General features: G+C 36.7%; 5 protein-coding genes and 1 long non-coding RNA gene across 6 annotated transcripts; 3 read left to right on the top strand and 3 right to left on the bottom strand.

Moving 5' to 3' along the window:
* The first annotated feature begins 7,934 nt into the window (after positions 1–7,934).
* On the top strand, positions 7,935–11,100 carry LOC115228647 (ATP-dependent RNA helicase DDX18-like). The gene is given in 8 exon segments (XM_036498989.1): positions 7,935–7,996; positions 9,315–9,415; positions 9,448–9,641; positions 9,674–9,788; positions 9,841–10,364; positions 10,367–10,522; positions 10,563–10,856; positions 10,954–11,100. Coding segments are annotated over 8 exon segments (1,593 nt in total).
* Positions 11,101–22,849: 11,749 nt separating this feature from the next.
* LOC115228646 (chaperone protein DnaJ-like) lies at positions 22,850–25,028 on the bottom strand. Its single transcript, XM_029799192.1, has 3 exons — positions 25,021–25,028; positions 24,184–24,255; positions 22,850–23,303 (listed from the first exon to the last, which is right to left on the bottom strand). Exons 1-3 carry the CDS (start codon positions 25,026–25,028, stop codon positions 22,850–22,852), a joined length of 534 nt encoding a protein of 177 aa, XP_029655052.1.
* Positions 25,029–26,177: 1,149 nt separating this feature from the next.
* On the top strand, positions 26,178–26,525 carry LOC115228632. The gene is made up of 3 exons (XR_003883234.1): positions 26,178–26,244; positions 26,319–26,392; positions 26,423–26,525. It is a non-coding gene; the product is annotated as an uncharacterized LOC115228632 (long non-coding RNA).
* An 18,621-nt stretch (positions 26,526–45,146) lies between these two features.
* Positions 45,147–46,078, bottom strand: LOC115228645 (puromycin-sensitive aminopeptidase-like protein; the record flags this gene model as incomplete). Its single annotated transcript, XM_029799190.1, has 4 exons — positions 45,147–45,586; positions 45,648–45,651; positions 45,735–45,923; positions 45,971–46,078. Coding segments are annotated over 4 exons (741 nt in total), but the record flags the coding sequence as incomplete, so codon positions are not given.
* Positions 46,079–50,017: 3,939 nt separating this feature from the next.
* Positions 50,018–50,550, top strand: LOC115228644 (beta-1,3-galactosyltransferase 1-like). Its single transcript, XM_029799189.1, has 2 exons — positions 50,018–50,157; positions 50,382–50,550. The coding sequence occupies exons 1-2, from the start codon at positions 50,018–50,020 to the stop codon at positions 50,548–50,550; spliced, it is 309 nt and encodes a 102-aa protein (XP_029655049.1).
* Positions 50,551–61,964: 11,414 nt separating this feature from the next.
* Positions 61,965–62,896, bottom strand: LOC115228643 (puromycin-sensitive aminopeptidase-like protein; the record flags this gene model as incomplete). The annotated part of the gene is made up of 3 exons (XM_036498988.1): positions 61,965–62,404; positions 62,618–62,759; positions 62,804–62,896. Coding segments are annotated over 3 exons (675 nt in total), but the record flags the coding sequence as incomplete, so codon positions are not given.
* Positions 62,897–72,089: the final 9,193 nt, after the last annotated feature.

Here is a 72,089-nt window from a genome sequence, read left to right as displayed (position 1 = left end):
GTCCCCGAATAATTTAGTGGGAGGGACACGACTGAGGGAGACATTCTAGAATATTATTAAAGCATACAATTGGGAGTTCTTTCAGAACAGTGGGAACATCACAGTGAAGAGGGAAAGTGGATTCTAAAATGAGAACAAACATGACTGGTATTTCTCGAAATTCCTTGGAATAAAGAAAAATGCAACATTTGCTAAACGAGTGATTCGAGTGCAGTGTTGGGCCGACGTGAACACAATCAAGAAGGACGGCTCACTGCTTGCTTTTTGGGCCATTTCAACCATTTTCTGCCCATCTCCATCCCCGGAGTAGCACATGGCATAGATCGGAGAGGAATGTGAGCTATGACGTCGAAAGTACTATGAATGTGTTCTAAATGAGAAGGGACAGTAAAACCTTGAAGAGTGATGATTCCGCTCGTGCCATAAAGCGTAATGAGCTTGTGGACTGTCTGGGGCCAGGTTGTGGTGTGTTGAGGGAGAAGGGAAGGAGGGAGTGGGGAATACATCAGAATGTCCCTCAGGTCTGTAAGTGTGGTCTCATCAATGACATTTCTCAGCAATGTTTGAACAGACAAATCAGGACAGTCAGTCCATATTCCAGCTAGACTGAAGGTCAGTTCATTTAAATGCTCCTTTTTCTCATCGAGGTATTTCCTCCGGGACCTCACTATTGAATACTCGTCCTGAATCAGTCGAGCACGTCCGAGGAGTTGCTCAATCATACAGTCCTCGTCCTCATTAAAGTTTGCCACGATCGACTCGGCCTCTTTCTACGCATAAGACTAGTCCAATACAAATATTTGTAGAGACTCCAATCCAAGTTCTAACAGACGGCGTGCAATTGTCTCTTCCTGACCATCCAAGCCCACTTTTTTCGTCAGTTCTCTATCCAACGCTGCCAGACGCTCAGTGGGACTGTCCCGGAGGTCGATAATAGGAGACAAGGATGTGGACACATGGTGGTCAAAGGACGTGACGACCAAACTAAAGTCAGGGTGGACGACAATTGGGTCTGTCTCGATGAAGACAGTGGGATAAGGGGAGGATTCAAAGTCTTTAGTGATGAGATGTGGGCATTCTCCATCAATGTCAGTAACGACAAGGCGGCTCCCTTGAACGTGGTTGGATAAAACTACCATTCTTTATCGCCTCCCTAACTCTATCTTTCCTATCTCTCAAAGAGACGACCGACTCGTCGATGTAGTCGGAGATCTTATTTTGGGGGTCCACAAACAAGGCCCACTCGCTTTGATCGTTGAGGATGTGGGCGAGAGTGAAGAGTGCATAATTTTGTATTGCATGTGGAGACCTGAACTTGTATTGAATGTGATATTGCTGCTCTCGGTCGAAAAGTATTTCGTCCAGTCGCCAATATTCCTTGTGCACATGTCCACTCAACAAGGCGTCCAAGTGGCTGTTGTTGTATTTGAGGGTTTCATCCATTTCAAGATTCCACTCAAAAATTTGGTTGAGAATGTCAAATATTTTTTTCTCGAAAACCTGTCGGTCTGATTCTGTCATCTCCCCACAACATCTGAACATAGCCGCACAGTACAGCACGTGGCCTCAAGTCAGTTAAATGTCCTCACCAATAAAATTGTTATTGTCGAGTTGTGCCTTCCATTGAATAGTAAAAAGATCAAGATTGGTCAGCAAGTTGGCAAGTCGTGTCAGTTTAAGTTCTTGTTCCTGGAGAAAGTAGTGAGGCTTACTTTAATCTGCTCGCAAATTTTGGTGAGTTGTTGTTGTATGTCCACCAACTCGTCTTGGAGTGATTCCTCCTTGTATAGTTGATCTCTAAACTGTGGGTGGAAATTGTAGACGTCTTTGGGAGTCGAAGAGTGTTTAAAACTGGCGTAGCTATACACCCCATGAATCCACATGGACAAGGACACTGCTGCTCTGCTTACATTCCCCACTGCTTCGGGAGCAAAACGTGGGTTCTCAGTGAATTTACGGAGGTGGGTGAGGAGAGAAGTGTCGACTGCATCTTTGTCGTAGAATTCCATCTTTTCGAAAAATCGATTAGACAAAAACAGTCTTTTCGCGTCCTCCCAACATGGCCTTTGTTTGAACATGCGACAAATGCAAGAGGCTATGGAAACAACTGTCGGAGGAGGGCGGAAGTAGCTCCTCATTTCTTCAAAGTCATAAATACTCAGGTTCTTGTACATTTGAACTGCCAGTTGGCACAAACGAGTGGCCTACAATGAGTACAACCAAATGACTGAGGCAAGTTGAATATCGGGTAATTTGACCATGTTGAGTTGCTGGTTGGTAAGTTTAATTTTTGGGGGTTTGTTCTTTTTTTCAGCTGGCCGAGACTTTACTTGCTCACACTTCTGGGCAATGACATTTCTTTGCCTATTTAGTTGCTCGATTTGTTCAGTTCGGGCCTGTTTGGTTCTGTGTAGTGAATCGACAGTGGTAAGAATTTGACGAATCCGGGAGTTGTGGCACTCCTTCAATAGAGTCCTCAATATACGTGTAACTTTCCCAAATAATTCCACAATGACTTGACAGTCCGGACAAACTGGGTCACCCACTCCACACGTGTTCTCCCCCAACTTCCCATAGACAGCACTACTTCACACACACGACCAATATTACTCTTCCACAAATCAGAATATACCAATATTGACTCCTATTTATGTTATCAAATACACTTTACCGAACAGTCAACAAGACACTGGTTTACCAGGCAATACAAATAGTCCCCCGACAGTCGAGGAATGTTCAATTCACCCCTCCACTTGACTATCCGCTCACATTCCACCTGTATAGTCAATTCTATACTGTCCTCAAGCACACATTCTCCCCTCTTTTTGTAATTTGGCAAACACATTTGGAGTAACACGTTTGGGGGTATAATGCAGTCAGTCGAGTAGGAGATAACAACCAGGGGACTCTTGTGTGCCTGGCCATTAGTGACAAGTGCTCACCAGTACACAAAAAAATTGTTCAAAGCAGGAGAGAAGAGTATCATCAATGTATATTTGTGGTTTGTAGTATTTTTTATTGAATGCAATGTCGTACAGTTTTCGGATGTGTTGCCTGAATTGAGTACTGTCCACAAAGGCTGGAGGACACCAAAATGAATTTCCTCCAATCCTCCTACCACCGATTTTGGAACCATGGGGGAGCACATGGCCCAATCGAAGAGTCAGTAATTGGAAATATTCGCTCGCACTCAAATACCGAGCTTTGTCAACTTGGGACAGGAAATCGAGGATAGTCCACATATGGTGGAGTTTGTCCTTGCACACAGTGACTAATTTTTCTGCGAGAGGGGGGACATTGGAGATGGTGGTAGTACGGGAGATGACCTGCTTGACTATTTGAGTAAGATGTTCTTGTTCGTGCAGATTAAAAACGACAAAATGTCTGAAATAAGCACTGAGGGGGAGGGTGGCAGTGACAACCTGGATAGTCACCAAATTAATACTTGTTTGGGTCGATTGAGGTCATCAACTTTGTAATTCTACAATCAGTCTCCCAATCAACCTGAACAAATGCAGTCTTACCACATCCACGTGGTCCAGTCACTACAACCGACCCACAGAGGCGAGTCATCAGCCATCCCAATCGAGAACTCTACCACTCACAATGCAGATTACAAGGCCAGTCTCCACGTAGTCACCTCTTTTTCGTCTATAAGTCAGGTTGATCTGAGGAATGTCCTCAATTCCGTGATCGTGGAAGACTTTCCTAACGAGTGGCTCACCATCAATCAGCATTCCTAAACATGCCCAAAAAAGTGCCAATATAAAGCCCGAATGAGTGTTGAATGCCTGCAAAGTAATGGGCAGTATTTGGAAGAAAGAGTTGATTAGATTGTAGCACATGCATTCAGTGGTGCCTTCATCAAAAACTGTGTCTACTTGCCGAGTAGTGATGAGAAGGCAAATAGAGGATAATACATTCACCAGTTGACTTCCCCACGAGTACTCACTTCCATATTCACACACAAATTTATTCCATTTTTTGGAAATTAAACTCTCCACGAAATCCTCGTCCGCACTCAAATGCACGACTGAACACGAGTTCAAGAACCTGGCAGAGAAATTCTGCAGTGACTGAGTTTCCAATATTAATTTAGAATCTGCAATATATCATCCATATACTAGTATTAGTCATATTTTTGATATAATCCTGATATATTTCCTCCCCCTTGCCACCTGTAATGAGAAACCACGTCCTATGCGCTTTGCTGGCCTATGACCTTAGTCTAAGTACGTACATTGACTAGTCTCATCTGACTCCCACTGCAGTCATAGTCCACTCTACTGTAGTCCCTTCTATATCTCGTAAAAAACTGATCACTTAAAGTCACACCAACCTCACTGTGGACTATCGAGTCCCCACAGGCCTCTACCAGTCGAATATTCTAGTTGTTATAATTGGATGGATACTGAGCATTCCTCTTTGTTGAATGCCTCCACCACTGATCGAACCGACAGTGTTTTCCCACTGCACGAAGGGCCTGTTATTATAATTTGGTGCCCATTTTGGAGTGTGAGATACAATTTGGACAACTTTATTGTTAGTTTATGAATATACTTTTGCCTTGAGGGAGGTCCCTATTCGAATGTGTTTTCTCCTGAGAGCACTTTCCATGCATTCCAATAACTTTGGAGGTATTAACATTCCCATTGCCACTGGAAAATATTCACTTAAGCAATCTCCGAAATGTCTGTCCCCCAATGATTGTATTTTATAAAGGGAGAGGACCACAGTCAACTCCTCCACGTTTTTTTCAGACCAGCCAAGTGACCGTAATTCAAATCCATAAATTACTTTATAGTTATAAACATTACTTATGTTTTTATTTTTATTTATTGGGTCTTCATTTTTGTATTTTCTTATTTCTATTGCGATATTTCTAACGTGGGAAACCACCTCCCGTAGATTTTTAAAACTCTATTAAAAGCACGAATTGTATTTGTGTGATGTGGTACCAAAATGCCGACATTTTCCATAAAGTGACACAACCTGGCAGCAACGAAAGCAGAGTATTCAAATGACAGGGAGGCCAAACAAGTCTCACAGTACAGTCTAAGGTCGACGGAACGGTTGGGGACAGATCTAAAACATTCCTCGCCGTATATATAGTTCTGTACTCTGATAGCTAAGGGGAGAATTTTGGTTTGTGATGTAATGAAGACTGTGTAGTTGTGGTGGCTGAGTTGTTGGGTGTAGTCGAGTTCTAGACTAGTGAGCGATGGTTAACCATTGTGGAAGAAATGTGCCATTTTGTTATGAGTGATGTGGAGAGAGTCATATTGGTGTATCTAGCATATATATAAGTGAGGAACCTCCTCAAGGAATGAGTAAGGACGGATTGTAATAGGAATACGACTTTTAAGAATTTGTTGAAGGAGGTTTGTGTGGCACTCAGTGAATATAAACACTTTCCCAGTGAGTAAACAGCCTCTCCAACAATTGGTTAAGTATTGTGGAGAACTGGTAGCATTGAATACAAAATATTCCCTTCCAATAAACTAGAGAAATAAGGACAAGTACTACACTCAAGGCAGTCCTGACATGTTCTTCTTCTCCGACTGTGATTGGTTGGTAGTGATAGAGAGAGGATAATAACTGGTGGGAGGGGAGGAGACTGTAATTGAGACTATCCATGTCCACATAGTCGAATGAGTAAGGGAAGCGAAATCCAAATGAAGAAAATAATAATTGTCCATCTACAGTGATTGGCCATAAACTACCCTCAGTGTACACATATTTAGGCTGTCGATACCACTCATAGACATCCCCAAGAGACAAATCTCGGAAATAAATTCGTTGTTGAATCAAATGAGCGAGTCGGTAGTAAAATGAGGTGATTCGACTGCCTGTGCAACAGTGGAGTAATATAGTCTGCAAATCCTTAATCTCCCCACTCATTTCGCTAGCAGTGTCGATATGTGCACAAATACGAGCATTGAGTGCTACAAACCACCCTTGTAGTAAACACTCGTCCAGGATTTGCAAGATTTGGGTGTATTTGGTCTCCACAAATTCTGCAAATTGGTCCTTCGGTAATTGGTGGACACGTGCGAGGAGAAGGGCACTGATGTGGCGGAGGTCAGTCATGAGTAAAGATGTGACAGAATTCGCCTTTCTTACGTCCCTTTCCACCACAGTTTGTATCTTCTGAGCAACCTCTGTCACCACTTTTGGTGGGTCAGTCCAGGCCACGTTCAATCCAATTATTTCTCCGTGAAAGCTCTCCACACTTTCCATGCACATTCCATTCCTTGTTTGACATATTTCCCGCGTTAGTTTTCTTTCCTCTCCTATTCTCCACAACACGTGTTTGAAGGCGGGAAATAATTTGAGGAAACATAACTCAAAGTAGAGAATGTCATTGCCTTCGAGCAGTTCAATCAACTCGCTGTCCTCCAAAAAGTAGAATTGAGGACACCCATCCCGAATTTCCCGCAATTTTATTTCTACTTTATCGCGGGAAATATTCTAGATTATTTACAGTCGGTTAACCAAATCGATAATTTTATTCAACTTTTCCCGCCACTCAACAAACTTGTGTTGATTATCCATTAACGACTCCGTCTGCACTTGCTCTTTGATTGTCTCCAGATGTTCCTGTCAGTCACGTATTGACTTTACTTGGGCAATTCGAAGAAACTGAATCATGTCCGTGTCGTGGAGAGTGATTTGATCAGCCACCAAGCAGACAGTGTATATCTACCAGGATCACATTATACTAACCTTCTCATTGACATGTCTCCACTTCTCCACCACTTCTCTTAGTGTCTCCAACTCTCCTGGAATACTCAGTGCGTGCTAAAGTGAGGAATTGGGAGTACATTTATTGAGGCTGATAATTCAGCTGCATTGCGCAGTACCACCACTCTCCATTCCTCTCCACCCACACTCACCACTCGCATTCCCAGGGAAGCACAAAGTTGTTCACAATTCGGCACTAATTCTCCAGTCTTCACTGGAAATAATAAACACAATTTGCTGTCGATCAGCTCCCATTGTTCTCTCACACTTTCGTCCTTTATTTCAATCATTCTGTCCTTTAGGACTTGATAGATTGCCATCGTCGACTCATCCAGTGTCTCCTTTATCAGAAATGGACTCCACATTTTAGAGAGTTGAGATAAGAACTGTTCGATGTCTTCTTTAGTCACTTCAGACTTGTCATTTAATTCCCTAATAATCTGCTGACTGCTACAATAGGAAATACTCTGCTTATATTCTCCAGTGGGTCCTTCACTGATTCCACTAAACATATTTCAGGTGCTTCTTCCACTTCTTTCAACTCGGGCATTTCAGTCATGCAATCAGACTACAAAAATCATATGACAGTACCACTAATGTTTTATAAAAAGAGAGGCAGTCGTTGTAGGCAAATGTGAGGTCAATGGCCATGTTATTGTGGCGGAATATAATTTTTCCGTCCAATTCTATGATTCTTTGATCAACCCATTTAAATAAATTGCACCATTCCTAAATTACAGCAATAAACTAACGTGGCTGTCCAGATTGTTTTGTAGTTCTCGAAATGACTCCAAAATAGGAGAGAATGCAGTCTCCCAGGCATTAGGAGTGAATTCTGGAAAACAAGACTTGTGAAAACTATAAGTAGAATACATTACTTATTACAAATGCTGGCAAAGGTCATCAATCAACTGTCCATTTGTGGTTGTCTTGTGAAGCAATGGGGGAGAAATGTTGAAAATATCTCTGATTGCATTAGTTATACTCTCCAGGACGTGGTGGTCGAGAGTAAAGGAAGTACTAACATTCATAAGAATAGTCGGAGAGTAAAGAGACATATCATTCAATAACTGGAATAGTCCCCAGACCAGAAATTGGTTGAGTAAAATATTCATTTTTGCCACTTGTCTACCAGTTAGGATTTTCAAATGTTTCTTAAATTTTTCCAAAAGTTCCGATTTGAGTCTAAAATGAGTGAAATGACTAGACTTGTTGAGATGAGTAAATCTAGCACTAATAGACATATTGGAAAGTGTTTTAAATAGATGATTTGGAGTAACAAATGTAGTGGGTAGAACAGTCTGAGTGTGATGTGCAAATTGGAGAATATGTTGGACAATAAAAGAGTGATGTCGCAGGGTAAGTGCACTCGAAATAACACTCATTCCACTCACATTTGCTTTCCACCTTCCACTAGTTCAATAAACCTACTTTTTTAGAATTTTCCATATGAGAAAAGTCTTGAAGAATTTGATTTGTGAAATAATATTAAATCGGGTAAGTTCAGTCCGCCACTGGGATAGACTGGTGAATTGGGTAACTCCTTCTTTGTCGACTTGGAGGACACCAAAGTAGCCGATAATAAACTGATTGTGTGCCAACTAAAAATATTAAAACAAATTACCGTGTCTGATTCCACCAAATCATAGTAATTGGACACATTCCTCAAATAAATCCAGTCAAATTCACGTTTATGTGCACAATTAGCAAAGTACTCCACTGCCTCTTCTCCACTCAGTCGGTGTCCTTTTTTCTACAATTATTTCTATTTTTTACTTTTTTGATGAGTCCCCTTTTCTTCAACAGCCTGTCCGCCCATTCCCCCAGGTTGTATTCCTCCTCTTTCAAATGAAGGGTCTAAGTTTTATTTTTTGCATTTTACTTGTTTTTCTGAGATAACTGACGCCAGTGCGTCTCTCAATGAGCTGAATGTCACTTCGGGGAAGACTGGGGTCACCGCCAACTGTGTTTATGTCACCACCCACTTACTTTTACTCTCGTAGAATAAAGATCTTTTGACTTGGTCATTCAATCAGTGACTTTGGTTGCCTGGAAACAATATTATTCAATCAGTAATAATTATTTCACTCCATCGAATGTGTCCATAAAGTCAGAGGCGGGAAAATTTTCTTCATTTTCTTATGTGATTCACAATCAATCATGTAATGACGTCATAGGAAAATCAGCTAAAACATTAATTAATATTAGTATATTAATGTTCTAATGATTATAAATTAATGGGAATTATTTTATTAATTAATAAATATTTTTAAATCTAATAAAAAGTGAATATTTTCCACGTGTTTTCTTTTTAAGTTTTGTTATGTGAGTATCTTCCTTTAATTAATTATTTTTGATATTTTTATTAAACAATATATTCTAGAGAATATTGCTTTCAGAATGTCACGAATATTATCAGATTTATCTTTTGAATCTCTTAAAGATTCAATTTCCAACAAAACACTCAATTTCATCAAAAAAATGAATTATCAAAAAATGACAAAAATCCAGGCAGAGTCCATTCCTTACCTTCTCAATGGAAAGTATTTATAATAAAATAACCCACTAAGCGACCTAATGGCGTCTGCAAAGACAGGAAGCGGGAAAACATTAGCCTTCCTAATCCCAGTGGTCGAAAACCTAACAAAACTCCAATTCAAGCCCCGAAATGGTAAAATAACGTGATTCAAGCCAAAGGAACGGGTTGTGTCATCATTTCCCCCACAAGAGAGTTATCCATTCAAACTTTCAAAGTCCTAAGTGAACTGGTCACTGATAATAACCTCACATGTGCCCTCGTTATTGGAGGAACTAACCGAATGGAAGAGAAGAAGAAACTGGCTTCTGGAGCCAACATTGTTGTGGCCACGCCTGGTCGACTTTTGGACCATTTGGAGGTTTTTTGATGACATTTTTTGTATATTTGTAGCATTCGAATGACTTTATTGTGAAGAATCTGCAATGTCTGGTAATTGACGAGGCTGATCGTATTCTTGAAATTGGTTTTGAACAAGAAATTAAAAAAATTGTCGCTCTTCTTCCAAGTGAGTATTTGTTGTGTAGTTTTTTTGTTTTTTGTGTGTTTATTCTCATTAGAGAAAAGACAAACGATGTTGTTCTCGGCTACAATGAACGCAAAAACCGAAGACCTTGCCAAAATATCTTTGAATGACTCTCCGCGTTATGTGGGAGTGGATGACGGAGAAGTGGAGGCGACGGTGTCTTCACTCCAGCAAGTATTGAGTTGCCTTATTCAGGGATATGTCATAATTTCTTCAGAAAAGAAATTTTTACTTCTCCTTACTTTTCTTAAGAAAAATCGAAACAAAAAAGTGATGGTTTTTATGTCCTCTTGTATGGCGGTTAAGTTCTATGCAGAACTTTTAAATTACATCGATCTGGCAGTCCTGGCTATTCATGTTGGGAATATTGTCTGTATTTGACAGGGGAAGCAAAAACAGACGAAAAGAACAAAAACATTTTTTCAGTTTGGAGAGGCTTCGAAGGGGATTTTGCTTTGTACTGATGTTGCTGCTCGTGGACTGGATATTCCAGCAGTTGATTGGGTCATTCAGTACGACCCGCCGGATGATCCAAGTGTTGATTATCAGTTGATTATGGACAGGATTACATTCATCGGGCGGGGAGGACTGCACGTGGTGAGGCAGGGATTGGTCAGGCACTTCTTGTGCTTAGACCTGATGAAGTTTCATTTATCCACTATCTACGTGAGGCACGTGTAAAGTTGGAGGAATTTGAATTTGCGGACAGTAAGTTGGTAAAAATACAGGATCAGGTAGTATGTGTGTTGATTGTAGTTGGAACGGTTGGTGGAAACGAATCATTATTTGCACATGTCTGCCAGGGAGGCATACAAGTCGTGTGTCAGGTCGTATGTGTCTCACAGTCTGAGAAATGTTTTTAATATTGATAAGTTGGATTTGCAACAAGTGGCCCAGTCGTTTTGTTTTAATAATCCGCCATATATTGATTTGGGTTTTGTTATGTTTTTATTTGTAGATGTTCCCGTGTCCATTAAAAGTCGTCCCAAACATATGAAGGTCGCCAAAAAAGCTAAAATTTACAAGAAAGTTAAGCCTACTAAAAAATTCGTACATTCCTAACACATTTTGAAATCAATTTTTTATTTTGTTAAAATTTTTATCACTGAAAAGTATGCTAATGTCACCTTTTCACTTTGATTCGAAGCGATTTGAATACAGGGGCTCATATCGTGAACTGACACGTCGAGCCACTTATATAAAAATTCCCGACAACCTATCCGAGCACCAGTATCTGGTCGAGGGAGTTTCTCTGGGTATATTCAAAGATAATTCCCTGGCTATCCGCCAATGATTTCTTTATTTCGAATTAAAATTAAATGAATAAAAGTAAATAATCGAATTAGTCTTGTGTTCATAAAAAATACTATCAGACCGTAAATGTACATTTAAGGCAGAATCTAAATATTACCTCTTTATTATAATTACAATTTACTGATTTTTTTCTTAATTACGAATTTATTTATTGTTGATTGATGTTCAACTGTTCCCTGGAGTCGTCTCTCGGATTGCTAAATATCATAAAATAAACTTTATCTAATTATTATTTTTATTAATCCCATCAAATAATTGAGTTTAAAAGTGGATTCCGCATGTCGCAAAAAGTTTCCTTTTTTTGAAAGATGTTTAAAGAATTTGTGTTGGTATGTGATATCATTCAATAATGTAATCAAAATTGGAAATAAAAGACAATCAAATTAATCTAATTTATCGATTGTTGTCAAGAGATTCTAAGAATCATTTTTACTTGATTGACCGAAAAATAAAATTTCGATGCTGCTCGATTTCGCATTCAAGGGACTTTTTATATCGGTCTGATGTTTCTAAGCTTAATAACAAATCTTAGTCACCGCAAGCAAAATCTTAGTCACCTACGAGCCTTTGGTTTTGCTGTGAGCTAGTTGTTGTAGTCTGTGTTTTCCTACTTTCCTTGATCACATTACCAATGAAAAATCTTTATTATTCAAAAACCTTTTAGAAAAAAATGAGTTGCGGTCAGCGACATAAGAACGCTGTCAAATAGGAGCTGGGCATACCAAAATTTCCCCACCTCCCTTTGGATACGAAAATCTGTAATGAAGAATTTGGAGGTGTATGTTGATCGACACAAACAATTCTTTCCCTGTCTTCGTTTGAATTAGTTAGTTCTGACTTTTGTTTGTGTCCGGTTGCCACTATGACGTGTAGCTTGTGGGCGAATAAATAAATTTGTGACAATCAAAATATTTTATTTCGACGTTGACAGGAGGTCAAAAAAATAACCAGTTGTTCATGTATCCACAAACCTTCAAGCTTAAACAACATACCCTGTACTATAAAAACCGAAAACTAAAAACGGATTCTGGATCGGGTTATTTTCATATCAGTCTTGGTGCATACTTTCAATGTGATCACTCTAAAATTTTGTATTTCATTACAAAAACTTATCTCGTCATTCCAACGAAAAGTATTAAAGAAAAAAAAGAAATGATCATTTTTAAGAAAAATATTGCGTCGTGGATCACGCCATTGTCAATATCCGCACAAAACAAACTGGAAATCGTACAGAACCAGTGCTTACGGATTTTACTGAAACGTGATAAAATGACGCCTACTTCGGAATTGAGAAATACACTCAACGTCAAAAAATTAATGGACCATCTTACAGAAAGATAGCACATCTTCCTAACGATGGCAAGATCTACCGAAGGTCCCCTTGAAGAGGAGTAACTCGCCTATGGAAAATGTGTTAGGAAATTTGAAAAAAACCATCCCCCTTTTGGACGTTGATTAAGAATTAGAGACAAGGAAGAGATAAAAGGAGACGCACTGACACCGGGATCACTTAATTAGACAATTACTATTCCTCTTTTCTGTGTTCCCGGGGTTAAATAATAATAGTAAAGAAAAATACTGTTTGGCCACTCCTCGGCTTTTTACAAGACCAAAATCTAATAACCCCTTTTCCAAACGACATAAAAAAAACTAAAACTGAATAAAATTATTGAAAAAAGAAAATCAATTAAATTTTTTTGTTACTTTTTATACGACATACCCCTAAACTTTGGAGAATGCCGAGCTCTCTTGATAAATGGGCCACAGAGGTTCCACAAACACATCAAAGAAGTAATAAATGCCAGAGAAAACCTATAAATATGAAACAACCGGCATACCAAGTAATTGCATAAGAAAAATGATCATTTTTAAAGAAAAATACAGTTTGCCCACCCCTCGGCTCTTCACAAGAACCAAAATCTAAGAACATAAACAAAAATAAAGTAACTCTCAGATATATCGAATAAAATTGGCAGCGTGCCCGAGTACTTTGAAAGAACGTCGACGTCCTTAAAAGAAAGAGATCCATTTTCGCAATTCTGGAAAGACAAAGTTGGAAGCTAAAATGTAATAAATATTTAAACTTTTTCAGACTTTCTAAGTCTTGCAAAAATTGTACAGTTCCCTTCAACCTATAATAAAATTTATTAAAAAATTAATTAAATTAATTTCTTAAATAATTTTTTTTATTTTGAGAATAAATTCTTAAAATTATATTAACTTTGTTGTACGACAAATCATTACGAGCTGCATTCGAAACCCAACCTCTGTTGATAAGCACAATATTTCTAAAATAAAACCCAAAAATACCCCGAATCGTCATTTAACTCAAACGGAGTAACCAAAAGTGAGCCAATTCGACAATTTTCTTGATAATTGTGATCAACAACAAGATGACTATAATATCAATCTAATCCAACAACCGAGGATGAATGTAAACCTCCTTTTCATTGAGGAATTTACCATTCAGTCTGTAGTGAGTATACTCTTGTTCGGGAATGTCAACACTATTTTTGAATTAGGACATTTACGGCAGTTTGAGGTCAATCGGAGGGGAATTTATTTTATTTTCCAAGTCGTCGATTAGTTTTAATTTCCATTTTAGACGGCGAAGTTGCCAGAATCCTAGATTTGTAAAAAATATTGGTGGGAACTAAAAATAGTGAAAATATCTTAAAAATACCAATAAAATTGCTCCTTTCAAACCAACTCCTCTAAAATAAGTACCAAAGTCCATTTTATGTTAAAAATAGGTCAAAATTGCTCACAACAATCTAAATAATATGTTTTATTATTTTTAAAGAATTTAATTTTAGTTAAAATATAATTAATCAGTCTTATATAGTTTTGCAGATATTCTGGTCGATCATATATGAGTAAGGAGAGGAAAGGATTATAGATTAGTTTCCATAGATCTTAAATCAAGGAAAAGGGCAGTGAAATTAAACAAGGAAAGAGATGGTTCTGGGAAACTTTGGTGTTCCGGGAATTTGGTTATAAATTACCCTGAGTTGTACCAAGGATAAATCAAATGGCTCAAAATTTATTTGTAGTCATTGCATCCTTCATCGCCATGCTTTAGTGTTGAAAAATATTTCATTTTAATTTGGTCAAGTTTCGGAAGATACTTAAAGATAATTATTTATGTTAAAAAGATATCTCGTATATTCAAAATATTGTGCGATGAATCATTACATTGATACTTTGTCATAATCAAGATGGTTGTCAATTGGAAGGGTATTCCAACGTTCGTTTGAATTGCGCAAAGAGCTTGTGTGTTCAAAAATTAAAATTTTCCAATTTAGAAGAAAATCTTTGGCTACAACAAATTGCATATTTGGTTTCCATTTACGCGAAACTTTTTAATTTATGAAAAGCATACATCTCAAAATATCTACACTATTACCTTTCCCAACAACGTATTTATACGAGTCAGAGTTTTCAATATACAGTCAACCCTTTATTTATTGCCACCAACCGGACCGACCAAAATAATGGCAAAAAAGGAAGGTGGTAAAATCAATAATATTTTTCTTTTTAACTTTACATCTATATTTATCAACCATAAATTGAATTCTTTTGAAATCACCTCCTTCGTCTCAAATCACTCTACGCTTTATTCTTGCAGAAGAGCAGCTAACATATTCACACTACGCTCCTGTCCGTGCTATATCCTATCAAACCTCCGCGAAATAATCGGCCGAGTCGATCCTTAAAATTGAATTAGACGATATGAGCTATCAAAAGGAAATGAGATAAGTCAAACATAAGATAACCAGTCAAAAGATCAGGACAAATCAACAAAAGTCACCGAATTGGATGCAGGGGTGTATAAAAGAGCCCTACGCGTGTGTGAAAAAGAAGGGATGGCAAGCAGATCACAGCCTACAACTCCAAACAGCCAGAATACATTCAACCCTCCGATGACCAGTCTGGCGAGTGGCACCTCCCCCAAATAAGACGTGGGGACATTCGCGAATAATAAAAGGGTCTTCCCCCTCCCCCGGGTAGGACGGGAGGGAGTAGTGGGGATAACTTCGAACAAGCAATTCAAGACAGTCGAGTTCCCCCCGGTCGACCTGTGCCATCAGATCAGCCTGGAATATGACTGCCATGTACTGCATATCATTCAGACTAAAGTCGGCCGGGTTGGACACAAGGTGGAGATTGGCCGACTGAGCACTCTTTGGAAGGAAATGTGGCTTGATGGGGACTGAGGTAGCATTATATTGACAATGTCGTGGATGCCTGGGATGACCACAACGGGTAGCACTCTCTGTGGGGTCACCATTTATTTATACACATATTTGCCACAAACACTCGTCCAATATTTCCACCGCCTTATGAGCCTTACAGTCTGCTAACAAATCAGCACTCAGAGTGTTCCCGGCTATCACCACAGCCTGGATATGTCTGCAAAATGACTGCCGTGTCTCCTCCCCTCCAATCAGCCCCCCCAATACTCCAAAAACACTCTCCAGTGACCCACTCAGTCCACTCTCCCCAATTCCCAAGTCCGAAATGAACAAAATAGACCTAACCAATCCAAATGGGCAGTCACTTGTCAGCCTCCATCAACTGGAATTGGAGGGGGGAGGTCTTGAAAGGAGGAGTGATGTACTGGTAGTCCTCCACGTCTAATATCCCAGGGGTGGACGACCCTTCCTTCCCCCGTACGGCAATGCATACGCCTGTAGGGAGACTGTCAGGGGTGATGCCCCTCAGCACAATTCGCTGGTCGTGGTCTTCCAGGATGAGTCGATTGCTCTCCTTGTAGACACAGCCCAACACCACGCACTCCTCGTCGGGGATTACACTGCACAGATTCCGGACGGGTAGAGGGGCATATATGGCTGTCAGTCATATTGTGGAATACGTGCTCGAATGTATCTCACTTTTGCTTCTCTCAGTCGTATGGAACAAAATTTGTAGTATTGGTTGTCGTACGTCCTCGATTTGATCCTGAATCGCTCACCATTGTCCGTAAACGTGACCATCACCAACTAGTTTATTTATTTTATTAAATGAAAAAATCAATTTGTTAATTATAAATTTCAAATTGAGACTTCCGGTTCCTTGGGCAGTAAGGCAATCAGCTTCGTTCAGGAGATCGGGTCCCGCATGTCTGCTATCACAGGCGACGCCCGCGAATCGAGATGGTTTTTCGAGAGGATATCCCTTGCGATAGTACGCTCTAATAAAAATCCTATAATAAAAAAAGTAAGCAATTGGGTGGCTAAGGGAATTGTCGAGGGCCTGAGGGTCAGCTTAACGATGCGCGCTGCGTATTGAGTGGCAGTTTCCGCGGAGCACAGCAACCGAGATTCGCTGGAACAGCCAGCTCGTCTCCCTCCGGTCGTTTGTTTTTGTGGAGATTTTTCTACCAATGGCGGTGAGGAGTTGAGTCGCAGCCTTTCCGACGATTCCAGAGGTTTCGAAGGCGAGGGGGGCAAACTCAAAAGCGTCCGAAATACACCGGTATTTCGTCATCTTTGTCTCTTCAGCCAGCGCACTGGCGGAACCCGGGTTTGCGACAGTCCTGGGAAGCATTGTCGCCGAAAAAGAGTCGACACACGTGGCATCCCAAACCAGGGACTTGCCTTCCCTAAAAGGAAAGGTCGTCATCCCGTCGGGACGCTTGCCGTCGCTCCGGGAAAGGCCGACTGGCTCTAGGGTGGAAGGGAAACCAGCCGACTCTAGAGCCCTCCTCACAACGTCATTCAGATGAGTGTGACGGGGAATTCTCCCGGCACTCTTCTTACACGACAAGGCGTGCAAGCCGTTTGACGAAATTGAGGACCCGCACCGGCAAGGGTGGGGCTGGCAGATGTCCAAACCCAATCGTAAGCTGATCCCAATCCGCAAGGATTCGTCGTCCAGTAGTAACCCCGTACTAGGAGTGGGGAGAGCTTTGAGCCAGTCACCCGTGTGCGGCTGACAGGCGCAGTTAAGGGTGGCCAGCTGGAGTTGGTCCGACTTGGAGCGAAGTTTTCGTAATGTGTTCAAGCAGAGAATTTCGTCCCAGCCCCTTTGAACTGAAGGGATCGTGGGAAAATCAAGGTCGAGTGAGCACCACGTACGGCATGCAGATGAGAATTCCGAGAGCTCATTAAGTTCGAGAGAGGGAAGTAGAACTGAGCAAACGGAATTCCTGGAAGCCGACATGGATGAGAGATAGCAGGGTAGGGCCAGGTCCGCACAAGGGCGGATCCCGATCCCCCCGAAGCGAGTTGGTAAACTGGCACGGGTAAAACCGTCACCAGTGAACCTCAAATTGAGGTGGAATGTTAGCGATTGGTGGACAAGATTATCGATTCTGGATAATGAGTCTGTGGCAGCGAAACACGGGGAGGAACGGAGAATATAGGTCAGTCTGGGGACGAAAAGAAAGTTCTTCAACAAGAAAAACGCAAGATGCGAGCCAAGCCCACGGATCCGATCAGTGAGTAGTTTAATTTCGTCCCATTTAGACGATAAGGCATTTTCTATGCCAACAGCGGAAATTGGAGAGCCCAAGATAACTAGATCGCTGGTGGGCGTTAGCCTTAACCCAACGATCAGGCTGCTGAGAGAGGAGAATGTGTTGCGGAGAGCGGCGGGGGCAAGAGAAATGTTTACGAGTTCGCATTTTTCGCCGTTAAGAGATAGTCCGATCTTGGAGAAACCGGAAGTGATTCTCTTAACGTCTTCCATAACGACCTCTGTAGGTCCACCAATCGTCACGTCGTCCAGGTACCAGAAGTTAACAGTGGAAGAAAGGTTCCGTGCAATGTGGTCAACAGAGAGGGCAAACAGCAATGGGCCCAGTGGGTCACCCTGCTGAATGCCGCATTCTGACATGATGATCTGATCATGGATCAGAAGGCAGCTTGGGGCAGAGTATGCCAGCTTTACAATTGGGAAGAGAACGGGGCAACGTGCCGAGACCACTTCGAGCAGATGGTCCCGGCGGACGCAGTTGAATGCGTTGCTGACGTCCAGCTTCACGATGAACTTGCAGTCTTCTGGCTTTGACTGGACAAGTTGGCGAGTGCCGTGCGCGAGAATTTCGCAGGCACCTTGGACGCCGACACCGTACTGGAAAGGGAGAAACTCCAGACTCAGGGGGGGAACCACCCTGCGGGACATTATCTTGGCCGAGAGTCTCCTGAAAACGTTACCGACCGCAATGGGCCTCACGCCACCATCGGCTTTCGACAGGGCAATGAGGCCAGCAGAGAAAAGAAGATCTCTGGCGACGGTTGGAATCTCGCCCGAGACAATGTGCGAACAAAGACGAGTGACAGAAGATAGCAGGTCTTTTCCGGATTCGTGGGTCAATGGGCTCAGGAGATCGCGTAGGTGGATGGGCTTTACACCGTCTATCCCGCCGCTGCTACTGGGCGCAAAAGACCCGAGAGCGGCCGAAACCTCAGACGAGGTTATCGGGTTGGACGGAGCCGAAACTAACGTCGGTGTTGCACGGAGGTCGGTGGGAGCTTGGGGGTGTTTGCTGCGGAGTTGATTCAGGACAGCATCACACCGAGGAGCCACAGAGGAGTTGGATGAAATTGCGCGCACTGCTCCAGAGATATCGCCCTGGAGGAGTTTGCTTCGGACTGCCCGGGAAAAGCGCAATTCTGCGAGACCGGGCCGTTTTGAGGGTGCCTCCTTACAAGGGGGCGTAAGAGAGACAGACAGCCAATCAGAGTTGAACTCTGAGTGGACGTAAGATGTACAACGGTCCTTAATCCGCTGGGCAGAAGAAACGTGATTAGCAGCGCATGAGCGCATGGGAGAAGAATTGAGGCAAACGGGAAAGAAAGAGAACAGCTTGAACCAAGGGTCAGGAGCGCTGGAAGCCAGCGCCTGGTCGATCAAGGCTGCGAGGGACTTGGCCACAGTGGGTCTGGCCGATTTTGGAATCCTTACTGGGATGAATGATTCGCTTCGGAAAGCAGATAAGGATTTGAGGAATTGAGAAGGGGTAAAATGGCTCCCGGGAATTGGGGATATTAAATTCAAAAATATTTTAAGTTTATGATAATTATAATATTACCACTACTAAATATATTTTTAGTAAATTACAATTAAAAAACACTTCTAGTTAATCACAAAATATATTTATAAAATTTTATTTTAGGCAATGTACATTTTCAGATCAATTAAAAATATGGAGATGCCTCCTACCCACTCTCCTGGTCAGTCCCCGGCCAAGTTCGCTGAATTGGCTTAATTGAGTGACAAGTTTGTGCAAACATACACTTTGCATGGAAAAATAATAGTCATTAATCAGCACATTCTTTTTTACCAATTGACATCCGACAGCTTGTCTCTGCTCACTCAGTCTGAATGGTGTGCCTCACCATACAGGACTGGCAAATTCATCACAGCAATATGGCTACCCAGGAGTTGGTCATTGCCTTGAAAGGACACGGCTGCCACTTTGAAGGGAGGAAAGGGCGTGTGGACGGGACAATGGGACGTGGATAGAAGGAAAGACAGGCAGGGAAATCAGTAAATATACTTGTGTGGATTGGTGACCGAATTGTGAGGGCAGTCTGTCACATTTTATAAACCGCGGACAGATGAGGGGACGGTCATCCACTCGTCTCTCCCTCGTCATCGTCTTATTCACAACAGGAGAGGACTTTCTTGTGGTTACACGTGAGGAAATGTTCGGTTTGGATGTCCCGGAGTGTGTCCCTCGAGTACTTGAACTGCATCCACGTGTCCAAAATCACGACGTTTGTGGTCCTCGACTCACTGTCTATGGAATATATGACGGGACTGAGGGAGATTCTCACGTATACACATTCCACTCCATCAAGGCATCGGGGATCTGTTGCTGACGGGGTTGCATATTTTGCACGAGGACGAGATATTGAAGGGCATAAACCAAATGAATGAATGTGGGAAAGTCCAACTGTAGAATATACCAAGAGCACCCTTTTTCGTGGGTGTGTCACTCAATGAGGGCGAGTAGTGTATAATCAGACTGGTGGTGGCCACACGACAGGGATGTGTGGTGGTCGACACACGCAGGCAGTCTACTCCCACTCCACCCTCAGTGTCATTCCTGTGGGTGACGTGATAGACATGCACAAACTCCGCAGTAATAAACGGCAGTTGAGCATGGTCAAGTCCCTCAGAGAAACCCTCAAGCGTTGTCGGACAGACACTCCCCAGACAAACTCTCGCTAGACCCAGGACAAGTGGGTGATGTTGTGTACTTCGCGGAGGAGGGGTTGCCTAGTAATGGGAAGGTGGAAGGTGGGTATCCGACATTGTGGGTGGGGGAAAGATGTACATATACCAGTCGAGGGAGTGTTTTCGTCAAGACCATTCAGTTGTCTCACTTATTGTAGACATATCTGTGGGGGACAGTTTGTGTGCGCGGAGGAACAGATTCGAGTTGTGTTGTACATTCAGATATTTAATATCTCCAACCTCCAAGTGGTCGTCAAGAAGAGGTTGAATGAGAGGATTGTGAGTGCACGGTCCGTACAGTGGTTAGTCGTGGTGGGACTGGGAGGGCGAGTAGCATATATTCAACTCCCCACAGGCTAATGGACTGTCACTGAATTAGGCCAGTCAATGTATTGTTGTGTTTAATATTCTCAATATATAGGCACTCCAAATGTAGACTAACAAATAGGCATGTTCGGAATAGTGGTTAATCAATAAAATACGAGTTTTATAGACAACTATGCTCAGTCATTAACACGCAGTTAGTTTGTGTTTTAATCCAAGATTTGCATATTTGGTGACCCCCCTTCATTGGCTGCCGGACTGTACCACATCAACGACATTGAAATGGCACGTGCATTCCTGATTTATAAACCCGTCTTACGTTGGAAGTATGTTTTACTCTCACGATTGGAGTTGTTTAAGCGGAGCCTGGCAAATGGGTTATCTTTTCACCACCAATGTCACAATGCAAATGAGACCAGTCTTTGATTGTTTTTTATACAGGTCTAACAAACCACATAGTAGATTAAGGTAGTACGATCATTGTTTATATAGAACATGTCGAGCACAAAAGACCCCCTCTACCACAACTAAAGCGAAGCATAGCCAAAGTGTTGATGGAGACTGACCCACAATTCCTAAGCAACTAATCACATGGCTGGACAAAATTGTGTGCCAACTGAAGGCCACGAACATCACATTTACAGCCCATTCGTACAATTATGAACAAGGATTCCACTTTCCGGCCAATTTCATGGCCTCGGTGGGTCGGACAAGTCCCCTGATGATCCTGCCAGCGATTCCGTGGATAGAAATGAATGTGTGTGGGGAACGTGTGTTGAGCACTGTGCTGTTGGACGACGGAGATGGTCTCCAAGTGGGTCAAGTACATCAATTGAATATTATTATTTTTTGATTTGACATAAAAATACAATTCAAGACGATTGATAAAGACAAATTTTTTTAATTTATGGAAAGCATACATCTCAAAATATCCAGATGTCTCTGAAAGACCTTTCCCAACGACTTACTTATACAAGTCAGAATTTTCAATATGCAGTCAATTCTTTATTTATTGCCACCAACGGGACCAACCAAAATAGTGGCAAAAAAGGAAGGTGGTAAAATCAATAATATTTTTCTTTTTAACTTCATATCTATATTTATTAACCATAAATTGAATTCTTTTGAAATCATCACAAAGTTTGGTTGTATGAATATATAGAATAATTAAATTTATTGAATTTTCTGGTTTTTTGAATTTACAGAATTTCAATTTTTCTGTAAAAAAGGAGAGTGGCAAATCATAGAGGTGGCAAATTAGAGAGGTTTCACTGCAATCAATACAAGATAAACTCAATGCTGATATGAGAATACAGTTGTCAACAATAACTTCTAACATTACACAACCATGCTATTTTCACAATAAAATTCTATTTGGTTATAATTATTATGTTTGAAAATCTGCCAGACGCACAAATGCAGCTGTGGGGGAACTGTTGACGAGTACGGTTTGCATCCCCTCGCTTGCCGGCGGAGTGCCGGTCGTGCTCCCCGTCACAGTGAACTCAACTCGATCATACAGAGAGCCCTCGCTTCAGCTGGCGTCCCGTCAGTTCTTGGACCTGTTGGACTGGATAGAGGGGATGGCAAACGCCCAGACGGCATGTCCACCTTCCCATACGAGCAGGGGAAATCCCTTATTTGGGATTCTACCTGTTCAAACATGTTCTCGCTGGGAAATCTCGCTCTGTCCGCCGCCAATCCTGGGCACGCTTCGAGGCAGGCCGAGGAGCGAAAGATTCTCAAGTACGGCCACCTCTCCAACTCGCTGTTCTTTACTCCAATCGCCGTGGAGTCCTCCGGGATCTTCGGCCCCAAACACTCCGCTTCCTTCGCTCGCTCGGTCGACGGATTTCAAGGACAAGCCACGATCCAAGAGAGTATTCTTGGCTCCTGGAACGTCTGTCGATTGCTGTGATCCGAGGGAACGGCTTCGCCATTCGCGAGGCTGGCCGGGTGTCGCGTGAGGCCATTAATTAGCTTAGCTATCTTTTTACTTTTAGAAATCACATTATTAATAAAAAAATATTATGTTTTATCGAAGTAAAAGTGCCATTCCGAATAACAAACCCGACATATTTGTCGACGACTAATTAAGCAAATATCGAATTATTCAATTTCAAAAATTCAATATTTCTAAATTTGGAATTTTTAAAAAACCAAAAAAAATTCTAATAATAAATCTAATATAAGAAATTACAAAAATCTATATAAATTTAATAGATTATTGGCAAGTCGTTGTGGTCATGACCGTGTTTCCCACTTTGACTGTCTTGGTGTGACAATTTTGTCCTTAAATTTACAAAAAAACACAAACCTCCGTGAAAAGACCCAAACATATCATCATGATTAAAAAAACCACTATTTCCGAACACATCTCCGTCAAAAAATGACTCAAACATGTCATTGAACGAATAAAAGTTTTTACGGAAGTTTGTATCTGGCATTTGTGGTTCAGTGTGTCCATGCAAGTCGTAGAGTCTTCTCTTTTCAGTATTTGAAAGAACTTCGTAGGCTTCGGTTATTTTTGAAAATTCTGCCTCTGCTTCTTTTTTGTCACCTTTAACTCGGTCAGGGTGTTTGTCCATTGCTAATTTACGGTAGGCAGATTTTATTTCTTTCGTAGTTGCAGTTCTACTTACTCCCAGGCTCTTATAGTAATCTTCTTTGCTTTGGATAGAGAATAATAAAAAAGGAAACAACACCAACATAATGTTATACGTATTTATTTTATTTATATAATTTAAATAAAATAATTAATTACTAATTTAAAATTAAATTTTATTTAAGATAATTAACTTTTTTTAATTTTAGTGAATTCGTATTAAAATTGGTATCAATATACCTCCAGTTTGATATTTACTGGAAACACCGTTGACATTTGAATTCTTATTGTTTTCAAAATACATATTTATTAATATAATTAATATATTTAAATATACATAATAAATACATTTAATTGGTGTGAAAGTATGCCTTTAAGTGAAGACGCTCTTCTTCAACAATGGAAAGAATATAAAGAGAAATATGGAAAAATATTTATTATTATTTATTTAGGCTTTGAGTTCGAGGATGACGAATTACGTTTTTCAATATTCACAGAAACTCTCAACAATATCGAAGAACACAACGCAAAGTATGAAAGAGGGGAAACCACGTTTATGATGGGCGTGAACCATTTTTCCCATTTGGTTTTATTTCTATTTTTAATTAAAGCGTTCTTCTGAAGTTCCTAGGGGGTTTATTCCAAGGGAGAAATAATTTTTTGGAATCGGTTAATATCTCTAATGGACGTGGTTTTTAATAATTTTTCTTTTGTTTTAATAATGTTTTTAAATATCGACAAAAATGATTTTTTTAATATCGGCAAAATTTTAAATAAAGAACAGTATTGCCTAAAAGTAGCCGAATCATTCTTATACTGCCTTCATCAACAATATTCATAACCAAGTTGAGTAGTTTGTTTCGATCAATACAATCGGAAGCAATGCTGAGCTCAATTCTCAGGATATGGATCACAACTTTCTACTTTTAACATATCGCAACAAACCAACGATAGATCCACATTGCATCAGTAGTGAATCTTCCGGGTACAAAACCAGTTTGCGCAAAAAATTGCAACCTGATAAATAAAAAAGAGCTAATAACATAACAAAATTCTTCGTCAAATTAAACAAAATAAAGAAGCTATTGATTCGATTGTCCGTGAAATTGAATTTTTGCAAGCGGAAAGTAAATGCACAAAACTGTACGGTTAATAAATTGAAGTATCAAAAAGGAAAATAACCATTCCTGAAGTAGGGCATTCTGTTCTAAATAACAGATAAAAAGCGGATCGTATTGCTAGTCATTTTGAAAACTAACTCCAAGTAAAAGCAACTAAAATTCAACCATTTATCGATAAAGAACTCCGTGAAAACATAAGATTACATAAGAGAAGGGCATCAACCCGTTCCGTCGCCTAAACAACAATCGGGCACCGGGATACAACGAAGTCCCAGCTGAACTTCAGAAATATTCACTTTTGATGATAATAATCGAAATTTTCAACAGCTGTTTTCCTCATCATTGTTTGTTCCCATTGGGCGAACGATTATTAATCCCTATCCAAAAGCCAGGAAGACAGAGTAGTGACTTGAAAAACCTGAGGCCGATAGTTCTGCTGACTATAACTATCCAATACTTCAAGCAATATCTGTCTCTGAGAACCTAATGGTTTTTTAGTTAATTAATGGTTTTTTAGTTAATTTTTTCATTCTAATAATTTTATAATTTTATAAATGTCATTTTTCCTCGGTCCCAGAAACGACCAGCGAGATAAGTTTTACTTTATTTATATAACAAAAATTTAAATTTTAGAAATTAAATATTTCTAAAAAATACTCACACAGGCATTGATCCGACTTTCCGTCAATGATATTTCTCATTTACAAACACTACAGCCACCATATGAGAAGAGGAAAGAAGTTTGGGATCTAATTATCGAGAATTATTATTATTTGCACTATCATAGGAACATATTCTAAAAAAACTAATTAAGTTCTTACATATGCCACACATGGATTTCTCGAGGCAGGCCACGGACAACAATACCACTAATCTTAAATAACGACCTTAAGCATGTCGGATTACTACTAGAAAATATAGACAATTTATAAATCTCAAAAAGAGCGTGGAGGTGTCTAACATACAAAATCTTACGAGGTGTGCCACAGACGATGAGAAGATTGTAACTTTCTTTCTTGTTGCGGATGTGCAATTAATAATAATATGCCAGACATGAAACTGCTGTCTTGATAATATTTTTTTCAGGATGCGACGTTGCGTGCAATAGTCCTGAAAGTATTAAGGACGTCTATTTTCAGTGTCTTTTAATGCGTTGAAAATTTTTTAAAATAACTGTAAATAGTGTTGTTCATTTCGAAACATCAATTTGTGGTCTTTGTAATAAGATATCATTTCCCAGTTTGGCCAGTTGATACTGATAAAAAGTTTTAACCGTTTTCTGTGAGAAACGTCGAGAGATTTTAGTTCAGACTCAAATTCCCCAAAGTTCCTTCGTTTGCCTATCGGCTAATTGTTTCACTCAGTTTTTTTCATGTTCACTTTCAATAACCATTTTTCCAATTCATGGGGAGCAATGTTCAGGTGTCTCTAAGTGTCGACTTATCAAGATTTGAAATAAATATTTAGTTAATAATTTTTTAATAAAGTAAATTATGTTAATTAAAAATAATAATACACTTTGATTGTTGTGTTTACGTGTCTGTTTACGTTGTCCTAATGTCTCGGATTTATGTTGGAAATTTACCAAGCAATACACGTGAACGTGACATTGACCATTTTTTCCGTAATTCTGGATCAATTGTGCATGTCAATTTAAAGACCGGATATGCCTTTGTTGAATTTAAAAGAAGCCGCGACGCAGAAAAGGCAATTCAAAGACTCAACGGAAAGGAAATTCTCGGCAAAAGACTCCGTTTGGACTATGCTCGTTCTACAAGACAAAACTATCAACGGTAAGATAAATCTTGTCATTCCCAGCCCTCCTGTCAAACGGACGTCCCACAGACTAATTGTGAACAATCTCTCCAGTGGTGTGAGTTGGCAGGTGATAATTGTGCTGCAGCGTAGAATAGGAATTATAGTCTTAATTAGTATTTTATTATTCGTACTATGTATAAGGATTTGAGGGAACTCATGAGTAACGTGGCCAGTGTCTCCTTTGTCGATGCTCACAGACCCGTCGTAAATTCAGGGTCGGCTCATAGTTGATGTTAGTTCAACAGAATTGTGGAATTTTGGTCACAAGCTGACTTGAAGGCAGCAAAAGATAAGTTTAATGGATATGATTTGAACGGGAGAAAACTTGAATTGATAGAGGATGTCATAAATCTGTATTTTTGAATGAAATGATGAGAAATAGTAATTCTCCCTCACGTGAGGCTTCAAAAAGAAAAAATTCGTCCCCGTTAGACGTTTCTGGTTCGAAAGTTGAGAATTCGGGAGAGAATAATGTCACGTTGATAAATTCTGTCGATGATTTGGAGAAAATTAGTGCATCTGAAACCGAATCTGAGTCAGAGCACGTTCCTGATGTCAGAAACATCTGCGATTAATCTTTAATTCCTTATTTTGGTTTTTTGAATAATTTTTTCTCAATATTTTATTGCTAGATTTGCGTAAAGTCGTTTATTAGAATTATAATTGCGTGATCGATTGTTAGTTTTTGGGTTTGTTGAAATAAAAATAATGAATAAAAAATTGATATTTTTAAGGAATTTTGTTAATGGTAGACTGATCGAGAATTCAATTTGGAATACTAGTTTATTAGCAAGTTTTTACACAAGTAAGAAAAGAGTAAATAACTTTGTAGACACTAAAAAAATATCAAAAAGCAGTACACTCGACCTTCGAAAATTGGCTTTTTATTTCTTTCAGAAAATGTTTGAGAATTTATTAGCTAATCGCTGGCGCGAAACGCCATCATTTTCTTGTTTATAATTAACAGTTTCAGTTTTTACTTTTAAAGGAAGCCGAGTATAGCATTCACAGGAGTATAGTCTTCATAGTTAAATTATTATTTGTTTAATTCGTATTAAAAATTAAATTGTGGCCAATTTCCGAGAGTCAAATGTATTGTATGTTTTCGTACCACTCGAGAATATTATTTATGTGATAAAGTTTTTCCAGGAATTCTAGACCCTGGCTTCATTTCTTGTCATTATACTTATAACTTATCCAAATTTGATGTTAAATTCCCTAAATCTAAATGGTAAAAATAATTTTCTTTTTAAACAACTATACTGTTAACTCATTATGCTTCTCCTTCGTGTTACATTAAAATATACTCATACAGTCAACCCTCTCTATAGTGAACAAAATGTGCACTTCAAAACATCATGTTCACTATTGTCTAAAGTGAATAAAAAAATACATCAAGGAATCAAAATAACAATAAATAATATTAAAGTACAATTACTAAAGATTTTTATTATGTAATCGGTGATTTTTTGAGAATGATTAGTTTGATAATTTCTTAAAATTTTTTGTATTTCGTATACTTTTCCTCTTTGTTTATAATTATTTTCAAGAAACCATAATTCAAGCGCCTTTGCATATTCACTAGCCTCATATAGTGTCGGAACATACATTTTTCATCTTCCTCTTCAACTTAATCTTGCTGTTTTAGTTTTCTCGCGAAGTTCGGTATAAAGTTTTCGTCGTCAATTTGATCATTTTCATGAATCAAACAATTTTCACCATCTATTTCTTCTATTTCTGTCAGGTTCTGTATTAACGCATTTTCAAATGCTTTCTTGAAACAATTTGTAATTGTCCATTCCGATACTTCTAACCAAGCTTGATTTATGAATATCAAGACATTCAATAAAGTGAATTTCTTCAACTTTTCAGTAATTTTTTCGTGATCTACATTACCATCATTAGTATAAAATTCAATCAAGTGTGCACATAGGAGTTGTCTATACCTGTCCTTGAATGATTTTATTATTCCTTAATAAAGAGGTTGTAACTTCAATGTTGTATTTGGAGTGAAAAAAGTTCGATGTTACTGAAATCTAAATCATGTGCATGTACAGTAGCATTATCGAGTAAAACTTCTTTTAAAACAGCGTGGATTTTTGGCTTTTCAATAACAAATGGGTCAAGTCTTTATTATTTTTAGAATACATTAAATAACTCTAAAAATCTATGGCTCTAAAAATCTAAGGTAATGTTTATTTTATTATCATTTTTTGACATAATTTATATACTTTGTTTTAATTTCCCAATTTGCTATAGGACATAAACTATGTATTATGGACCTAAGTTATAAATACTAACTCTGTTTTTTTAAGTCTTCTCTCGCTCTATTAAAAATGTGTTAAGAAACCATGTTACAAAGTGTTATTTAAAACAGTTAAATATATTATTTTTTGAATTATTCAATGTATCCTATTTCAGCTTTAAGCCATTCTTTCGCATTTTCTTTCTCAAACTTAATTCTTTCAGAGTCCCAACCACGTTCTGTGGCCATCAAATTAACAACTTTATCCACTGCCTCATAAGCAGCTTGTCTATCCAAGAATGCTGCCCGAGTCCGACGTGCTATAATGTCTACTGCTCTCTCTGCCATTTCGTATCGACAGGCGTAAATCACCTCAGCTTCAATATAAGGTAAAGAAGGATGGAGTTGAGAATTTTTCTCATTAGAAAGTTCTAAAACTTTTTTAAAATTGACCCCATATACTGCTACCAATCGATCTTCTATATCGTTCTATAAATAATTAAAATAATGCCATGAATAAAATTTAATGACGTATTTATTCCACAAATAAACATTCGATTTCTGACCTTAGTATCAATCATGTCAGATATATTCAAATTTGTTCCAATTAGAGGAATTTGTCGAGTTTTACAGAGATTTGATGATTTAAAATCACCGACTTGAACAACTCGGTCAATTGTTTCTTCTGCCATTTGTCTAAATGTAGTAAACTTTCCGCCTACAAAAAATTATACTAATAAATAACCTGCAATCGTCACCAAATTCCGTTCGTCAACTTCAATCACGTGATTTCTAGCCAATGCGGCTGTGTTGGTTGTCGTGTTGTCATAAACTAGTGGTCTAAATCCAGACCAAGCAGAAATGACATTTTTACGCTCAACTTGTAATTTTTTTACAACAGAAAAGTACTTGGAATACTGGGATCAAAAAATTCACGAAGTTCATCAATAATAAAATCAATATCTTTGTCGGGGACACCGGGAGAATCGGTCAACTCTCTCGGAGAATCTGTGGTCCCTGCGATTACAAATCCTTCCCAAGGAAGACAGAACAACAAACGACCATCACTCGTGTCTGATTTTAAAATTCCGATTTGATTTGATCTGAAATATTAGGAATGAATAAACATATATTTTTTGGGCAAAGTTAGATGAACTCCCATACTTGGACAGCACAGAGGCTTTATTGGTTCCGAGTCTTTAGTGACTGCATTCTTACTCATGTTCCTTATTCCATCAGAATATGGCCCACATGCATTAATAATGACTTTGGCTTTAATGGAAAATTCATTTCCTGTTTAAATATGTTTTTATATTTGCCTGTCAAGTTGTCTCTGCAACGAACTCCACAAGCCATTCCCTCACTATTCACCAATATCTCTACAACAGAAATATAATTGGCGATTGTGGCTCCAAAATTCGTGTATGCTGTAAGGGCAAGAGAAAGAGTAGTTCGAGAATCGTTGTGGGAACCGTCAAAGTAAACTATGCCGCCCTTAAGTCCCTCTTTTTTGATGGAAGGACATAAATCTGAACAACGAGTTTTCCCCACCATATAGCTTGGACTTATGATCTTGTCTCCTGACATAAAATCATATAATTTGATTCCAAAAAACATATATGGGAGCTTCCACCAACTATGAAATAAAATAAACGTGTTACTAACGAATAGACAGGAAGCATGATTGGCATAGGAGAAACAAGATGAGGTGCAACATTGAACAAATGGATTCTTTCTTTTAGTGCTTCATTGCACATTTTATACTTAGAAATAAAAAAATATACTTTACTTTCTCATAATCGAGGTTTTTAAATGCTTGTTCTAAATATCTAACTCCGCCGTGAAGTAATTTTGTGCTTTTACTGCTCGTTCCGCTGGAAAAATCAAAGCGTTCAACTAAAGCAGTTCGAAGACCTACAAAAATTAAAAAAAATGGCCCGAACCTCTGCTGGAAGCGTCAAGCGCACATCCACAGCCTGTGACACCCCCACCAATTATAAGCACATCAAAATTTTCGTTTTTTAATTTTTCAATGTTGTCGGAACGAGCAATTTGCTTAGATTCAGTGTTGATTTGTAATAAATCGAGGATCTTTTTTTTCTTTAATCCCAAACCATATAATCCAATTCCAGATATGAGAGTGAATGACGCAATATAGTAACGTTTCATTTATTTAAATGGATAATTACAAATAAATAACTTTTGGGTAATGAGTTGTATAAAGTATTTATTTTTATTAAAAAAAATTAAAGAATAAACCTTTAAATTTAAGTAAAAACTATAAATATAGTACAATTTCAGACATAAGAGTGAATAAAGCACTATAGTAACGTTTTAAAAGATAAAGAAAAAATAAACAAAAATAACCGCAAAAATCTTATAGAATTCAAATTGTAATATTGGATAATAAATTTTAGAATTGGAGTTATAGGAATTTATACTCTTTATCCAAAATAACTCCCAATTTTTGTAAGTTTTTTAATAAATAAACAAGTTGATAATAATATACATTTAAGATAGAAATCAAAAAATAAAAAATTATTTTATGTTTCTACCCGGCCACATATTAGTAGTTAGCCACATATTAAGACTGAGCAGTCTAACTTCGCCAAATATCGCAATGGAAAGCTATTTTGTCTGATCTGAAGAAGTATTCCGTGGAAGTCCCAGAGCCACTCTACCTACCGCATTAAACGAAGACTTAGCAAAAATAAACAAAAATTGCAAAATGAAGATAATCTCGATGCACTACGAACATTAGAAAACAACAGGAGGCAAATGGAAACGCATGTGTCAAAGGATGCCAATTTTGGCACATGGATAGCTTAATCAGTTTATGGTTTTCTGTCAGTAAAAATAAATGTTTTTACTGATAATACTAATGACATCGCTCGTCTCGGATACATGTGGCACGAATGTAACATCCTATACGAGATTATTCCCTCTACGAAATTGAAACATTGTCATTTGGATTTTTTCCGTCGCACCTGTTGGCTTATAAATTCCAAATCAATAAAACCAAACTTGAAGAAACATCTTTTATATGAAAATTCGTTGTACAAAAGCATAGGCTTAACAAAAGCATTGTATAACTTGGCACGTAAGGCTGTTCCATCCTTGCGGCTTTATAGCCATGTGATCCGTAAATCGTCAAGTGCGTCAGTCGACAGCATTTTTTTCCTCACATTGTCCTTGCTATCTCCTAAATGTGTTCCAACTTTTTTTAGCTTTGCAATTCTTTGTTTGTCCTGTTTGCCTTCTGGTTGATTGTTAAATACTGTTTTTTCCATATTCACTTTCAAAAACCATTTTTCCAATCCATGTTCAGCAGTTTTGCATGTTTTTTAATAAAATTGAGAATGAACAGGTGTCGACTTATCAAGAGAAAAAGTCTAGTTTGTCGCCATATATAATTTCAGTTATTGACTCAGTTTTCACTAGTTTTCTCAGATCTCTTAATGCCCTTTCAAGTTTATAAAAAATAATTAACAATTATTTAATGTTTTTTTTAATTTTATTTATTTAAAAAGGTAATAGATTTTCACCTATATCGATGTGTTATTGTTATTAATTCTTCTAAAAAGTATTTCTTTACAACTATGGTTTATTAACATAATCTTAACAGATAATTCTAAAAATAATATTTTTATTATCAGACCTTAAAAATTCTATAAAAACAATTTAAGAAATTTTATTTACCTAATGAATGCTATCAATTAATGATTTGTGATAATGATTAATTCTCATATTTATTAATTTTTCAATTATGTGTATTTAGGAATGACGGAATTAAAGCACGATAATGGAAAATTATTAAATCAGTCACTTGCAATTCCAATCAATGGTTTTGACACAAAATATATCAAAATTGTATGTGGCTGTTTGTCGAAATCAGGATATTTGGTCTTATGTTCTACTTCTGGCTTGATACTTATTTATTCTCGTCAAAGTTTGTTTACTCTCAGTTCTGTGTTTTATGGACACACGTCCTGTATCATCGAAATAGGGACGGGCTGGAATGGCTTATCTGATGATTGCTTTCTATCTTTTTCAAATGATTCCGAACTTATAGCATGGTCCTTAAAAGTACAATCAGTAACGTGTCTCTGCAGGTCATTTCAAAATATAAAACATACGGCATTTTCATTCGTAAATAAGAAACAACTTTCTTTGGAAAACGACGAAAGTCTCGTGATTTGCCATGGTTTGTATTCTTTCGTCTTAATAATGAATTATTCTACTCTTACACCCTTGCACATTCTTCCTGTGGAAGATTCGATTACAGCACTCAAAACTTCGAGTTATTTTATTCACAAATCTTCTGTAATAATAGCAACAGTCACATCGAGTTCCCTTTGGTGGTGGACTATCTATGACTTGAGTAAAAAGCCTTTGGAATGTTCTTTTGTTTTAGAAAACTTGAATGAAAATTTTATGATAAATTTCCTTTATCAAGGATCAAAGATTTATATTTTAATTTGCTTTTGCCATTTTGTTCAAGTCAGAGATTATTTTTGTGGAAAATTAGTTTTTCAATTCGATACCAGATTAGAGGATTTTCAATTGATTAATACAAAAATAAACAATAATTTAGATTTGTTCATTTTCTACGATGACGGGGTTGTTTTACAATTTTTCTTGGACGTTGAAAACGAACAATATTTACACAAAAAGTCGATACAGTTTTCAGGGAAATATATCCATTCCAGTTTTAATTTGTGCTATTTAAATGATTCTGAATTATATTTGGGTGATTTCTGCGAATTTGAGATTACTGAAACTGTTAAAGTTGAATACAAGTCGATTCCTTCACAGTTTGATATCAAAAATACTTTTATTACTTGTCTCATCTACGATTTTGGACTCGATTATATCGTTTGTGGATGCCGAGATGGCTCGATAGCCTGCTTCTATGGCTTTTCTACATTTTTGGAACTTCCAGATAGCATTAAATATAAATTATATTTTCCAAAGGCTCATATCGGTGATGTTACTTGTCTTTTGTCGTCTGGAAATCACGGAAAAGACCAAAAATCTGTACTCCTCTTCAGCGGAGGGCAAGACATGTCAATTTCTATCCACGATTTAATTGATGGAACATTTATTTGCAGATTATACTGCAATGGAGGTGGAATTATGTCTTTGAGTTGTCTTGAAGTGACCGATTCTCTCTGCCTATTGCATAACAAAGTGTGTGCTATTGGAGAAGATAATTCTGTTGCCTTGCTTGACCGGTCTGAGTGTATTTTTTCTGCCCATCATGAAAGAACAGTTTTATCTGTTCATTGTCGGCCTGATATTGAATATCTATATGTTTTTTGCTCACAAAATATTGTTTATGCTTGGAATATCAGTGGAGGATATCTGGATAAAGTCATTTCTAATTCCCACAAGTTAGAGGACCTTAAGTCACCTCTTGTGCCGTTTCTGAGTGATCACATAAGTTATTTGTGGTATTCTGCACATCATGAGCAGGATTTATTTGCTTTATTCGAGCATAATCCGAAATCGTTAAGTTCTTATGTTGTTGTGAGAACAGTATATAGTCCTATGGGGACTGTGGACTGGATTGTCATTATATTCCAAGTCGAGTTGCTTATTTTTTTGTTATCTAAACAAGCTGATTCCCAATCCAGAATTGAAAATGTTGCAAAAATCTATTTGAAAATTATAAACGAAGAGAATAATTCATGTTCTTTGTGCCTGTTTAGTGGATTTAAGTGCCTTCAAATATTGATTTCTTCAGATTTTTCACAGCTTGATTCCAGCCAACAATGTACTATGATAATAATTCGTACATCGATGATAATTGTGTTGTATCATAAAGAAGACGTTTCAAATTCAGTAAATTATATCATTGGATCATCAATTCCTCGTGGACTGGAATGTTTAGTTTTCTTATCATATTTATCTCAGCATCCTTCAGTCATCATTCGGACAGTTTCAACTAAGTTGACACAAATGATCATTGATGCTGATTCTAAAAATGCAATTGAACATTATGCTGTCGAATACTCAAAAAACCCTTCTGAAGAAAACGGGCTTCTTTTTGGATTTGTTATTGCCCACATGCCGACTGGATATGTTGATAGTTTGTCATCTGGAGATGAATTTCGTGAAATTATTATAAAATTTAGCAGATTATTTTGGGGTATCATTTCTTCTAAGGAAGAATCAGTTAATATTCAGTTTGCTCTTAGCATTGTTGGAAAATGTTTTATTTCAATCGAGCATTATATTCCTGTAACACGCCTTATCATCAAAATGCTAAAAATTGCTCATCTTAAACAGAAAATTGTCTCTAATCAATTTTTCGACCAGAAATCTCGTCGTTTTAAAAAAGAATTTGCCATAATTTCCCTCAAAAACATTGTTTATATAAGGCCTCTCGTTTTTATTACTGCCGTAATTCGAGAAATTAAAAAAAATGAAAACGAAATGATTTTTTGCGCTTCTGGAATAAAATTAATAATAAATATAATTTCCCTTAATTCAATTTGGAAACAAAATGAAATGATTATTGATTTTATTAATATTTTGGCATTTATCTACAATATATACAGAAAGGTCCCTTTTTATGAGTCATTCCCTTGCTTGAAGGATTTCACTCGTCTCGCATGGAACGAAAAATTAAAAATTCTTGCAGTGGGGTTATCAAATGGGAAAGTAACGTTTCTTGATATGGCGAGGGATCGGCTCACTTCTGTCACTGGTCATGATGGGACTGTTGATATTATTCATTTTTCACTTGATGGTCTAAGCTTTGTCTCATTCTCTGGCGAAACTAATAAAATTGTGTTGTGGAAAACAGAAAACTCTTATATGATGTTTACAAATCGTGTTTTCCATATTGTTATGGTGCATCAACTGCCAGAGAAAGTGGTCTTATCAATTGAATGGAAACTAGATAGTCGGCTATGTGTGTGTTTCCTTGATCAAACACGGATTTATTTCGATATGATCAAATGAAATTTGATATTTTGTGCATACTGTTAATTTGAATCAAGTCGGAAATGTTTATCTTATGTGAATTACACGATTCATTATCTTTTTAATATATTTTTGATCTTTATTTAATGTCGTGTCCAAATATTGATAAACGTTACTCTGAGGATGTTAGGATTAGGAACTTATAAATTCTGGCAAAAAGATGCACCAAGGAATGAACCGTTGTTCTTTCAGAAACTTTTTTAGAAAATTTGTTAAAAAACGGAGGTTTCTCTGTAATAGTTTCTCTTCTTAAAGACGAGGAGTCCAATTTTCTTGATAATTTGCGACTTCTGAAGGATCATTATACTTCTATCCTGAAGCAAATATTACACTAAAACGACCCCAGATTTCCTGTACTTCACTTTTTTAGCTCTTCAGGTTTTAAAATGTTTTTGAAAAATCTGCTACTGTTTAAAAAGTGTTTTAACGCAACATAAATTACCATAAATCTGAAAAAGTTACGGACTGTCACTAAACCCTAACATGGATTAGTGAGTAATTATTAATTTGCTTGCAAACAAGTTATATTTATGCATGTTGCAATGAAAAAGAATTAATAAGGTAAAGAAATATGAAATTTGTTTTGTTCAGACTGGTAGCTTTAATGGAACGCGAATTGAAAATAATGTTTTACATTTAATTTTACAGAATAAAGGAAAATGATAATCAAGCCAAAATCTATCAAAAGAAGTTGCTTTACAAAAATAAAATTTTAATCTCAGTAATTCTTATCTAGATTTTTTTGTTCTCAATAATCGTGTCTTTTACACCATAATCAATTTAAAAAATTGTTCAACTCTTGGAAGACTACTCAACATTGAATGAAATTCAGATGGAAGCTCCAATTGAAAATAGGAATAAAACCAAATGAGACATATCAATCAAAAAATTTCATGTTTTGGTATATATATTGTAATTTCAAAATAAATTCCTCTAAAATAATGTGTCGCGAGCGCTGCGAGCGACCGAGCGCAGCGAGCGACCACTCAATTTCTAGATGCGATCAATCAACAAATTCATAAATTGACAAATACCCGTGCTGGTATTTGGGTTTAAATATATTCGATTACAAAAATTAAAATCGATGCCAAAGCAGAATGTGCTTTAAAACCGATTTCATAAATAAAAATAATATTTTAAAATTTATAATTGATATTTTAGAATAATGAGAAAAAACCTAAATGCTTCATAATTTATTAAAATGTCAAAACAAGAATCTTCTGAAGGAGCAAGCCTGTCTGCACAGTTCATTTGTAATCAGAAGACCTAATTTTAGAGATTGAAACGAGAAATAGCAATGAGATCTGTCAAATTATTACCCCCCTCACAACCTAAACCAAATTAGCGTTCAGTATTCATTGATTTTACTTTTTATATTAAGGTCTACTTATAAATTATTTTATGGGATTCAATGGAAAACTTAAGTTATTTCAATTTTAATTTTAAATCATGTTAAAATTTTAAATAATTTAATAAATATATTTGTTGATGACAGGCTTGTTAGGCGTCAAAGTCGCTCTCAGCGCTCGATCGCTCTCAGCGCTCGATCGCTCGCAGCGCTCGCGACATAATGATAATTTTCTACCAATGCCTTTGAAATTAATAGGAAATTTTACGCTTAGTAAAAAAGAAAATTTGATGTTCGTGTTTACAATTCTGGTAGACGTCCGAGACACAATCTAGAAAGTAGCTCATCTAACTCATTATTGTGTCGTAATTCAAGTTCATATTTTTAGTTATAGTCTACAGCGGGGGTGTCAAAGATACGGCCCGCAGGCCAGAGCTGGCCCGCGGACGATCTCAAATGGCCCGCAATCACCACAATTGCTGCCTGCAGGAAAATGATCACTGCCAATGTCACTCAAAAGGTCTAAACCTCCATTAAGACTATGCCCAGATTATCCCAACCAAAAGGAGAATCAATCTGTCTTTAATTGCCGATCTTCAGGCATATAAAGTATTTTCTGCCAGTAGAAAAAAGTCTTATAGTAACTCTTTTAATGCAACAACATTTTACTGAGTAAGGATCTTCAATAATTTCTCAGAAAATGATCCAAGCCTAAACACCTGTCTCAAAACCCATCTTTATACATATAAATAATCTTAAAAATCAAAAAAAATGAATTCGACCCAGGAATTGTATGTTTAAAAAATTTTTAAATCCTTGAAATGTTCAGATAATATCCAAGCCTAAACTCTACTTCTCAAAACACAACTTTATACAAATAACTAATATAAAAAAATCAAGCAAAATAAATTAAAGTAATCTAGATTTGTCAATAATAGTCCGATTATTTATAAAAGTGTCAAATTTACGATCCGGCATTTTCTTAGCCAAAAGTAAAACAGCCTGAGCAACTCGACAAACATCAGACACATCAAATTTCATTTCCCAGCACGCATTACTCATCACAGACTAAAAATAACATTTTATATTAACCATCGACATTTCCAGCCTAATTACATTCTCGATATTGTACATCTTTACTTTCACGTTGTTGTAGACTGGCACCAAGAATTCTAAAAACGGCGAATCCGCGGAAGGCGTAAAATACAAAAAATATTTCATAAACTCGAGGAATGTCAAAGAACTAAGCCGTAAATCACAAATATGAAAGCAAACATTAAAATTTTACGTTTCAAATGAGGACAAATGTCAGATATGGTTTTTTTGAAATCAAAAATTTCATTTTTTATGATTTTGTTCTTATTTTCAGTTTCTAGTGATGTTAATTTTATTTTTTCATATTTTTCAGATTTGTTTTTTAGGTTGAATAAAAGTTGGTCTCTTTTTTCAAGGTTCTCTGAATATTTTGAATTCTAAAAATAGTCAATTGATATTTTAGGCATACTAAGACTAGAATTTTCTCATCGATGTCGGGATTCGTCTATTTATTATCTCAGAATAGATTTGTTACTTTTGAGAGGATTTGAGTATTTTTCAAATGTAAAATTCCTGGGTCGAATTCATTTTTAAATATTATTTTTGGTTTTCTTATTCGATTGCTAAATAATGACATTTTTGGTTTATTGATGATCTTAGTAAATACAGTTTCATCACATTTTTCATATTCAGAATAACTCATGTCACCACAAAGATAGAAAAATATTTGCGCAAATTTATTAAAAATTAATTTTTTCATAATTAAAAAAATATTTAAGTATATATCAAAAAATAAAATTCTTGATTAGATTCTCAAATAAAATTTATGATTAAATTTGATAGACAATTAAAGCTAATTGACATTAGTTTTTAGTCATTTATGACTAATCAAATAAATTTGTTTTTGACCATTTTTCAAAAATTCCGATAAAAATCAATTAAAAAGATTGAAATATACTCGTTGATTGATTTAATGATGTAAGAAAATATCTCATTATTGAATAGGAAAACATATTCTTGGAATAAGAATATAAATTAACAATAAAAATTGGTTAAATTTATTATAAAATTAATTTTTAGATATTTAATTATATAAGAATATTAGTAACACTTGGTTGGTTAGTGGGTCATATTATCGCCTTAATTAATTCGTATGTCGGTATAATAACCAACATAAGTAGCTTATTTTCTTTTTTTGTGCTTAAACAAATATTCCAAACTATTAAGTTCAATTAATATCGCTACATATCGACTATACCTGCGCAACAGCGGCGTAGCGTAATTCTAATTGTTGTGCGGCAAATAATGTTTTCTAGTTCTGCCCATTTCAAATTTATGAAAAGTATTTATGACTCAATCACGTCCTTCTCTTTGCATAAGAATCCCTTATATTGAATTACTGAGAGACTCTCTCTCGTCCTCAAAGGCTGATGAGCCGATTTCTAACTTTGTCCGAACACACATTGAGCCTCCAAAGCTTTACCATGAATGCAAAACTCTCAATTTGTTGGATATTCTCCCCTCAAGTGGGAATTTTCATGGACTTGGGACATTGATTGACAAATATGGCCCATTTGAGCCACCAAAGCCCTGCCAAAATGAGAACAAGGCCATTCCAGAAAAGAAATTGGTCATTCCAAATTCAAAAGTGGTACATTCTGAGAATTATCTTGCATCAATGCAGTCAGATTTTGGCCACTTTCCTGGCACACAGCCATTTCCAAAAGTTAGAAGCCAAAGAAGGAAGCGATGTGGGCAGTGTGGGCCGTGCAATGTCAAGCAGAACTGCAATAATTGCAAAAACTGTCTTAAACGGAAAGTGCTGAAGCAATCGTGTATTTATAGAAAATGCATTTATTTGAGAGATAAGCCGGTTATTGATTTGTGTGTGATTTTTAGAGTGGAGGATTCACAGACGACTTTATTAACGATTCATATCTCGCGAGTTCCTGTCAGGATTACTCAGTTGGAAACGACTGGCCTAAACTCATACCAAAATGGTTTAATTTTGTTTTAAAAATGTAGATTTGGCCCATTGAGCGACTACATTCTCCTGATTTATATTTGTTTATACATTGGTGATAGATTTTGACTGTTTTTATTGCTGTTTAATCCGATAAATTGGTGGTTTTTGAATATTTTTGTGGTATTTTGGTCTTATACAATCCCACAAAATAAGATGAGCGTTTCTCACATATTTTCGCAAATAAATTTTTTATAATTTAAATACACTACATGTACCACTAGGCATGATTTAGCATAGGAAGTAACAAATAACTAATTATTCAAACACAGAATGATTTAAGTTGATAGTTATCGACAAAATCAATTGCGAACAAATATTGAGCCAGAGATGTGACAGCCATCATGCGTTGCTTTCTTATGCAATGTAAAATAGACATATAGTCCACTTCCTGTACAATTTTAATGAGGAAATAAACCAAGGAATTGTCAATGAATATTTTACAAAATTCCAAAAATACGTGCAGTCCAGATTTCCCAGCTCCATTGGAACAGTGTACTAGAACTCCACTCAAATCCTTCCCAGACTGAGCCTCCCTTAGAGAGTCAACCTCGTCCATAAAATCTAATCATATCACAATAAATTGCACCAAGATATTGGTCAAGTGACGCAGGAGTCCCATTCGGAGACCAATCATGAAATACAAGCTGCCAAACAGTACGAAACTGTCCTTCAACCTCAACAGCAAGTTGACGTGCCAAACAGCTCTTCCAGTCATATTGATGTCTCAAAGTCACAGATACCTATCATGCACAGTATATTAGTACGATATCAAATTCGGAGTTCTTTAGCGATGGGATATAATCCATCTGACCATCATCGAGACACATTATAAGACCGACCTTCTCACGCCAAACCATATTCCAAAAATCGTTAGGAAATTTGGGGTTTTGGGCCACGATAAAATCAAGAACCACATTTTGGACACTCAAACGTACAAACGAGGCATTTTGGTATCCACCCGGGTTCCGCTGACTCCAGGGCACTTCCACGTGATTGTGGTCGTATGGCAGTACACGAGGGTCGTTATTCAGACCTTCGTTCTCCCGCTTTTTGGCATCCCGAAAAATGGTCGCCAGTTGTGGGTAAATCGAAAGAAATTCAGTTGCTCGAGGCTTATAACGTTTTTTGGCCACACAGCCAATTTTCTACGCAAAAATTAGTCAAACTTGAAAAAACCTGTGTTTGGGGGAGGATTCCTTCACATGTAAGTTTTTTAATATCAATTGGAGGATTCCAGGCCATACCACACAAAACACTGGCTGTAAAAGGCCCCCAGATCGACAAATGGGACTAAAATAAATTTTATACTAAAAACGGTATTTTCAAGTTGCTCGGAGTCTGAATCGACGGGAGGCGGTTTTAAACTTCCTTCAAAACTGTAAGACTGAACAAAGGGATGAGGCAAATCCCGAGACTTCTTCAAAGTAAGCTGATTTATGCTTGTATTTGATTTTTTTAAAATATTTTTGCCCATCGATTTCAATTTTTTCAAAGATGAAGTTATAAATTGTCGATTTTCTGGTCCCGACGGACTTTCGGTGATTATAAAAATTACTTTTCCGCCAAATTTTCACGACTGTCTTTAAAACTGTTCCGAGGCTTATCAACTTTTGGAGAATTGATATTACAACAGTTTTCGGGGATTCTAAAAGTATAAATCCCATAAAATACTTCTCAGAAACTATTCCATTGGAAATGTAAAAACAATCGCTATATAAAAATAAAAAATAAAATACTTACTAAATCTGAAATCGACCGATTGCTGCTGAGAGCCAGCCAATGTACTTTGCTAAGCTTTGAGAGGCCTTTAAATTAGCAAAAAAACATACAAAAATAAACGTTATTGTGGAATCATGCATGTAAAAAACAACTGAATGTCCTAAATTTTTAACACACGAAATTCCCGCCCATCTAAAATGATTAAAAAATGTCACACTTGAATGATTTTGAATGAGAATTACTACACAATACCACGTGCTCACTTGATATGCCTAGTGAGACCAATCTGTCCTATTAAGAATGATATCAATAAACTCCACATTAATTTTGGCAGGAAAAAATTCAGTCCCGTAGTGAGGAAGGCTGACCATTGTTTCCATAAACGATTTTTTGACATCCTTTAATGACATTTTAGAAATTAAAGAAAGTTCGTTGATGACTCGAGAAATATAAAAATAATGTGAATATTTTTTGAGGAAATTTGGCAGAAATGAAACAATCAACGAGTCCTTGAGCTCATAGGAGGGATTTGTGGCTAGGAAAACTAATTTCTGTTAGTAAATTCAGTCAAATCACAAACTGTGGACTAAACAACTCGTAAGAAAAGTTATTTCTGATTTTTCTAGTCCCAAGTTGCATTTTAAGTAGTTCCGGTTTAATTGGAGGAAAAATTGGTCACTAAAATAATCAAAATAATTTAACAAGAAAGGCTGTTCAAAAACTGTTTGGATCGAGTAATAAAAGACTGAAAAAATTATTTTTTGAGGACTGAGGCTCGTTTTAAGCTGTTTTATAACAGGTTTGTCTAATCTAATGAAACGAGATTGGCCATCCTTGTCCAGAAATCGGAATGAAAAATAAATTGTCTTGAATTTATTCAATATATATACAGTTGGAATTCCAATATGACGACACACACTCTCGAGGATATTTAGTCCCAATGTGTGATTGTGAATGTCTAGACTTACAGTTGAATCGTCCAGTAAGTTAACGAAAATGCGATATTTTTGATCGGAGTTTATTTCATAGGTTTGATTATTTCGTGAGATTGACATTTCTATAATTTTTAAATGCATTGGTAACACGTAAAAATCACGTAAATCAAATATTATCGTGTTTATTTATTTAAAATTGTTTTAGTTATTAAATAGATTTTAAAAAATCAAAACTAAAAAACTGATAACAGGTTTTATTTTTAATTGGATTAAAACAATAAGGCAACTAAATGGCATGATTTCTGCTTATTTATGTGTCTTTAAAATAATCTTTTGCTAAATAAAGTCACTTTTGTGATCATTTTCAATATATAATAAACAAGGAATCTTTATCGGAAATCTCAGAAACCAGTTCTTTTCATATAAATGTTATTGCGCAACTCTTACAACATTTGCTGACGTGTTGAGTATGCTTCTGCTATTTTTATTTTTATCTTTCTATTTTGTGCCCATCTCAACTCAAAATAGAGAAAATACACTCTTTTTGATGAATAAATATTCATTGTTTGTTCAAAAATTTAAAAACTACGAACTTGATAGTCGCTCTTACGACGCCGAAGAAATCAAACTCAAAAGATTTGGCGAATTTATTTACTAAAATATAATAATTTTTGATTCTTCTGTGAACGAATTATGAGATTTTAACATTCCTCGATACTAGAAAAAATATTTGCGTAACACTCCAGTAATAAGAATGACCACTAATAAGAATGTTGGGCGGAATTAAAATGGACCAGGAGTCCTCTCAGACTATTGAGAATTTCAACGTCTTTGATGAACTTGATTCAGGAAAGCATTCAACTTTTATTGTCGACAGCAAAAATTTGCTGTCATATAAATGTAAAATTCCAACAAAAATTGATTCAAGTCTATTTAATATTACTGTCGTGTTTACTCATCGGAATTTATTAACCAATTAAAATGTAATTAACAAGTCTCAAGGTCAAATAACATATTTTTTCTAAACATATTTAACAATATAAATACACAAAATCACATTTTATCAACAAAAATGAAACCGATAAAGAAACAAAGTTAATTAAACTGTGTCAAATAGTCATTGACAGAACCGTAGTTTTCTTCACAAACACATTTTCTTACTTCTGCCCATTCAATATTCTGACTCACAGCCATCTCAATAATTTTCGTGTTAAAACTCGAGAAAAATTTCTAATCATAAATAAAAACCCTCAAAACCTTCATATCCTCAATTTCCCCTGCAGTATTAAACTGCGCAGTCACAAACTTTAAATAAAAATACTCAAATTTACCTGTAAAATGTTGGTTATTAGTTTGGTAGAAGTCACTTTCTCTGATATTTTGTCGTAATTTGCTTTGTAATATTCCCAGACAATCCAAGAACTCCATTTCGTCGCTGAAAACCCAGAAAAAACGTAGAAATAATCTTGTCCCTTAACCTCTTCCTGTTACAGTAAAAATACATAAATATACGGATTCAGCAAATTTCAAAACATAATCAACAAGTTCTCTGTCTTGTACGAATCCTAAACACGACAAAATACGGGCTTTTTCTTCGCCAAGTTCAGCGTTTCTATAGCACGTGAGGATTTTGTTCAAATCGTCAAATCGGTCTGTTCCATTCAGTAATACTGACTGCAAAATTGCAGTCTGAAGATCCGCATGGACTGGTATTCCTTCAACAATCCAGTTAAATGCATCTCGACAACGATTTTGGAATTCAATTGGACCAAATTTGGCCAGAATTCCAAATATGAGTGTCCTCAACATAGAAATTGAGCAATCTAGAGTTTTTACTCTGCTTAAAAATCCCTTCGCTCTTAACAACCGTCCATCCAACACTTTCATATGGTACTTTAACCAGTTGTACCACGAATTCCCGAAATGGATTACAAGATTCAGTGTCTTGAACAAACAAACCAACAATCGATATGATATTATATATGCTCAGCCAAATATTATAGTTTGTCGTATTGCGGAGATTCCAACAGAGTCCAAGTCCATCAACCAAAGACATTTCTCCAATGTTAGCCTAATGTCATAATTCCATTAGTATACAAACCAAAAACAAAAAGTCCGTCAAAAGTCCAACTCTGTCCCTTACCGACAAATTCGACGAGGCACTGATTATAAGATCCTTCAGTGCCCCGACGTACTTAACTCGATAAAACCCCCCATTTCCAGCGTTGAACTAAAAATACAACATTTTTATTACTTTAATCCATTCGTCTCTACTTGATTTGATCGTAATTATTTCCTTTTTGTCTTTCAAAAAAAATTTGGACGGATTGGTCGGGAATGATTCCTGGATTAAATTATACGGGACCTTCCATAAAAACGACTCGTCTAATATAAAAAAAACTGCTAAAAACCATTTCCTCTAATACACTGATTCTGCTCTATAAACTGATTCTGAGTTACTGTCGGTGGTCGAAAGTTGGGAAACCTATCGTGAAAATTGAGGGACAACCGTAAGGTACGGAAATCCTTTCCGGGATATCCAACAGCGCATAATTTCCCCGATATCCACACAAGTCACTTGTTGCAATGCAGTCCACAAATCAGAGGATGTTGTGTTTCCAAACTCATGTCGAGATATATACAATCTCATTCCTTCACGGAATTTCTAAAACTACGGAATTCCGTGATTTACCGTGTCGCCAATATACTCGTAGAGATAGCTTATTATGGAAGATCCTTTGGCGTATGATATTTTGTCAAATATCTCATCTGCCTCTGAAGGAGCTCCAATTTCGATCTCGATTGGGTGACTGCTTTGCAAGGAATCCAAATTCATTGCCACGGAGATCTCGTTTATTTGGAATTGAGACCAAATGTCGTACTCGGGGAAAATATTGTCAACACACAAATATGAAATCCATGTGGCAAATCCCTCGTTGAGCCACAAATAAGTCCACCAGTCCATTGTAACCAAATTCCCGAACCACGTATGGGCAATCTCGTGGGCTACAACGACGGCCACTCGGTTGAGGATATTCGTCGAGGAAATCCCTTCCGTGGCCAAAAGTGCTGTTTCACGGAAAATCACCAACCCCCAGTTCTCCATTGCGGCTGAAAGGTTAAAGTACAAAAAACAAACAAAAAGCAAAGTCGGCCACGGCAATCAAGTCACATTTCTTCATCACGCAAGGATATTTAAAAAAATCAGTATAAAAGTCAATTGCACGACAAGCGATCTAAAATGTCTGAAAATGATCACTTTCAAAGCAAATCGACCCTCCTCTTGCCTTCCGGGGCCAGTATAAACCCTGACTTTAACTCCACTGGATGAAAAGTCCTCAATATAGTCGTATTCTCCCACAACAATCGCAAGCAGGTTTGTCGACATGGGAGGTGTAGGTTCGAATGAAGTCATCACAAAATCGTCATTATTTTCATTTAGCCAAGTCTCCGTTTTACAAATATCCTTAAAAATTAGTATAAATATTAAAAAACCGTATTTGAGAGAACAGTCTGGTTTTTTCGAGTTATAATTGACAGAGTAAAAACTGCTTTGAATTCTGGCTCATCAAAACATGGGAGAGCCATTCTAGCATTTGTGGTCTAATGAACTGTCAATCCTCAACTTGCCTCAAAATCGGTAGCCACACCTCGAATTGTTCTTCCTTCGTACTTGTACGTAGTTCGGTACAACCCAAATAATTGCTTATTTACTTGCCCGTTGTATTTAATTTTGATTTGAGCACGTCCAATTTTCTATTATATTGAATATATTTTACTAGTTGTGGGCAATTTATTGTAAGTATCTGAGATTCTTCATTAACAGAAAATTTGACCGAAACGTCAATTTCATTATCTGAAATTGGATTTTTCTAATTACCTTGATTTACTAAAACTTGTTGAATATCAAGGCAATTTGAGTGGAGCATTATTTGTGGAGTGTCTAAAGCAATAATCTGTCAAAATTGTTTATATTTAAATATTTACCGTCACTGCGATCGTGACATTGCCTGTAAAAACATCTTTTTCAGTGTCAATTTTTAATGAGAGTTGATAACTTTGAGGAAATACATCTTTTGACAAACGCGAAAAAATAGTAGAACCGTTCATTGGTGGATTAAATGCACGTGTAATATGATGATGAAATAAAAAATTTTTATTTTAGAATAGAATTTAATTAAACGAATAAATACGTTTAATTTAAATAATTATTAGATTTTTTCTTTATTAAATCTAAGAAATTTACCGTCTCGACAACATGGTCTCCAAAACTCTTGAGCTCCTCGTAAATATCAAATTCAAACCTTCAGACATGCGACGGGTTAATTTACCTATTCGTTACGGGGGCATCGGCATTCGTTCTTGTGGAGATTTATTCTTCCCATGTTACCTTTCCTCGTTGTCTGCTTCCGCTAGTTTTGTCAACTCTGTTCTCTACCCCTTCTCTGAACAGCCCGAGTTGTCGGAATATGCGGCAGGTGTCAACATGTGGATTTCTCGTGGGCTTGAAATCCCGGACGTCCCCTCAGTTCAAAAGAACTGGGATGAGATACATTGTTCTTATACACTCGAAGATATCTGCCTAAAGCCATTGACAGGAGAGGGCTACACCCCCTCTCTTGTCGCCTCAGTGCCGGCCGTATACCCAGACATGCCACCTTAAACGATATTGTTAAGCGCGCGCTCAACGCCGCAGGATTTCCTTTGGTCCTGGAGCCGGTTGGGTTAGACCGTGGTGACGGAAAACGTCCCGATGGGTCCCCGCTATTCCCGTTCAAGGGGGGACTCGCTCTCGTTTGGGACGTGACCTGTGTCGACTCGTTTTCCTCGTCATCTCTCATCGACTCCGCGTCCCGCCCTGGCTCAGCTTCCGCACATGCCGAAACGAAAAAAATCGCAAAGTACGCCTCATTGGAGAACACCTGCCTTTTCGTCCCCCTGGCTTTCGAGACGAGTGGGATAATCGGCCCGAAAGCCCTGGGGTTCCTTTTAGAAATCGGTTTGATGATCTCGAAGAAAAGTCACAAGAGAAGTGAGTCTAGCTGGCTTTTTCAGCGCATTTCGCTTGCGATATTGCGCGAAAACTGCCTATCTATTGGCGCGTCCTCTCAATTAAAGAATTAACATCATAAATTCACTTAATTAACACTCGAACTTGTTAAAAATTGTAAAAAAAAGAAATTTACTAATTACTTAGTAATAGCAGGAAATGTAATTGGAATATAATTTCTGTGAGTTTTAATTATTTAATTATATTTTAATTTAATTGTTTAAAAAATAATTTAAAATTTGGAAGATGATTCATGTTATTGTAGTTTGCTCATTTTGAAATTAACTTTAATTAAGATTAACCGGGATTTCTAATTTTTCAACATTCATATTTAGATCAGGTAAAAGATGGAAACTCGATACAGCTGAAAAACATATATATGATAAATATTACCAATATTGCCTTCGAAAAATGTTTGGAGAAATTAAATGTCAATTTATTTTTTAATTTTTAGTCCCTAAAATATCATCTCCGCCAGATTTTGTATCTTTTACTCAGACCTGCCAACTTGTCGATTCAGCAAAATTGGTCCAAAAATAATGAATATTTATAGCAATATACGAATAGTTATTTTAATAATTTAACTCAAAATCACATTTTAATCAAAAGTAAACCAGTCTTGTTCAGACCCAAACAAATCATTGAGAAAAACTGCAAAAAAATCATCAGAAATCTCCAAAAAGAGCACAAAATTCCAAACGATTTTCCCAATTCTGTAAAAATATTTTCCCAGGATTTGCTTTCATACAAACCAGATGTATTTTTAGTCATTTTGAGTTTAGACCTGTTTCAAGTCAGCAATGAATATGTTCAAAGATCTCAGTTCTTCTCAAAAAACTGGTTACTACCGAGTTGTCTCTCAGTATTCACTCAATTCCTCTTCTTTGGTTCGGAAATGGGAGTCGGAGATGATTTCTGCTGGAAATTTTCATCTCGGTTTGTTTTGGCGCTTTTTTTATTGAATATCAGTCAGGCGTAGTATTTTGAATGGAGATCAAAGAAAAGTTCGGCATCAAATTTTGACTGAAATGTTGTCTTTAGAGATGTTTGGTTTTGTTGATGTGTTGGAAATGTATGGGTTGACTCTCTTTTATTATGTCAATCTGCCAATTTCACCTTTTCTGTCTTTAAAGAAGTGTTCACGTTTTTGGAAGAATCTTTCAAGTATTCAAAAAAGGGTTTCTTTTTTAAATTAGTCTAGGAATACATTGATGTAACATTGGACTTTTTAAAATTCACTGAGGGCAAGTGGTGACTATTGGCGACTGAATTTATCTTTATAGAATTCTATTTTTTTAATTGTTGCATTTATATTTTGTTTATTTTTGTTTATTTTTCAAATAAGGACTGCATTTTGGACGAAATATGGAAGTATTTCGGACTCTTACGAGTTTGTCCCCCTCGCCTTCGAAACATCCGGAATCGTCGGCAGGTCAGTGACTCGCCTTCTTACCGACATTGCCAGGATGACTGCCAGGAAGACCAACGACCGGAGGGAGACGAGCTGGCTCTTCCAGCGAATATTGGTCGCGGTGCTCCGCGGAAACTGCTACTCGATACGTCGTTGAGCTGACCTCCAGCCTCTTTATAAACTCGAGTTAACTTTTTAATATTTTGTTAGTAATAAATCGACTTAATGACTCTTAAAAAAGGACTGCATTTAGTCAGTAGAGAAACATAGATTAGATTTTATTGAGTCATTGGAAAATACCAAAACAGTCTACTGGCGAGAATACCATAACAGTCTACTTTTAGAATCGTTACTAAAATTTTTAAAAACTAGTATTTAATAATATATACCAAATTTCGCGATTTTTGTGAACCGCAAAAAATTTTTGGTTAATAAATATGTTATTATTATTATTAGAACCAAGATCACCGTCCAAAACATAAAACTAATTAATCAGGTGATCCCGGCTTCTCTGAGGAGGGTCCTCAACTTTGCCCGGTGCTCCTCCCTTGTCCCGGCACAATTTCTGTGAGGGCGCGGTGGTGGTGTTTTAGGGCCTGTAGCCCCGAGGTTTCTTCCCAAGATTTCATCAAATGGGGCGATGAGTAGATGTTCATCCGGTCCTTGTAGTGCTTTTCGAAAGCGTTCTTGAGTTTTCTCGATTTTAACGCGGTTTGTTCCACTAATAAATATGCTCTAACCGCTAATAAACGATTTAATGATTCGAAAGAGAAAATATCAGCAGATTATAATAATTGGAACTGTATTTATTTGTTGAAAATGTAGTTAATCATTTCCACGTATCTATTGTTGAAAAATGAAGTTTCTGGCTTAGATTGTAGAAAATACGAAACTAAAAAAATTAGCTATAAAGATTTGGAAAATATGAGAAACAAAAATAATACATCAATTCTCGTCGTTATTATATCTGGTAATTTGGCAAAGCTAACGTTTTGTAAAAGATCCCAAAAATGTAGCAAGAAGACGAGCAATAAGAGAATCATGGGGAAATAAAGAGATAATGGAACGATCAAACGCAAAAATGCTATTTTTTATGGGTACAAATGAAAAACCGATTAATATGTCATTGAGAAAAGAATCAGACGTGCACAATGATCTGATTTTTGCAGACTTTGTCGAATCTTACTTTAATTTGTCCATAAAAATAATGGAAGCATTAAAGTTTTTTTAAGCGTCATTTATTAGATGGGCAATACGTGATTTTCCAAATTTTGAATATTTTGTAAAAGTTGACGATGACATTGTTTTTAATATCGAGGAATTAAGACGGAAAATATTTCTCTTAGGTCCTGATTTCCACAAGATAAATAGTCGGTTTACAATGTGCCATTTGTATCAAGAGGCTACTCCTATTAGAGAAAACTCAAAATGGTTTATATTATCAGAAATCAAATTATAAGGGACATTTCATATGAAGAGTATCCTTTAAATTATTATCCTCCATATTGTTCTGGGACATGTTATGTCTTGTCTAAAGATGCGGTTACTGCTATTGTAAATGTTTGTCAAAACAAAAAATTAATTCATCTTGAAGATGTCGCTATAACCGGTTAAAATTCGTTTAATGACATTATTAGGAATTTGTGGTGAGTTGGCTGGAATAGTGAAGCTAGGCGTCAAAGGATTCTCAATTCACCAACAATACGATTATTTATGTGATGCCAAAAACTTGATTTCTATTCACCTTAGTGACACCCCATCGAATGTGAAAGATATATATTTTAAATTAAAAAACGAATGTTGAATTGGTTTTTACAAAATATTCACTTCAATTTTACCAAACAATGCATTTTTAATAAAAATTATTCAGCAGTCACGGCTACAAAAAACTAACTAAACTATCATTTTTTACATCCTACAAAATTTGGGCAATAACCCGAGCTCTCTAAAAACAAATTCTAGCATTCGAATAGTTTATAATATATACTACCAACTATAAAAAAACAACAAAATATTTAAAAATTACTCATCAGTTTTACTACCATAATGTCTAAACTCAGGCTTCAACTCCCACATTGATTTATGTGGAGGGCGAGTATTAAAAATACAACATTCCTGTAAAATCTCTTTCAAATACCCCATTGGCTGGTCCGTCACATTAGACAAGTCATAGGTCGTGTAGTATTGGTGACTTTCAAAGGCAGCAAAGACCTTTTCCAAGACCACACTCTTTTCCTGCCGCACTTTCATGTCCTTTCTTCCTCTCATATTCTGAGAATTTTTCTATTCAAAAATTAACCCCAAAACTTACATCTTCCCGTGGAATAATTTTTTTATCTCGCACAATTCCCTCCAGTTGAATGCTCTGTTTTTGTGGCTTAAAATGTGTAGTGTACCTAAATATCGAGTTTGGACCAACTTTGACAAATCTAAGGAAGCTGTGGCAATGTCCGCCATAAAATCACCACGTTGAATCACGTGTCCTTCAATCGATAAGATTTCGTCCCCCAAAATAGCTGTTTCATTGGCGGGCTTTGGTTGTTGGGAGATTATGAGTTGGGTTTGTTGGTCCTCGACTTTGATTATATTAATTTTATAATTTTTTTGTTTATTTAGAGGAGTGGCTTGTCTTTTGACTGGAAGACTCGAAATAAATCCAACTTTTGGTGTTTTTTCTTGATTCCTTGGGATCATCGTATATAGTTACATTGTTTTATTTATTGTCATTTTTCCGACAATATCATCGGATGTTTTGGTTTCCCGCCACAGTCGAGAGAGAGATTTGGGGACCTTCATAACCCATACAGCACGTGCTGCCATTGAAGGGTCAACATCTTTAGAAGCATGCATGTAGTCCATTTCTACACACAACCAAGACTGAGAATGTTAATTTTAAATATTTATTTATAAAAAATTTAATTTATATTTTAAATTAAAAAATAAATCATAATAATTTTCAGGACTAATTCTGAAGATTTTCAAAATTTTTTTATTTAGGCTATCATATCTCAGAAGATTCCAATTTCTGATTCTACCATTCCTTTGCTATTTTATGCCAACATCGCACAGAAAGTGTTTAATGACTTTTTGAATTTCCACTTAATAACTTAATGAGAATTTTTGTGAAACAATCTTAATCATTTTCAGTGCCTGAGATTTTTCTTGTACCACTCCCACAATTTTTTGGGAGTAAGAGAGAAAACAAGTAATTATTCTGATTAATTCCAAATTGAGACATGAATAAGTTTCTCATGTCTCTTAAGTTTCCTTTTTATTTGTGTTCGGCTGATAAATACTAGGAAGTTCATGATATATCCTATCAGAAATCTATTCATATTTGGAATCCGTATGCGATGAGATTTCTAGTAACTCGTCAAACCGGATCGGAGCTTCTAACACGACAGTCAATGAGAGTCGAATACTAAACTATTACCATGTTTGTTTTTACTCGAATTAAGTAAATTTCAAAACAAGGCTTTAACGTTAATGTGCGAATTAAAATAAAATTATGTGCTAGCGGTTTTCTATTATCTTTTTTTGATAAAAAACTGATTCTTTTAAAACAATTATTAGCGATTCGCAATCCGTAAGACTGGGAGCGCGCCCTAAACTGCGTAGTCTTCAAGAATCTTTCTCCCTTTTCTAACTGTCCATAAATTCACATGTATTGCTGAAAAAAATAAATCAAACGATATTAAGATGCAGATGGGAAGATTTAACTTTTGAACGATTTCTGAAATGATTTGTTTTCTATTATTAACGATTGAACAATTAACCAACTTTAAAAAATATTGTGACCTTGAATTCGATCAGAAAAATTATTTGATTTAACTTTAACTTTTATATTTATATTTGGCGAAAACAAAAAAAATGTGGCCGATATATTGATAAAAATTATTCAGAACAAGTCATTAAAGTTACTAATAAAGAGAAAGTGAAAACAAGTAAAATTAATAGAAATCTGTCAATAAGGATTGCCTCGTATTTAGCTTCGATTTAACAATTGCTTATTATTTATTATTGTATATCAGTCTGTTGACGAAATCGAGTAATGGAGAATCTTTAGTGCAAAAAAAGTGGCAGATTTCGTCTAGTATTTGTTGAACATTTGTGCGTGTTAACTTCTCTGTATCTTCTGCCTCTGTTTGCGTATCAGAATCTGAGTCATTATCTTCTGACGCTGAGACCTTTTAGTATTGCTCAACTAGGGATGATTCCCAATCTTTTGTATTTTCAGTGAATAGTTCCAAGTCTAGATTTAAAAATTCTTTTTCAATCATTGGATTATCAACTAGTCTATTCGTAAGGATATGAACAATAAATTGTTTTCAAGATTGTCGTTTATATCGTATATTTTGACTAGAATTACACACTTATTAAACCAGATGGAAATTGTGTTTGATTTCACGTCTATATACGCCATTCTAATCAACCGGATAACATCTAATGATTCATTTATTATTTGAATTTTCTTTTTTAAAGACAATTCGCAACGTAATTTCTTTGCGGAGCAACCATCTTTTCGTTTTAGTTTAGTTACAATCTACCATCTTTTTGTTTTTTTCTTATAGTTTTTGATTTTCTGTCGAGTTGTTCGAAGTATATATCTCTATCGTTGTTCTATTAAATCAAAGATTGATGTCAGAAGCCTGGTTCATGATAAAATAAAATTTAAGTCGGAACAACAAAATACAGCCGGAATTTAGAATAGAAAAGATCCGATATGTCAAGGATAAAATAAAAGTGATGTTTTATGAGGTGAATCGGAACCAGAATTTTAATCCGACTTTAAGGGAATTCCGGTATACCAAGGAATCGGTTTAGAGGGGTTTGAGTGTATATAGTTGGGCACACAGTTTCAGAATAAAGATTTTCTGCTTATTTTCTCCAGCGATTTCTGAAGATTTAGCAATTCTACACATTTTTTTCGTTGATTTTCTTTGTCATTTTCATAAAGGGAGTACGTAATCTTTTAAATTGACCTCTCTTATAGTCATCTTCTAGATTTTGCAGCGCAACATCCAGTAATCTGCTTCGATTTAACTTTTATATTTTAACCAAAATCTCAAAAATATCTTTTTTGGAAAGAAGGTTTAATCAGTATTTTTTATTCATTTTCCTGTTTTAAATATGAACTAAAAATCAACTCAATGTTCTGTTTTAGAATCATACCTCGATCAAAAGTATTCAAGTAACCCAATTAAAAATAGACTTCTTTCTTTTGTATTGTTTGATATAATCAAATGTTGGCATATAAATCAATTCAATTTCAATCGGATCGTAAATATCCGTCCTTGATAATATTTCTTGAAGTATGCTCAGATTTACTAATTTTGTGGTCAATAAAGGCTTTAATTTATGATTTCCAGGCATATTTAAGTATAAAATCACAGATACTGTATCTTTAAAGTTTTTGCATTTTCCGAATGAGGTCCTGTTGCGGGAACTTTAACTTTTTGACTGTCTTTGTAGATGAATTTTTAGTTTTGAATTGTTCCAAAATTGACTTGCAACTCTATAAAATAACGTTTACTGTCCTTCCGCAAATTTTCAATTAAAAAAAATTATCGCCAATTCTTTGACATGATAATATGTTGAAAGCGCAGTGCAAGCCGCGACCAATCAATGTCAACTAGTCAATGTCAGATTAACTTGATTTTTTCAAGATTAAGAATGGTTTTAAATGATTTTAATTTTTTCCGGGACCTTAATGCTTCCTTTCGGTTCTGGAGGCCACTGGTCTTGATCGCGGAGACGGCAATCGTCCAGACGGAATGACGGTCTTCCCATTCAGCGAGGGGAAGTGTCTCGTATAGGATGCAACCTGTACACCTTTGCTCCGGGGACCGTTACTCAGTCTGCGTCGTGTCCTAGCTTCGCGTCTTGCCGGGTCGAGGAAAACAAACGAGGAAGTACGCATCGCTCCTGACTCGTACCACTTCGTCCCAATCGCCGTGGAGACGAGGGGCATGATTGGGCCCGAGGGGAAGAGGATTCTTTCGTCTATTAAGAAGCTCATTGGAGAAAAGACCAATGACTTCCGGAAAACCAGCTACCAGAGGATATCGATACCAATCTTGTGAGATAACTCGCTTGCTATCCGCGGTGCGGCCACTGGCAAATCCTGATTTCCATTTAATAATTATTTTTTTCAACAAAAAAAGAATGATTTTTATATTTGACTATCAAAATTTCTTTTTATTATAAAGTTTCCAATGAATTGTGTCCGTAACGATTGGCCTCATGGATCCTTTGAGTAATAAATTTCATTTCTTCAATGTTAAGGTAACATTAGGGTTTTAGATAGGGCACTGAAAAAGTTTAGGTTTCTATTTAACGTTATCCCTAATCTATAAAATAGGAATCAATATATTTTATATTACAATAAATAACACGTTATTTCCGTGAATAATAATGTGGTTTTATAACGCTCTCAAGACCGATAGCCACACTCGGCAAAGCTTCCTCCGTTGTTCCATTTGCAAACTGAGACTTTGTCATTCTTCCGACGAGATCATTTCAAACGTATGTTCTGTACGCATACTCTCCACTGTTTTCCGGATAGCCACAGACTAAATGTAGGCTAATTTATATTGTTCGAGACAGATTGATGTTTATAGAATTTACTCACAAAACTATCCGGACGACTTATACGACTTTTAAAAAAATCGCAATTTCAACAAAAGTGTGGAGGCTTCTAAAGAAAAAATCATCTGGAGGGAGTATAAGCCTCGATATTTAACATTTTTAATAAATTAATAATTAATTCAATACGTCCAGTTTGACCATGATAAACTCCTCGGAAAATTCTAACAGCTCACGAATGGAATGGGTCGCGGCCTCGCAACCATTGGAAACGCCGACACCAAGTTGAGCAGGCAGAAAGTTTGGAGACAAACAGGGAACAATGGCATGACAGAGAAGCTTAGCGGAGACCCTCCGGAAAATATTTCCCACAGCAATGGGTCTTACGCCGTTGTCTTCTTCCCGAGGGCAGTGAGGTTTGCAGAAAATAAGATACCGCGAGCAAAATCAGGAAGCGAACCGGAGATAAAACGGTTGCATAGATTGGTAATTGAGCTCAAAGGCTGATGAGCCGATTTCTAACTTTGTCCGAACACACATTGAGCCTCCAAAGCTTTATCACGAATGCAAAACTCTCAATTTGTTGGATATTCTCCCCTCAAGTGGGAATTTTCATGGACTTGGGACATTGATTGACAAATATGGCCCATTTGAGCCACCAAAGCCCTGCCAAAATGAGAACAAGGCCATTCCAGAAAAGAAATTGGTCATTCCAAATTCAAAAGTGGTACATTCTGAGAATTATCTTGCATCAATGCAGTCAGATTTTGGCCACTTTCCTGGCACACAGCCATTTCCAAAAGTTAGAAGCCAAAGAAGGAAGCGATGTGGGCAGTGTGGGCCGTGCAATGTCAAGCAGAACTGCAATAATTGCAAAAACTGTCTTAAACGGAAAGTGCTGAAGCAATCGTGTATTTATAGAAAATGCATTTATTTGAGAGATAAGCCGGTTATTGATTTTTGTGTGATTTTTAGAGTGGAGGATTCACAGACGACTTTATTAACGATTCATATCTCGCGAGTTCCTGTCAGGATTACTCAGTTGGAAACGACTGGCCTAAACTCATACCAAAATGGTTTAATTTTGTTTTAAAAATGTAGATTTGGCCCATTGAGCGACTACATTCTCCTGATTTATATTTGTTTATACATTGGTGATAGATTTTGACTGTTTTTATTGCTGTTTAATCCGATAAATTGGTGGTTTTTAAATATTTTTGTGGTATTTTGGTCTTATACAATCCCACAAAATAAGATGAGCGTTTCTCAGATATTTTCGCAAATAAATTTTTTATAATTTAAATACACTACATGTACCACTAGGCATGATTTTACATAGGAAGTAACAAATAACTAATTATTCAAACACAGAATGATTTAAGTTGATAGTTATCGACAAAATCAATTGCGAACAAATATTGAGCCAGAGATGTGACAGCCATCATACGTTGCTTTCTTATGCAATGTAAAATAGACATATAGTCCACTTCCTGTACAATTTTAATGAGGAAATAAACCAAGGAATTGTCAATGAATATTTTACAAAATTCCAAAAATACGTGCAGTCCAGATTTCCCAGCTCCATTGGAACAGTGTACTAAAACTCCACTCAAATCCTTCCCAGACTGAGCCTCCCTTAGAGAGTCAACCTCGTCCATAAAATCTAATCATATCACAATAAATTGTACCAAGATATTGGTCAAGTGACGCAGGAGTCCCATTCGGAGACCAATCATGATATACAAGCTGCCAAACAGTACGAAACTGTCCTTCAACCTCAACAGCAAGTTGACGTGCCAAACAGCTCTTCCAGTCATATTGATGTCTCAAAGTCACAGATACCTATCATGCACAGTATATAAGTACGATATCAAATTCGGAGTTCTTTAGCGATGGAATATAATCCATCTGACCATCATCGAGACACATTATAAGACCGACCTTCTCACGCCAAACCATATTCCAAAAATCGTTAGGAAATTTGGGGTTTTGGGCCACGATAAAATCAAGAACCACATTTTGGACACTCAGACGTACAAACGAGGCATTTTGGTATCCACCCGGGTTCCGCTGACTCCAGGGTACTTCCACGTGATTGTGGTCGTATGGCAGTACACGAGGGTCGTTATTCAGACCTTCGTTCTCCCGCTTTTTGGCATCCCGAAAAATGGTCGCCAGCTGTGGGTAAATCGAAAGAAATTCAGTTGCTCGAGGCTTATAACGTTTTTTGGCCACACAGCCAATTTTCTAGGCAAAAATTAGTCAAACTTGAAAAAACCTGTGTTTGGGGGAGGATTCCTTCACATGTAAGTTTTTTAATATCAATTGGAGGATTCCAGGCCATACCACACAAAACACTGGCTGTAAAAGGCCCCCAGATCGACAAATGGGACTAAAATAAATTTTATACTAAAAACGGTATTTTCAAGTTGCTCGGAGTCTGAATCGACGGGAGGCGGTTTTAAACTTCCTTCAAAACTGTAAGACTGAACAAAGGGATGAGGCAAATCCCGAGACTTCTTCAAAGTAAGCTGATTTATGCTTGTATTTGATTTTTTTAAAATATTTTTGCCCATCGATTTCAATTTTTTCAAAGATGAAGTTATAAATTGTCGATTTTCTGGTCCCGACGGACTTTCGGTGATTATAAAAATTACTTTTCCGCCAAATTTTCACGACTGTCTTTAAAACTGTTCCGAGACTTTTCAACTTTTGGAGAATTGATATTACAACAGTTTTCGGGGATTCTAAAAGTATAAATCCCATAAAATACTTCTCAGGAACTATTCCATTGGAAATGTAAAAACAATCGCTATATAAAAATAAAAAATAAAATTCTTACTAAATCTGAAATCGACCGATTTCTGCTGAGAGCCAGCCAATGTACTTTGCTAAGCTTTGAGAGGCCTTTTAATTAGCAAAAAATCATACAAAAATAAACGTTATTGTGGAATCGTGCATGTAAAAAACAACTGAATGTCCTAAATTTTTAACACAGGAAACTCCCGCCCATCTAAAATGATTAAAAAATGTCACACTTGAATGATTTTGAATGAGAATTACTACACAATACCACGTGCTCACTTGATATGCCTAGTGAGACCAATCTGTCCTATTAAGAATGATATCAATAAACTCAACATTAATTCTGGCGGGAAAAAATTCAGTCCCGTAGTGAGGGAGGCTGACCATTGTCTCCATAAACGATTTTTTGACATCCTTTAATGACATTTTAGAAATTAAAGAAAGTTCGTTGATGACTCGAGAAATATAAAAATAATGTGAATATTTTTTGAGGAAATTTGGCAGAAATGAAACAATCAACGAGTCCTTGAGCTCATAGGAGGGATTTGTAGCTAGGAAAACTAATTTCTGTTAGTAAATTCAGTCAAATCACAAACTGTGGACTAAACAACTCGTAAGAAAAGTTATTTCTGATTTTTCTAGTCCCAAGTTGCATTTTAAGTAGTTCCGGTTTAATTGGAGGAAAAATTGGTCACTAAAATAATCAAAATAATTTAACAAGAAATGCTGTTCAAAAACTGTTTGGATCGAGTAATAAAAGACTGAAAAAATTATTTTTTGAGGACTGAGGCTCGTTTTAAGCTGTTTTATAACAGGTTTGTCTAATCTAATGAAACGAGATTGGCCATCCTTGTCCAGAAATCGGAATGAAAAATAAATTGTCTTGAATTTATTCAATATATATACAGTTGGAATTCCAATATGACGACACACACTCTCGAGGATATTTAGTCCCAATGTGTGATTGTGAATGTCTAGACTTACGGTTGAATCGTCCAGTAAGTTAACGAAAACGCGATATTTTTGATCGGAGTTTATTTCATAGGTTTGATTATTTCGTGAGATTGACATTTCTATAATTTTTAAATGTATTGGTCAACACGTAAAAATCACGTAAATCAAATATTATCGTGTTTATTTATTTAAAATTGTTTTAGTTATTAAATAGATTTTAAAAAATCAAAACTAAAAAACTGATAACAGGTTTTATTTTTTTAATTGGATTAAAACAATAAGGCAACTAAATGGCATGATTTCTGTTTATTTATGTGTCTTTAAAATAATCTTTTGCTAAATAAAGTCACTTTTGTGATCATTTTCAATATATAATAAACAAGGAATCTTTATCGGAAATCTCAGAAACCAGTTCTTTTCATATAAATGTTATTGCGCAACTCTTACAGCATTTGCTGACGTGTTGAGTATGCTTCTGCTATTTTTATTTTTATCTTTCTATTTTGTGCCCATCTCAACTCAAAATAGAGAAAATACACTCTTTTTGATGAATGACTCGATTGATAAATATTCACCGTTTGTTCAAAAATTTAAAAACTACGAACTTGATAGTCGCTCTTACGACGCCGAAGAAATCAAACTCAAAAGATTTGGCGAATTTATTTACTAAAATATAATAATTTTTGATTCTTCTGTGAACGAATTATGAGATTTTAACATTCCTCGATACTAGAAAAAATATTTGCGTAACACTCCAGTAATAAGAATGACCACTAATAAGAATGTTGGGCGGAATTAAAATGGACCAGGAGTCCTCTCAGACTATTGACAATTCCAACGACTTTGATGAACTTGATTCAGGAAAGCATTCAACTTTTATTGTTGACAGCAAAAATTTGCTGTCATATAAATGTAAAATTCTCACAAAAATTGATTCAAGTCTATTTGATATTACTGTCGTGTTTACTCATCGGAATTTATTAACCAATTAAAAATGTAATTAACAAGTCTCAAGATCAAATAACATATTTTTTCTAAACATATTTAACAATATAAATACACAAAATAACATTTTTTCAACAAAAATGAAACCGATAAAGAAACAAAGTTAATTAAACTGTGTCATATAGTCATTGACAGAACCGTAATTTTCTTCACAAACACATTTTCTTACTTCTGCCCATTCAATATTCTGACTCACAGCCATCTCAATAATTTTCGTGTTAAAACTCGAGAAAAATTTCTAATCATAAATAAAAACCCTCAAAACCTTCATATCCTCAATTTCCCCTGCAGTATTAAACTGCGCAGTCACAAACTTTAAATCAAAATACTCAAAATTACCTGTAAAATGTTGGTTATTAGTTTGGTAGAAGTCACTTTCTCTGATATTTTGTCGTAATTTGCTTTGTAATATTCCCAGACAATCCAAGAACTCCATTTCGTCCCTGAAAACCCAGAAAAAACGTAGAAATAATCTTGTCCCTTAACCTCTTCCTGTTACAGTAAAAATACATAAATATACGGATTCAGCAAATTTCAAAACATAATCAACAAGTTCTCTGTCTTGTACGAATCCTAAACACGACAAAATACGGGCTTTTTCTTCGCCAAGTTCAGCGTTTCTATAGCACGTGAGGATTTTGTTCAAATCGTCAAATCGGTCTGTTCCATTCAGTAATACTGACTGCAAAATTGCAGTCTGAAGATCCGCATGGACTGGTATTCCTTCAACAATCCAGTTAAATGCATCTCGACAACGATTTTGGAATTCAATTGGACCAAATTTGGCCAGAATTCCAAATATGAGTGTCCTCAACATAGAAATTGAGCAATCTAGAGTTTTTACTCTGCTTAAAAATCCCTTCGCTCTTAACAACCGTCCATCCAACACTTTCATATGGTACTTTAACCAGTTGTACCACGAATTCCCGAAATGGATTACAAGATTCAGTGTCTTGAACAAACAAACCAACAATCGATATGATATTATATATGCTCAGCCAAATATTATAGTTTGTCGTATTGCGGAGATTCCAACAGAGTCCAAGTCCATCAACCAAAGACATTTCTCCAATGTTAGCCTAATGTCATAATTCCATTAGTATACAAACCAAAAACAAAAAGTCCGTCAAAAGTCCAACTCTGTCCCTTACCGACAAATTCGACGAGGCACTGATTATAAGATCCTTCAGTGCCCCGACGTACTTAACTCGATAAAACCCCCCATTTCCAGCGTTGAACTAAAAATACAACATTTTTATTACTTTAATCCATTCGTCTCTACTTGATTTGATCGTAATTATTTCCTTTTTGTCTTTCAAAAAAAATTTGGACGGATTGGTCGGGAATGATTCCTGGATTAAATTATACGGGACCTTCCATAAAAACGACTCGTCTAATATAAAAAAAACTGCTAAAAACCATTTCCTCTAATACACTGATTCTGCTCTATAAACTGATTCTGAGTTACTGTCGGTGGTCGAAAGTTGGGAAACCTATCGTGAAAATTGAGGGACAACCGTAAGGTACGGAAATCCTTTCCGGGATATCCAACAGCGCATAATTTCCCCGATATCCACACAAGTCACTTGTTGCAATGCAGTCCACAAATCAGAGGATGTTGTGTTTCCAAACTCATGTCGAGATATATACAATCTCATTCCTTCACGGAATTTCTAAAACTACGGAATTCCGTGATTTACCGTGTCGCCAATATACTCGTAGAGATAGCTTATTATGGAAGATCCTTTGGCGTATGATATTTTGTCAAATATCTCATCTGCCTCTGAAGGAGCTCCAATTTCGATCTCGATTGGGTGACTGCTTTGCAAGGAATCCAAATTCATTGCCACGGAGATCTCGTTTATTTGGAATTGAGACCAAATGTCGTACTCGGGGAAAATATTGTCAACACACAAATATGAAATCCATGTGGCAAATCCCTCGTTGAGCCACAAATAAGTCCACCAGTCCATTGTAACCAAATTCCCGAACCACGTATGGGCAATCTCGTGGGCTACAACGACGGCCACTCGGTTGAGGATATTCGTCGAGGAAATCCCTTCCGTGGCCAAAAGTGCTGTTTCACGGAAAATCACCAACCCCCAGTTCTCCATTGCGGCTGAAAGGTTAAAGTACAAAAAACAAACAAAAAGCAAAGTCCGCAACGGCAATCAAGTCACATTTCTTCATCACGCAAGGATATTTAAAAAAATCAGTATAAAAGTCAATTGCACGACAAGCGATCTAAAATGTCTGAAAATGATCACTTTCAAAGCAAATCGACCCTCCTCTTGCCTTCCGGGGCCAGTATAAACCCTGACTTTAACTCCACTGGATGAAAAGTCCTCAATATAGTCGTATTCTCCCACAACAATCGCAAGCAGGTATGTCGACATGGGAGGTGTAGGTTCGAATGAAGTCATCACAAAATCGTCATTATTTTCATTTAGCCAAGTCTCCGTTTTACAAATATCCTTAAAAATTAGTATAAATATTAAAAAACCGTATTTGAGAGAACAGTCTGGTTTTTTCGAGTTATAATTGACAGAGTAAAAACTGCTTTGAATTCTGGCTCATCAAAACATGGGAGAGCCATTCTAGCATTTGTGGTCTAATGAACTGTCAATCCTCAACTTGCCTCAAAATCGGTAGCCACACCTCGAATTGTTCTTCCTTCGTACTTGTACGTAGTTCGGTACAACCCAAATAATTGCTTATTTACTTGCCCGTTGTATTTAATTTTGATTTGAGCACGTCCAATTTTCTATTATATTGAATATATTTTACTAGTTGTGGGCAATTTATTGTAAGTATCTGAGATTCTTCATTAACAGAAAATTTGACCGAAACGTCAATTTCATTATCTGAAATTGGATTTTTCTAATTACCTTGATTTACTAAAACTTGTTGAATATCAAGGCAATTTGAGTGGAGCATTATTTGTGGAGTGTCTAAAGCAATAATCTGTCAAAATTGTTTATATTTAAATATTTACCGTCACTGCGATCGTGACATTGCCTGTAAAAACATCTTTTTCAGTGTCAATTTTTAATGAGAGTTGATAACTTTGAGGAAATACATCTTTTGACAAACGCGAAAAAATAGTAGAACCGTTCATTGGTGGATTAAATGCACGTGTAATATGATGATGAAATAAAAAATTTTTATTTTAGAATAGAATTTAATTAAACGAATAAATACGTTTAATTTAAATAATTATTAGATTTTTTCTTTATTAAATCTAAGAAATTTACCGTCTCGACAACATGGTCTCCAAAACTCTTGAGCTCCTCGTAAATATCAAATTCAAACCTTCAGACATGCGACGGGTTAATTTACCTATTCGTTACGGGGGCATCGGCATTCGTTCTTGTGGAGATTTATTCTTCCCATGTTACCTTTCCTCGTTGTCTGCTTCCGCTAGTTTTGTCAACTCTGTTCTCTACCCCTTCTCTGAACAGCCCGAGTTGTCGGAATATGCGGCAGGTGTCAACATGTGGATTTCTCGTGGGCTTGAAATCCCGGACGTCCCCTCAGTTCAAAAGAACTGGGATGAGATACATTGTTCTTATACACTCGAAGATATCTGCCTAAAGCCATTGACAGGAGAGGGCTACACCCCCTCTCTTGTCGCCTCAGTGCCGGCCGTATACCCAGACATGCCACCTTAAACGATATTGTTAAGCGCGCGCTCAACGCCGCAGGATTTCCTTTGGTCCTGGAGCCGGTTGGGTTAGACCGTGGTGACGGAAAACGTCCCGATGGGTCCCCGCTATTCCCGTTCAAGGGGGGACTCGCTCTCGTTTGGGACGTGACCTGTGTCGACTCGTTTTCCTCGTCATCTCTCATCGACTCCGCGTCCCGCCCTGGCTCAGCTTCCGCACATGCCGAAACGAAAAAAATCGCAAAGTACGCCTCATTGGAGAACACCTGCCTTTTCGTCCCCCTGGCTTTCGAGACGAGTGGGATAATCGGCCCGAAAGCCCTGGGGTTCCTTTTAGAAATCGGTTTGATGATCTCGAAGAAAAGTCACAAGAGAAGTGAGTCTAGCTGGCTTTTTCAGCGCATTTCGCTTGCGATATTGCGCGAAAACTGCCTATCTATTGGCGCGTCCTCTCAATTAAAGAATTAACATCATAAATTCACTTAATTAACACTCGAACTTGTTAAAAATTGTAAAAAAAAGAAATTTACTAATTACTTAGTAATAGCAGGAAATGTAATTGGAATATAATTTCTGTGAGTTTTAATTATTTAATTATATTTTAATTTAATTGTTTAAAAAATAATTTAAAATTTGGAAGATGATTCATGTTATTGTAGTTTGCTCATTTTGAAATTAACTTTAATTAAGATTAACCGGGATTTCTAATTTTTCAACATTCATATTTAGATCAGGTAAAAGATGGAAACTCGATACAGCTGAAAAACATATATATGATAAATATTACCAATATTGCCTTCGAAAAATGTTTGGAGAAATTAAATGTCAATTTATTTTTTAATTTTTAGTCCCTAAAATATCATCTCCGCCAGATTTTGTATCTTTTACTCAGACCTGCCAACTTGTCGATTCAGCAAAATTGGTCCAAAAATAATGAATATTTATAGCAATATACGAATAGTTATTTTAATAATTTAACTCAAAATCACATTTTAATCAAAAGTAAACCAGTCTTGTTCAGACCCAAACAAATCATTGAGAAAAACTGCAAAAAAATCATCAGAAATCTCCAAAAAGAGCACAAAATTCCAAACGATTTTCCCAATTCTGTAAAAATATTTTCCCAGGATTTGCTTTCATACAAACCAGATGTATTTTTAGCCATTTTGAGTTCAGACTTGTTTCAAGTCAGCAATGAATATGTTCAAAGATCTCAGTCCTTCTCAAAAAACTGGTTACTACCGAGTTGTCTCTCAGTATTCACTCAATTCCTCTTCTTTGGTTCGGAAATGGGAGTCGGAGATGATTTCTGCTGGGAATTTTCACCTCGGTTTGTTTTTACGCTTTTTTTATTGAATACCAGTCAGGCGTAGTATTTTGAATGGAGATCAAAGAAAAGTTCGGCATCAAATTTTGACTGAAATGTTGTCTTTAGAGATGTTTGGTTTTGTTGATGTGTTGGAAATGTATGGGTTGACTCTCTTTTATTATGTCAATCTGCCAATTTCACCTTTTCTTTCTTTAAAGAAGTGTTCACGTTTTTGGAAGAATCTTTCAAGTATTTAAAAAAGGGTTTCTCTTTTTAAATTAGTCTAGGAATACATTGATGTAACATTAGACTTTTTAAAATTCACTGAGGGCAAGTGGTGACTATTGGCGAGTGAATTTATTTTTATAGACATTCTATTTTTTAATTGTTGCATTTATATTTTGTTTTTTGTTAATTTTTCAAATAAGGACTGCATTTTGGACGAAGTATGGAAGTATTTCGGACTATTACGAGTTTGTCCCCCTCGCCTTCGAAACATCCGGAATCGTCGGCAGGTCTGCGACTCGCCTTCTTACCGACATTGCCAGAATGACTGCCAGGAAGACCAACGACCGGAGGGAGACGAGCTGGCTCTTCCAGCCAATCTCGGTCGCGGTGCTCCGCGGAAACTGCCACTCGATACGTCGTTGAGCTGACCTCCAGGCTCTTTATAAACTCGAGTTAACTTTTTCATATTTTGTTAGTCAATGTAGCTTTGTTATGAAAGCAAGAAAGAAATTAAAGATAGCTAAGTTAATTAAAGGCCTCACGAGACACCCGACCAGCCTCGCGAATGGCGAAGCCGTTCCCTCGGATCACAGCAATCGACAGACGTTCCAGGAGCCAAGAAAACTCTCTTAATAAATCGACTAATAAATCAACTCTTAATAAATCGACTCTTTGTTAGTAATAAATCGACTTAATGACTCTTAAAAAAAGGACTACATTTAGTCAGTAGAGAAACATAGAATAGATTTTATTGATTCATTGGAAAAATAACAGTCTACTTTTAGAATCGCTACTAAAATTTTTAAAAAACTAGTATTTAATAATATATACGCGATTTCGCGATTTTTGTGAACCGCAAAAAATTTTTGGTTAATAAATATGTTCTAACCGCTAATAAACGATTTAATGATTCGAAAGATAAAATATCAGTGGATTATAATAATTGGAACGGTATTTATTTACTGAAAATGTAGTTAATCATTTCCACGTATCTATTGTTGAAAACGGAAGTTTCTGGCTTAGATAGTAGAAAATACGAAACTAAAAAAATTAGCTATAAAGATTTTGAAAATATGAGAAACAAAAATAAAACATCAATTCTTGTGGTCACTATATCCGGTAATCTGACAAAGCTAACTTTTTATAAAAGATCCAAAAAATGTAGCAAGAAGGCAAGCAATAAGAGAATCTTGGGGAAATAGAGAGATAATGGAACGCTCAAACGCAAAAATGCTATTTTTTATAGGTACAAATGAAAAACCAATTACTATTTCTTTGAGAAAAGAATCAGATGAGCACAATGATCTAGTTTTTGCAGATTTTGTTGAATCCTACTTTAATTTGTCTATAAAAACGATGGAAGCATTAAAGTTTATTTTAGGCGTCATTTATTAGGTGGGCAATACGTGACTTTCCAAATTTTGAATATTTTGTAAAAGTTGATGATGATATTATTTTTAATATTGGGGAATTAAGTTCAAAAATATCTCTCTTAGGTCCTGATTCTCATAAGAAAAATAGTCGATTTACGATGTGTCATTTGCTCTCAAACAATGTTCCTTTTAGAGAGAACTCAAAATGGTTTATATTATCAGAAGTCAAATTATAAGGGACATTTCATATGAAGAGTATCCTTTAAATTATTATCCTCCATTTTGTTCGGGAACATGTTATGTCTTGTCTAAAGATGCGGTAACAGCGATTGTAAATGTGTGTCAAAATGAAAAATTAATTCATCTTGAAGATGTGGCTGTGACTGGTTGAGGTTCGGTTAATAATATTTTTAGGAATTTGTGGTGAGAAGGCAGGAGTGATGAAACTACACGTTGAAGGATTCTCAATCCATCAACGATACGATTATTTATGTGATGCCAAAAACTTGATTTCTATTCACCTGAGTAACACCCCGTCGAACGTGAAAGATATATATTTTAAATTAAAAAACGAATGCTAAATTGATTGTAACAAAATATTATTCACTTCAATTTTACCAAACAATACATTTTTTTATTAATTATGATTTAATTCTATTATATATTAATTTAAAATTTTTTTTTTCCATATGCAATTTTTTTAGCTTTGACCAGTTCAACGGAAAAGAGTTAAAATGCGCAGCGGATCGACTGGCAATTCCCGCGCATGATGGCCAATGAGATCCTTTGAAAGAGTCTGATCGACTCGTTGGGATCTTTTGTGGCAACCACGAGCTTAGATCCAAGGCGGCGGAGAAACGATAGCGTCTGCGGGCCGATGACTCCAGAGGTTTCCACCGCGACTGCAGTGAATTGGTGATTCTTTGTCAGGACCCGGTACTTCTTCTGTTTTGTTAGTTCCGCCTGCTTTGCAACTGAGCCCGGTTCCGCAGCGGAGACAGTTAGATTCTTGGCGGAGAAAGTGTCGGAGCAGGTGGCGTCCCAGATAAGGCATTTCCCCTTTTCAAACGGGAAGATTGACATGCCATCCGGGCGCTTACCGTCGCCTCTGTCGAGCCCGACTGGTTCGAGCTCATTAGGAAACCCCGCCGTCGTTAGGGCACGGCTCACGGTGTCGTTGATGGCGGCGTGTCGTGGGAAACGTCCGGCACTACGTGAGCAAGAGAGGGGATGATGGCCAAATGAGTCCACTCTTAAACCGCAGCGGCACTGGTGTGTTCTGCAAATGAGAAGTCCGAGGCGGAGAGAGACGGAAATCCTTACACAGTCGTTGTCCATTAAGGTGCCGATTGACGCCATAGGGATTGCTGTGAGCCATGCACCAGAATATGGTTGCGAGGCGGCCAATAAGCAAGCCAAGCGATGTTGATTGAGTTTCGGCTTGAGGCTGTTTATCTTGTGGTCGCAGAGGATCCGGTCCCATTGGCCTTGAGCGTGTGTATTCTCCGGGATTTCCAGAGACATCCCTTGCCAGCAACTTTCTGCGGCGACCGACTCTGTGTCCATAGATGATTCGGTTACGGATTGGAGAATCTCCTGGACCAGATCGTTGGTCGCATTAACTGAAGATAAGTACGCCGGGATAGAAAGGTCGACAGATGATGGGATACCAATACCGCCATGGCTTATAGGAAGTGTGGCCTGTTGCCAACCGATCTCATCGAGGGTAATATTGCAAATGGACTCCAAGCTGGATTTAAGCGAAAAATCAAATGATTCGAGAGCCCTCAGGTTAAAGAAACATGGGGCACTTCTGAGGATAAATAGAAGCTTTGGAATTGCAAAACAATTGCAAAGGAAAAACAGGCCGGAATGGGAATCGATTTTTGCTAGTTTGTTAGAAATTGCCACCAGCGAGGATGTTTTAGCATATAGGGATGATTCAACACCCAGATTAGATATAGGGGACCCTAAGATTTTCAAATTTTCGATCAAGGTCCTGCGGATATTTGGAAGGACATTCGAGAACGTATTAAATACAGAGGTAAAATCTTCTGGGGCAAAGCCAATATTGGCAATTTCGGATTTGAGCGGATTGATGGATAGGCCAAGAGAATTAAGGGAGGGGATCAGATTTTCCAAATCTTTAAGGACAGAAGCTACCGGACCTCCGATAGTAGCGTCGTCCAGGTACCATACATTGAAACGAGATGAGATGTTCCGAACACAGGATCGATCGTCAGGGCAAAAAGCAACGGGCCAAGTGGGTCGCCCTGTTGAACATCGTTGCTGGAATGTAGGATTTGGTCATCGGCAATAAGAAGGCTTGGCTTGGAGTAAGCCATAGATACCAAGCGGGCAATTGAGGGAGCACGGCGGTAGCAAGTTTCGAGAATACAGTCCCGACAAAGACTGTTGAAGGCATTTGTCAAGTCTAGCTTCACGAGTACAGAGGCGTTATCCGGCCTTTCGGTCGAGGCGGAAATAAACTTTCTTGCAGCATGGACAGCAGCTTCACAGCCGCCGCGGACACCGACGCCCAACTGAAACGGGCGTAGTTCCTGACCCAAAGACTTGGTAACTTGTCTACAGACTACTTTGGAAGCAAGACGGCGAAAAAATGTACCAACAGCAATAGGGCGGATCCCGCCTTCCTTCTTCCTCAATGCGGTGATGTTTGCAGAAAATAGGAGGTCCCGAGCGTACTCGGGGATTTGTGCCTGGATGATCATGTTTGTCAGAGCAGTTATGGAGACGAGGAGCCGAACAATACATTTGTAATAAAATTTATTCAGAAATCACAACTACAAAATACTAAATAAAATAGCACGACTTTATTTTTTTACATCCTATGAAATATTGACACAATTTGGGCAATAACCCCAGCTCTTTTAAAAACAAATTATAATATTCAAATAGTTTATAATATACCGCCAACTATAAAAAAACACAACATAATATTTAATGAACCGCAAAAAATTTCCGGCTAATAAATTTGGTTTAACCGCTAATAAACGATTTAATGATTCGAATGAGAAAATATCAGCGGATTATAATAATTGGAACTGTATTTATTTGTTGAAAATGTAGTTAATCATTTCCACGTATCTATTGTTGAAAAATGAAGTTTCTGGCTTAGATTGTAGAAAATACGAAACTAAAAGAATTAGCTATAAAGATTTGGAAAATATGAGAAACAAAAATAATACATCAATTCTCGTCGTTATTATATCTGGTAATTTAGCAAAGCTAACGTTTTGTAAAAGATCCCAAAAATGTAGCAAGAAGGCAAGCAATAAGAGAATCATGGAAAAATAAAGAGATAATGAAACGATCAAACGCAAAAATGCTATTTTTTATGGGTACAAATGAAAAACCGATTAATATGTCATTGAGAAAAGAATCAGACGTGCACAATGATCTGATTTTTGCAGACTTTGTCGAATCTTACTTTAATTTGTCCATAAAAATAATGGAAACATTAAAGTTCATTTTAAGCGTCATTTATTAGATGGGCAATACGTGATTTTCCAAATTTTGAATATTTTGTAAAAGTTAACGATGACATTGTTTTTAATATCGAGGAATTAAGACGGAAAATATTTCTTTTAGGTCCTGATTTCCACAAGATAAATAGTCGATTTACAATGTGCCATTTGTATCAAGAGGCTACTCCTATTAGAGAAAACTCAAAATGGTTTATATTATCAGAAATCAAATTATAAGGGACATTTCATATGAAGAGTATCCTTTAAATTATTATCCTCCATATTGTTCTGGGACATGTTATGTCTTGTCTAAAGATGCGGTTACTGCTATTGTAAATGTTTGTCAAAACAAAAAATTAATTCATCTTGAAGATGTCGCTATAACCGGTTAAAATTCGTTTAATGACATTATTAGGAATTTGTGGTGAGTTGGCTGGAATAATGAAGATAGGCGTCAAAGGATTCTCAATTCACCAACAATACGATTATTTATGTGATGCCAAAAACTTGATTTCTATTCACCTGAGTGACACCCCATCGAAAGTGAAAGATATATTTTTTAAATTAAAAAACGAATGTTGAATTGGTTTTAACAAAATATTCACTTCAATTTTACCAAACAATGCATTTTTAATAAAAATTATTCAGAAATCACAACTACAAAATACTAATTAAACTATCATTTTTTACATCCTACAAAATATAGACACAATTTGGGCAATACCCCGAGCTCTCTAAAAACAAATTCTAACATCCGAATAGTTTATAAAATATACTACCAACTATAAAAAAACAACAAAATATTTAAAAATTACTCATCAGTTTTACTACCATAATGTCTAAACTCAGGCTTCAACTCCCACATTGATTTATGTGGAGGGCGAGTATTAAAAATACAACATTCCTGTAAAATCTCTTTCAAATACCCCATTGGCTGGTCCGTCACATTAGACAAGTAATAGGTCGTGTAGTATTGGTGACTTTCAAAGGCAGCAAAGACCTTTTCCAAGACCACACTCTTTTCCTGCCGCACTTTCATGTCCTTTCTTCCTCTCATATTCTGAGAATTTTTCTATTCAAAAATTAACCCCAAAACTTACATCTTCCCGTGGAATAATTTTTTTATCTCGCACAATTCCCTCCAGTTGAATGCTCTGTTTTTGTGGCTTAAAATGTGTAGTGTACCTAAATATCGAGTTGGGACTAACTTTGACAAATCTAAGGAAGCTGTGGCAATGTCCGCCATAAAATCACCACGTTGAATCACGTGTCCTTCAATCGATAAGATTTCGTCCCCCAAAATAGCTGTTTCATTGGCGGGCTTTGGTTGTTGGGAGATTATGAGTTGGGTTTGTTGGTCCTCGACTTTGATTATATTAATTTTATAATTTTTTTGTTTATTTAGAGGAGTGGCTTGTCTTTTGAGTGGAAGACTTGAAATAAATCCAACTTTTGATGTTTTTTCTTGATTCCTTGGGATCATCGTATATAGTTACATTGTTTTATTTATTGTCATTTTTCCGACAATATCATCAGATGTTTTGGTTTCCCGCCACAGTCGAGAGAGAGATTTGGGGACCTTCATAACCCATACAGCACGTGCTGCCATTGAAGGGTCAACATCTTTAGAAGCATGCATGTAGTCCATTTCTACACACAACCAAGACTGAGAATGTTAATTTTAAATATTTATTTATAAAAAATTTAATTTATATTTTAAATTAAAAAATAAATCATAATAA

Source organism: Octopus sinensis, unplaced genomic scaffold (genome assembly GCF_006345805.1).
Source record: "Octopus sinensis unplaced genomic scaffold, ASM634580v1 Contig10850, whole genome shotgun sequence".
Lineage (NCBI taxonomy): Eukaryota > Metazoa > Mollusca > Cephalopoda > Octopoda > Octopodidae > Octopus > Octopus sinensis.
The sequence above is the reverse complement of the archived record's forward strand: the minus strand, read 5'-3'. Positions and strand labels throughout refer to the sequence as shown.

Bases quoted from the DNA above. Each gene is read 5' to 3' on its own strand.
- LOC115228646 (XM_029799192.1), bottom strand. The intron at 23,304-24,183 runs GTTTGTTGCGAT...CTCTATCCAAAG, and splicing joins GCAATGTGGATCTATCGTTG to CAAAGAAGATTACTATAAGA.
- LOC115228644 (XM_029799189.1), top strand. From the start codon at position 50,018: ATGCTATTTTTTATGGGTACAAATGAAAAACCGATTAATATGTCATTG. The intron at 50,158-50,381 runs GTTTTTTTAAGC...TTATATTATCAG, and splicing joins AAAATAATGGAAGCATTAAA to AAATCAAATTATAAGGGACA.